This window comes from Sorghum bicolor, chromosome 7 (genome assembly GCF_000003195.3).
Source record: "Sorghum bicolor cultivar BTx623 chromosome 7, Sorghum_bicolor_NCBIv3, whole genome shotgun sequence".
NCBI classification, from domain to species: domain Eukaryota; kingdom Viridiplantae; phylum Streptophyta; class Magnoliopsida; order Poales; family Poaceae; genus Sorghum; species Sorghum bicolor.
In genome coordinates, this window is record NC_012876.2 from 54,273,517 (window position 1) to 54,334,464 (window position 60,948).

Sequence of the window (60,948 nt, forward strand, 5' to 3'; positions counted from 1 at the left end):
TCGTACAGGGGTGAATACAAGCGTGGTATGAAGTGGGGAGCTCTACTACGTATGAGCGTGATCTTGTCCGCCGTTCTATTCCTGAGTCCCTCCTTTTATAGTCCCAAGGAGAGACCCAGGGTACATGTATAGGCGTCAGAATAGGAGTCGATAGCAGTATGGAGCGCTGACCTACTCGAGGCTTCCGTACCGGCATGGCCTCGAGTCGTCCCGTCTTAATAGCCTGGTGATGATTACGCGTGCCCTTGCATTCCGTTCTGCACGCCGTCCTGGATTGGTTTGCCTGATGTACGCTCGTACGACCCGACGGCAAATCCGGCGGTGCAGTTGGGATGTGGTCAGTCGATGCCCGACTTGTCTCCTGGATGGGTCTCTATCTGGTCGAGGGTCGGACGCCGTACGACGTCCTGATGTTGAAGCGCTGACTTTGGCCATCTCGAGGGGGTCTTGATTAGACACTCCGTCTCTGTTTCCCACGTCCTGACACGCCTTGGGCCGTTTGGTGGGGAAGGCTGCAAAAAGATCGATGGGATAGGTGCCCGTTCTCTATCACGCCCCCCGTGACCCATGTGTTAGGTGGGGAGGCACCAGGCGCATTTAATGCCCCGGCCCGCGTGCGCGCGTTAGGCGGCGGCAACGTCCTTGCGCTCGACGCCTCCCGATTCGCGGGAGCCGGTTCCGTATTCGACGTTGACCAGAGCTTGACGCCTGACTGATTCGCTCGACGCTATTTCCGTCTTCGAGGCTACGGTCGTCGATGGTCGTGCGTGTGTGCGGACGGAGCGTCGAATCGAGGCGCTAGTTTTATGTACGGATGGTTTCGTTATTCGCGTTGGTGAGGGTACCCCTTGTTGATACCCTCGACAACCCTTTTGCTTGGTCTAAGTTTGAGGGTGTTGATGATAGGTTCTGGTCTAAGTTTCATAATGATTATTATTTGTCTGTCTGCATGAAGAGGGGCATTCGAGGTCTCACTACTCCTATCATTATGCACAAGGCACCCACTTTGCTTTCGCTTCAAAGTCATAATCATCCAGAAGTAGATGCCCTCATCCAGCGCCATGAGGACTGGCGCATTTTGCCTCTTATGACCTTCAAACAGGATTGGAATTCTGATATTCTTTGCCAGTTCTGGGCTACATTATATATTGATGAAGAGCACAAAGTCTTGCATTGGATGACAGAGGGTCTTCATTACCGCTGTGATTACCGTCAGTTTTCTCGCCTTCTTGGTTTTAACAGGGATGTGTTGACGGTCCTTAAGTATCAAATATAATTATCAAATAAACAAAGAAAAGGATCCAAATGAAATAACATCCAGACTTAGGGTTTTATCTGACAGAATTCCATGAGTTTTGGTGTTTGTCTATTTCTGCAACGGGTTATCAGGAAATACGGAAGAAAGGCCCACACATCGGGTTTACATAGAGATATTAACGTGCCGCGCAATTATCCTACATCTAGAAGAGTCCCGAAGCCACGAGAACGAACGGGATACCGAACGGGCTCGGGGGCAGGGCGCTCGCTCTCCCCCCTTGGGCGCCCGCCGTGTCCTCGGGGCCAATCAGAGCCAACTTCGCGGATCATGCTCCACCGACCTAAAGGATCAAGGAAAACCGTGCGATTAATGTCGGTTTGATCCGACGGTCAACATTCACTTGGAAGGACTATATAAGCAGACCCCCTGGCCTCTGGAGGAGAGGACCTCAGACCCCTAATTCATTATTCATCTTGGGAGAAGAAGCCTCTGATCAAGCCCTAGAGCCACCACATCAATTAGATCTCTAGTTTAGCATAGCTACATAGGATTAGAACTAGAAGGAGTCAATCTTCGATTGGTTTTCGGATCTGTCAGGAGGATTCTTGGTAATTCTCTATTGTTCTTCAATTGTTCATCTTTGTTCTTCAATATTATGAATATGACTTTGTTCTCCTTCAATATTGATTATGACTTTGCTCTACTTGTTTATATTCGCAATTATATTGTTCTTAGTTTATCATAGTTATATACTTGGCTTAGTTAGATTGGAATTATATATATGTTTAGGATCGTATAGCATTTATCCATGTGTACAGTGGGTAAATGATAAGTATTGTGTAGGCGTGGTGTCTATACCGTATTTATCTGCGATTGTACCCTATATGTCAGATCGCGGGGTAGTTCGTGGTAGTGACAGCTCCATTGATTCTTATATAGTCCCCCTCTCGTGTATAGGGCTGGCAGAGCAACATTATTACAGAGGAGTGATTGCGATATTTCTCATATTCCTTGATAATATCACTATGCATAGGCGTAATCCTGTCTCGCAATGATTGCCAAGTATAATTGCACTAACTATGATATGCTAGACTATATAGTTAAGAATAACTTAGGAAATATTCTTGTAGTTCATCCTAATTCCATGCTAATGACTTGCTAGAATATCTATTGAGGTGCTTATCATATTTATATGTGGCTAAGTTATGCTGATCAGATTAATTATCTTTGTCACCATTTATACTTTATATATCTTTTATGACACTTATCCCTATATAAAAGAGATAGATAAATGCTCTCAATTATATATGCAATGATAGATACTCAATCCTATATTCCATTCTATAATCAACATTGATGTTTAGCAATCCCTTCCCAGTGGTAAAAATATAAATAACGATACCTGGAATACTTCCCGGTTAAAATGCTACATCGATATTAATCTGTAAGCTTGCAGATCTTATTTATTATTTATTTTGAAGAGCAATTACATATTTCAATACCGCGTCTCTCATGTCATGCTGGGGATGACAACTTGGCTTAAGTGGTATGAGGGATAGGTTTGGCATTTTTGGCGCCGTTATCAGAATTAGAAAACTAAGTCTACTTTTGGTAGTGACGTTAACAATGCCCAACAGGATGATCGCATAGCACCCAGTCTCTATGATCTTTATCCCAATGGTGCAGGGAAGGATGACTATGTTGAGGCAGCTCTCTATATTGATCCAACCAAAGCGAATGGCAAGACAGATGGTGTGAAGCCCTACTTCTATGTGCTCAACAACTTGCTCAGGGCCGCTATTGATCCCAAGATTGGTGATGCTACTACTGTGCAGAATCATGCTCCCACCATTCTTGTCTGTTTTGGGCTTGGAAAAAGGTTTAGTGTCACCGACCTTATGTGGCGTCACATTCAGGAAGTTTCCCTCACCTCAAGTCAATCTTTCCCTTATGCTCCCTATCTCATGTATATCATTGAGCAAGTCACTGGTTTTGGTTTTCACCATGATGTCACTCATCCGGATTGGAATGTGAAAAGGTTGCAAGCCAAAGCTAGCAAAGGGAAAGAGCCTGCAACTGATGTTGGTGGCAGTGAACCTGAGCAGGCTGCTGATGATGAGCCCCATGTTCCTTCGATGGATCCTCCTCCTAATGCCTCCGGTGGTCGTGGCAAAGCCACTCGCCATGCCCTGCAGCGCTTCATGTCGTATTTTTGCTACTGTCAGGCAAAGCTTCCCTTGTCGACTATGGCGATGATGATGACGATGCAGATGATGAGTAGTTCGCTGGTGTTTTCTCGCGCGCCTAACCTTTTTGGCACTTGCTGCCAAAGGGGGAGTGTTAGGACACATGAGGCGCCTTGAGGAGAAGGATGGTCTTCCTCCTGCTTCTCCTCTTCGCCCCTTTCATGATCCCTATCAGGAGTTTGAGCAGTAGGATTTTTAGCAGTCAGGTGCCTTTGATCCTTCTTATGGGGCTGATCTTCCTGCTAGTTACACAATGGAGGATACCGAGGCTGGTTTTTCTTATCAGGATATCTTCAGTGGTGCTGATCACATCACAAGGACTTCCACTTCTCGAGCAGGCCAGTCTATCTCTCTTGATCCTTTTGGCAAAGCTTCCCTTGTCGACTATGGCGATGATGATGACGATGCAGATGATGAGTAGTTCACTGGTGTTTTCTCGTGTGCCTACCCTTTTTGGCACTTGCTGCCAAAGGGGGAGTGTTAGGCTTATCTTTAATGTAATAGGGGTAGTCGATCTTTTTAAATTCTCTGCTTCTAGGTGTGGTGAAGTGTGGCGAACCATGTCGTAAACCTTTATATTTTGTGTGATGAATGATTGTAGGCTAAATCCTTCCTATTTTATCTCTATCTTTGTTTTGCCCTCTTACTGTGATGAGTTGTTTTCTAGAACGGTTATGATGAATAACAATTTATTTTTTTCTTGTGATATATCCTGTCATGTGCATCACACTTTCTTTTGCTACACACACTTAGGCACCCCACAGGTTGTAGGACTTAGGGGGAGCTCATCCTAAATGTATGCTATCTTGCTTATAATCAAGATTCAAAACTTCAAAACTCATGCATACATTAAGGGGGAGCTCAACCTAAAGCTTGAAATTTAAAATCTTACTTTCAACTGTTTACATCTCTTGTAAACCTAAGTTGGTTGTCATCAATTACCAAAAAGGGGGAGTTTGTAAGTGCATTCACTCCCATTATGGGTTTTGGATAATTAATGATAATCAACTTAGGGACTAATCTATTCTTAAAGTACAATCTACAGGAAATAGCCTATTTGATGGAGTTAAATAAAGAACCTTCGGTAACCTGCAGCTCCTACGGACTAAAGACGTTTCAACCCAAGTTTACAACTTTGTTCATTCTTTTTGGGTAATAGGAAACGCCGCACTATCAAGAGGGACATGAAACTGGTTGGCAAAGTGGGGATAAAAGTGCTCTCGTTGCTGGTGCTTTTTTTAGCGAAGTTAGCAGACCGGAAGTTCTGGTCATTGAGACCGGAAGTTCCGACAGCCCCAGGGTCACCGTCTTGCGTTTCAGCTTTCACTTTCGGTGGCTGACCGGAAGTCCCGGTACGGACCGGAAGTCCGCGCTGTAAGCTTTCTGCGGAGCGTAAAGTCTCAGTTTTCACTTCCGGTTCTCGTGTGGAAGTTCCGGTCTTCTTCGGAAGTTGGCGACAGTTTCTCTAACATAACCTCGCATGCCGTTGCTCGCTTCCGGTCAGTGATCGGAAGTCCCGATGTGCCTGTCCTGGCACTCTCCGTTAGTCATGAATGGACCGGAAGTTCCGGTACCTGTCACCGGAAGTTCTGGTACCATCCTTTATATATATCCTTACCTCCTTTCTAACCGTTAGACACAAAAAGAACAACTCTCTTTCTAAGCTTTCTATCTTGTCTAAGCTGTGACTTACCTACTCTCTCTCCCCCTATGTCTCCGAACCTCAATCCAGATTGTTTGAGCTAGGGAAATGAGATTAGAGAGTGGGAGGATCGATCTAAGACTTGAGCACTTGGTTTCCCCTTCTTGAAGGCTGGGTTTGTGTTTCTTACTCTTGGGTTCTCTGAACCCTAGCTAGCTAGGCGTTCTTCGTGGTTGCCCGTGTTGATTTACTTGTGAGGGCACCCCGAAGCGTTTGTAACTACATCTTGATTCTTAGTGGATATCTTAAGTTGACCTGTGTGGTTGCTTGAGAGAGGAGACCTTCGTGGTCAGACCTTAGTGGTCACCTCAACAACGAGGATGTAGGAACTCCTCAGTGGAGATTGCCGAACCTCGGATTAAATCTCTTGTCTTACTGTGGCGGTGGCTTCGACCACCCTCTTGCTTTGTGAGCTGTTGTCTTTTCCCTCCTCCTCCTATTTCATAGGGTGATATTCTTGGATCTACAACTAGGAGTGAAAATAAGTCTGTGAAGATCAACACCAACTTCAACAATCTCTAGGAGTGTGTGGTGATACTAGATCTAAATTCCCACTTGTCTTCTCTTTGATTTTGTAGTATCTTTAGGTAACCGGAAGCTCAGGAAGTCTGCACCGGAAGTTCTGGTCAAGCTGACCGGAACTTCCGATCCAGACTACCGGAACTTCCGGTTTGGCTACTAACTTCCGCAAGTTCAAGTTTGTGAGTTTCAGATTCTATCAAAAGGCCTATTCACCCCCCTCTAGGCCAATCAGGTCCTTTCACCTTTGCTTAACCTCTGCACTCTTAAATTTATTGAACATCTTGTTAGCCTCTTGACTTATTATGATTAGCAGCACATGAATTCAAGAGTATTTCTGTTTCAGTTTTTGAAACTTTGATTACTTGCAGAGCTTTGGGTAATGTATGATTTGAGAAGAAAAATGCACATGCAGTGCGCGAGAAGCTTATGAAAAGGAATTAAACCATAATTTATTTATTTTTGATATATTTCTTGGATATCTGGATAGAGATGATCTATGACTTAGTGACGAATGGATTAGTTAGGTTAAATTTGCCACTTGAATTAAATTTTCTATGTATTAGGCTGTCAAGTAATTTTGATCTTGTGATTTTTTCATGCATTATGTGCATGAAAATATTGTGGTTGGCATCGATTTGTGGTGATTTCCTTATATTATTCAAAAAAATCATGTTTTTTCTTGTTTTTCTAAGAGTTCGTTTTCAATTTTATTGTATGTACTTTGGCAAAAGTACAAGTTCAAAAAAATCTGTGTATTTCTGGTCATGAAAACGTACTTTAGATTAGCTGCCAAAACTGAACAGTTACTGATCGTTATGCTTAGGTTAGTTCCAGTACTGGACATCCTGTTGCCAAATGGTAGCAGGGAAACTACCCCTGGAAAGAGGCGGGAATGGAAAGATCAAAAAATTTCCACCCGCAGGGCAATCTTTTTGGGGAAAACTTTCTTCTCTTGCCAAAGTAGGCCTATATGAGTGGTTTCCTTTTCCTTCATCTCCACCTCCAAATTGGTGGGATGTAGGGAGCAATTGTAATTCAGTCACTTCTCAATTTGGGCGTTTGACTACTTGGGATCCTGCATGGTAACACACTACTACTTGAAGCCCCTCCAAATTAGTTACAAATTTATTGCTATCCATGGATGATTAAGGCCCCATTTGGTTTGCCTTGTTAAAGTTTACCGCTCGTCACATTGAATATTTGGACACATGCATGAAGTACTAAATATAAACTATCTACGAAACTAAAAATATAGCTAGAGAGTAATTTGTGAGATGAATCTTTTGAGCATAATTAGTTCATGATTGAATACTAATTGTCAAATAAAACAAAAATGTTACAGTACCTGTTAAACTTTAACAACCCCAACCAAACACCTCCTAAGTTACGCACAGGCACACAGTTGCAGGATTCATTCCCATTATAGTCGAGCAGAAAGACATAATGCTTTTTTGCACCGGGGTAACCCCATTTCCTATTGTGGTGTTACAGAAATAGGTACGACAAGGCTCGGTAACCCAGAACAAAAACAATCTAGCCTCTAGAACTAGGACCAAAACATACCGAGAAGCTTATAGTTCGGACAAAAACAGAAACATAGAGAGGGAACTCCCACTAGAGACCGATTGGAAAAGAAATACTACGAACATTAACCAAAACAAAAGCAGTCCAACAGATCATTCATCCTGTGTTGCCTCATCCTTGTCTTCATCAGCTTCCTCCATTTTACTATACTGCACCGGAGGGCATATAGGCTGACTGGAATTTCATCACCAGTAAGGCCACCTTGAGCAAAGCGCAAACCGTTGGGAATCAAGGGTCCCGACAGAATGGTTGAGAGCACGTTGCAGCTCTCTTCCCAACAGCCGAAGGCTTCTCCTGGGAGTAAAGGCCAGCAACATGTTGAGGCACGATTACCGAGACAATGCTTAGGTTTTGATCCACATCTCTCTGTTCCATTGGGAGCCGAGATACTTCTTTTATAGGGTGCGGTTACAACATTTCATGGTTACAGTTCTGGGAACAGTTTGTTAAGTTTTGTTTATTCAATAAAAGTCCAGTAGGGGGTTACCCCTCCTGTTTCGTAAAAAAAAAAACATTTCATGGTTACAAGAATGCCGCTGTGACAAGAGGCCTTTTCCCGCATATTCTATCTTTTCGGTGAGTTATATTTTGGGGTCCTAGCGTCTTTTACATCTTCAACTGCCTCTTTCAATGGACCTTTATTGAGCCGGCCTCTTGGACTAAAGGGTCTCTTTGCCAAGTGACGTGAGTCAAACATGTGGAAAAATGTTAAGTCCCTGTGTAGCAAGGTTCAGACTAACGAACCCCCCTGACCAATCTCACAGCTCGAGGGGCTCGGGGCATCACGTACACTTGTGCGCACTCTCTAGAAGGAGTCAGAAAGAGCTCGAGTACACCTACAGCCATTGCTAGAGCCTTGGGCTACCGAGCGATGACCGATGGTAGCCCGAGCCTAACTCCAACCCTAAGCAAGCCTGAGCCAGCACTCGGAGGATGATATGACGTCCAGAGCATCAGGCAACCTGCTGGCCGCGCATCTAAGGCCTGGCAGGTACAAAGATTTCATAGCACCTGCCCATTCAATGGGTGTGAGGTTCTGTCGGCCAGTACTTCGATAGGGACATGTAATCAGTGTAACAAAATAGGACAAGTGACTTCACCAACTCTAGAGGTAGTGGGCTCTGGGGCCCACTGAATAGCCCATCCCGGTGAGGGTTCCTTCACAGCCAAGGAAGCCTCTAGGTTCACCCAGGGGAGGACGCGCCGCGCCTGACAACCCATGATAGTCAAGTGCCAAGCGATGGCAGCAGTGCCAAGCGGTGGTCGCAGCTCCATTGACTTGTATTCCCTCGGAATATAAGGGGAGGGTCAGTTCCTAGAGGCGAGATGATCGTCATAGGAGACAAGTAGACACTTCTCCTCCAACAACCCAGCTAGAGAAGGCTGGTTCCTTGCTCGCTGGGATGAACTCCGACGATCCATAGAATAGCACAAAGCAATGCCTTGCCAAACCCTTGATCTTCTCCATTGTAACCATCCGATTTGGGTGCTCCCTAACATGAAGAACACCTCACAGCTGGACGTAGGGCTCAGAAGCTCGAACCAAGATAGACCGTCCTGTCCCCCTTGTATTTTTGAATATCCACGTCACCGGAGATCCACACATCGACTTCTGGCGAACAACCATGATGCTTGCTGCAGTAACGGACCTGCGACACCTGGCTCTGCCATTGCTCTGCTGCCAACGCGCCCTATCCTTCTCCCATCATTGCTCCAAATTGCCCCAAGCCTTTGCTGCTTCATGCTATCCATTCGAACAAAGGCACTGTCGGCCATCTTGCCAGACCGGGGCTTACCAGCCAAGGCCATGTCGGCCGTCTTGCCAGACCAGCGCTTACCGGTTGAAGGCCTATACCCAAGGTAAGCTACTATATTTTGAGATCGGGCCTATATATATACCCGAAATAGAAGCCCACACTAATTGAATATCTGGCACCACTTGGTTTCAACCAGATGCGGGTCAAATATGGAATCTTTAATAACTCGACATTTTTTTTAAAAAAAAATCCATGTATCCAGTCAGCAACCTATTTAGTGCTGGTTAGCCAGTTGTACTGTGCTCAGACGTGTAAAGCACAGGTAGCTAGGCTACAACTTGATTTCTTGGCTCGTTGTTGTGACGTACCACAAGCATATAAGAAACGTTCTAAACATGAGATTGCATCAGTTACCATTAGACAGTCTGTTTTATGTGAAAGCTTGGCTGTAAAGTTTGTCTTAACTAGAGCAGAATTTGTCTATATGCCTAACAGATTTCTGCTCGATCGAGCGAGGTTATAGTTGAATTCCAGCTAGTTTTATGAGTGATAGATGACAACATAATTACAGTAACACGTACGTTTATTAATATAGACATATTGCAAATATTGATGTAACGAAGGAGAAAGATTAGGAAATTCTTAGCTAGAACTGAAACCCATGAACTCTTAATAATAACTCTCACCAAATGTCACACAGAAATTTCACTAGTGCTGGCGCTTTATTAGCATGCGACAAAGAGATATGGCTGTTTCAAGCTAAGCCTAAGGGAACGACTCGACCTCGGCACAAGTGAAGAAGATGCTCCTGTAGCCGATACCTGCTTCTCCCTCCGGCGCCATGGGCACCTTCCTTGCCTCGCTCCTGATCCTCCTGCTCTCGGCCTCCATGGCCATGGCAAGCCTATACCTGTACTCCAGAAAATACTCATTCCTGCACTCTTCCTTGCAGAACCCCATGCTCCTGCATTCCAAAGTAAAAGACGATTAAAACCAGCCATGCCTAGTTAGTACATGAGAAAGCTAGAGAACAAGCGGCAAGTTCAATCGAGGCTTACATGTACATGTAGATGATGCAGCCATCCATGCGGCGGTCGCAGAACTTGCATAACAAGAGAGAATAATCGTCGAGGGTGATGCTATGAGGGGGGCTTGTCATAATGCAGTAAGGTGTGTTGCAAGTGCAGCCATCGCAGCACCGGTCGGTCATCATCACCGCCAGGGTGATGCTACGAGCACTACGGCGAACGGGCTCGGCCACGCGGAGATGCGCCGACGCGGGCTCTGCGAGGGCCGCCTGGAGACCAACACTAGTCTCTGGGTTGCAGGGGACCCTGGTCGCGAACGGTCCTCCCCCAGAGGGGTTCTTCGTGGGGATGTGAAGGGCACCACGAGATGACATGCTTCCTGACGTTGCTGCTGCTTGGGATGTATATATGTGTGCTCTATTGCACTGTGTGCTGGAAAGGGAGAAGAAGAGAAGGGATCAACTGGTTGGAGGGTACAGTGGAGCGATGAGGGTATATATGGTTGGAGGGAGACTATAGTGAAGGATTTCCTTGCTCTGATTTTTTGTCCTTTTATGCTTATTTTTGTCCAGAGAATCTTTTTCTGTTGGCACAGCTGGCACCTTGGTGTAGCTAGACAATTACCACACGAGTTACCACTTACCAAGTGCAGAGGCCACATGAAACATCATCTTGGTCTAACTCCTATTATATTTCGTATACGTTCAAGAATTTTAACTTCAAAATTGAATTCTTTTGTTGATGATATATATATGGGAACAGCATGTATTATATATTATCAATGTTGTAAGAGTACATACAAAGCGCCGTGGAAACTGTCTACATAGCGCCACTTTTGCAAAAAAGAACCCTCGTCAACAACAATCAATGAAGGAAGAGAGGACCTTAGCGTCTCGTGAGGCAACGACAACAAGGCTCATGCTCCCGGGTCCCCGACAAATGTGACATCCGGAGCAGCATTATGCGGGTCATTATCCACAGGAGATGCGACCGCGGGATTTAGCTGTGCACGTGCGGAATGGCGCCAAAATCCATCCTGCTACCATATATTCCTCTCCAATCTATCAGTTCTCTCTTCCCTGGCAAGTGGAGCGTGGCGGCAATGGAAGATCACAAGGGCGTGGTGCTAGCAAGGAAGAGAAGAAAGTGTGCGGTCTCAGCATGGATGAGCAAGGTAGAGGCGATGACGGCTAGGGTCCCAATCTATGGCTGTGGTGGCGGGAATGGCGCAGTGGCGGTGGCGGTGGTGGCAATGGCGTGGTAGTGGCAGTTGTGGCTTTATTTGGCGTCGCTCTGATTCATCCCTATTTTACAACAACTGGTGCTGCACCGGCGCCACAAACTCAACAATGGTGCAGGTCGCTTCACCGGCTCCCCTTGCTACATGGGTGAGTTTCCTTTACCCTTCATCACCCACCTCCAAATTGGTGGGATACAGGCAACAATCGTAATTCAATTACTTCTCAATTTGGGTATTTGTCTGTTTCAGATCCTGCATGGTAACACACTGCTACTTGAAGCCCTCCAAATTAGTTGCAAATTTATTGTTTTTCATGCATCATTTAAGTTACGCATAGGCACAGTTGCTGGATTCATTCCCGTTATATATATATAGTCAAGCAGAAAGACATAATAGTTTTTTGAAATGGGGTAACCATTAACAACACTAATAACCTTTGTGTTGTTACAGAAAACAGTAGGATCGGAAATAACCCCGGGACAAAACTAGCCTCTAATTGCACCATTCTCCAGAAAATTTGTGTGTGGAAAATCATAGAAAAATTATATTTCAGTAGTAAATTGCAGTGCCTTTCATTTTGGTGTACAGATCACCTTTATAGCCCTTACGGATTAGTAAATGTGATCATTGTTTAATGACATAGTTGTGCGCGGTCAAACTTGTGGACAATATTAGATGTATTATGTTATAAGCCATCTTAATTTCAGAATCTAAGGGAATGATCAATCTACACGGAAGTTGTAGAGGCTTTCCAGTGGTGTATAGCATGTTGCCAGATGTTTAGTAGAACTCCAATTATATGCATCCTTTAGTGGATAACTATTTTGTTAGAAGAGCTCAGTTGGATTGCAGTCTTATTCTAGGCATTTTAGATTCTTCGAACCCCAAAAGTTATAACATGAGTAATAGATCATGGAGATTTCTATTTTCTGACAAAGTTCCATAAATTTTGTGCTAATAGTTGGTCCATAGAAAAATATGAAGCAGAGTTGCTGCTACCATTCAAGCGTTTGGTAACTGTTTTAGGGAGAATAATGGTGCAGGCTGTAGGAATGTTTCATGTTTTATTTTCTTTATTTTTAAGCACTACTAGAAAACTGAATATCCTTGGGGCCAGGAATTTCCTAAGGGGTGAAATTAAACCTCCAAGGATATATCATTACCTTGGAGGTTATATGAAACCTCCAAGGAAATACATATTCTTGAGTTCTAAACCAAACAACCAAGTTAAATCCGTATTTCCTTGAGTGCTAGCCGGAACCGCTAAGATAATTCTATGTTTTCTTGAATGTTACTACAAATCGTCAAGGTAATTCATGTTTCCTTGGGTGTAACTAGAAACTACCAAGGAAGTGCCAGTTTTCTTGGGTGCAAACCCTCAAGTAAATTATTGTAGCTGCCAAGGAAAAAAATTCAGATTATAGTCATATTTCTTTTAACCATCGATATATTGAACTCATTGCATTCTTGTTAGTTAGACATTGCATTTTATAGCCCAAAGAGATATAGAACTTATTAGTTGATGATTTTTTATTTGAAGTTATTTGAAGTCCACAACGTATGTTTAAGTTCTTAGAGTTTTGAACTTCAAATTCAGATGGCTTTAGATGGAGATACAATCTAAATCAAAGTTATAGTACTCGACGAGATATAAAACTTTACAATTCAAACTTTTTTCATTTGAAATCATTTAGGCTCTCAAATATTCATTACAAGATCTATTAAAGTGAAAACAAAAGGAAAGAAACATTCAATTACTTACAAAAGACTGTGGTGCAGTGATAAGTGAGTTTCACGCGAAGTCTCAATCACGAGTTCGATTCCTAGCTACAAGAAACATGTGATTATTTTCCTATACATATCCTTAAGGGTCATCGACATGCACTCAAGGAAACATATATCCTTGGGTGTTTTACATTTTCTTGGGTGTCATTGGCACTTAAGAAAACATATATGCTTGGGTATTATTACATTTCCTTGACAGTGTTAAAAGTCTGACCACAAATTTATTTCCTTAGTGGCTCAACCCTCAAGGAATTGATTTATGGCAGCTGGCACTCAAGGAAATAGCTATTTCTCTGTCTCTCTTCCCTTGGCGGCCATTCCTTGAGTGTTAGCCGCCAGTATTGATTTTGTTTGCAGTTTTGGGGCTTTCCTAGATGGTTTTTGACCCTCAAGGATATTCTGTTCTATGGTAGTGAAAAATATGTTTTCTATGGTGGCGATGTTTGAATAAGTGGTGCGCCTTTGGATCGTTCTTAGCTGATATTCTTGCTTCACCATTTTGAGACAAGTAAATGAAACGGTAGTTTCCTACATCTTGAGTTACTATTTATTCTACCTGCACTTTGTCAAAAACATCAATCAGCCAATATGATATACTTAGTTAATGATTAACTTATTATTTCAGGCTTCTATATGATCATAATTGTTGAGTCATTTGTAATAAATTTATCATCATGAGGTAAGCGATATGTTTATAATTGCATGTACCTGACATATGTTGTAAGTATTCTTATAGTAGCATCACCATCTTGCACAACATCCATGGATGTCAACGCTTGTTGGCCACAACCGCACTTGTAGAGTATCTTATGTAGCCTGTGGAGAGATTGATGCAGCTCATACCTTGTTGGGTATAAAGGCAAACATGGAATATGCATTTGCACTCTTTGACATTTATTTATATCAAGTATTGACATTGGCATGAAGCAAATTTGATATGTGAACTATTATTTTTATTTTGCATGTGGAGGTCATTTACTTTACTACTTACAGATTTTCATGGGGTAAATAATACTTACTATTTTGTATGTGGTCTTGGCTGATCAGTGTTCATTTCATGGAAGCTTGTATATATCATATAATGTGGTAAATCATGTTCCTTTCAGGTTCTTGCAGAAGATGTGGTATCCAAGTTGAAAGGTGATGCACATAAATATAAAGGTATCCCAGTTAGGATCTGTTGGTTGAGGGCCTACAAAGCAGCTGTGTCTAACCATCATGTGAGGATTGAGAAGGAAAAATTGTTGTGGTCCTTGGTTAAGAAAGCTAAGAAAGCATACGAAGTCAGGCGCACTCCAAGGCTGAAGGTTAAGAAAGCTAAGAAAGCATATGAAGTCAGGCGCAGTCCAAGGCTGAACCGAAAGCTGTACGAAGAACAGGGGTGAGGGTAGTGCCCATAAGCGACCTAAATACTTATGCACCTGTGGGACTCCTATGGCAAAGGATGATTAAAATGTTGTGCATCCTACCATCTAGGTCGGTTCATATGAAGCCCCATGATGAGAGTGGGGCATGATATCTTAGCAGAAGCTTTTGGGTTATTTTATGATGTAAGACCTATATATTTTACCAGCAACGCTCTTCTTTTTCTGAGGAAACAGGAGGAGTACAGGTACTCCTACTGAAATTTTATTAAGGGAACAATCCGAAAAGGTACCAGAAAACAGGGCAGCAAGAGCATGCCGAGGTTCAAAAAAAAAAAGAAAAAAAATCATGTCTAAACAACTTGATCTATCCATAACTCTATTACAGGAAAGTATTTACTTTTAGCTCTCCATAAGAGTTGCCTGAAGAGGCTCTGAAGATGAAATCATTCCTTATGGTTCATAAACTCCAGCAAAGAAGGATGATGATTTCCAGGGAGAAACTGACTTGAAGTTGAGATTTGAAGCTATGGAACCTTGAAAATAACCTGTTGGGGCTGCTGATGACAGTCAGTCCAAGAAGCCCCCAGCAAGACCGGGCAAAGCTGCATTCCAGGAAGAGGTGATCAACAGTTTCTTCATAATTTTCCCCACACAAAATGCAGCTGTAAGATGGGAGGAACATATTCTTTCTTCTGAGAATGTTGCGGGTGCTCAGCCGAAGGAGAAGCCAGAAGATGACCTTGTGCTCTTCTTTGGCTGCCATCCAGTTTCATTCAATCTTCTAAGTGAGGATGCTCTTTAAACATTGGTTTGCTTAGTTTAAAAAGTGGTTATGTGCTCGTTGTGTTGGCCTTCGGCTTGGCCCCTAGCCCCTAGCTTGTCCTGAACTCCTGAGTCCTGGTTCGGGGTCTCTTTCTGATTCGAGGGTCTTATGCTCTGTTGTCTATGCCTGATGGTGCTCTTCAAACATAGTGATGACTGTTCTATCGATCTGATTTCTTTTAAACGGTGAATAGATTCTGGAATATTCTGTGTAGAAATCACTGTACAGCGACATGGACAAACTTTGAAGCATGTGTATATATGGTTGGAGGGAGACTATAGGGGTTTCCTTGCTCTGAATTTTTGTCCTTTTATGCTTATTTTTGTCCAGGGAATCTTTTTCTTTGGCACGGTTGGCACTTTGGTGTAGCTACACAATTAGCACGAGGCTACACGGGTTACCACTTACCAGTGCAGTGGCCACATGAAAACATCTTGGTCTAACTCCTATTATATTTCGTATACGTTCAAGAGTGCGTCGACCCAGTGCTGTGAACTGTTCGGTTATTGGCGTATGGTCAGGCTTGAGCTCGTGCTTAGTGCTCAGATCTGGGAGAGAGAGGGAACAAAAGACGAGTCGATGATGCTGTCGCCAAGCCATAGCCACCCATGCTTCTTGCCTTGTCCCGCCCTTAATTATGATGACCTCTGCATCAAGGTCCTCGGTGCTCGGATCGTACTCTGGCCCATGGACTATCCTTGCCGCCGACGTGTACTCACTAATGCGGATGTGAACGCTCGTGTTGGTGTACTCCTTGTGCTGGTCCTCTGGGTTGTAGGAGACATTGGAAGTCGTCTTGCCCTTGTGGGCCATAGCCCATGCCATCAACGAGGAGCAAGGCTGGCCACCATGTGACGCTGACTGCAAGAAAGATAGCAAGAGGATTTGAAATCAAGCAGAATTGAATGTTCAGATAGACAAATAAATTTATGCACCCATGTTTGTCGATATCCGTCGAGGCTACGGCTGCCTTGATGATGTACTACACCTAGCATCATGAAACGCCGCTCGTGCATCACGGCCCACTCGGGGGTGCACCACTTGTCCACGATTATCGCCCAACACTCGGGATATGCATGGCACCACTAGGGAATCATCTGCACGTCATGAAGTATTTGACATATGAGAATATGAAATTAAGCCTACTTAATCTCAAAAGAAATCAATATTAATATTATTTATGTCACATGTGGAGATGTTTTGGTTTCTAAGCATCGTACATGACAACTTCTACGAAACCTTCTCAAACTTTTTATCACAGCCTCCATATATGATGTCATGACATCTCCACAAGTTTCATGATTTTAATTTCAGACTTTGTTTGCCTATTACATAATTTAGAAACACTTCACCCATAAGTTCGCGGTCATGTATTGTGAATAAGAAGTTTGAAATTTTGGATACCTTCCTGGATACAGCCTCAAACTACACGTGCAGTTCAAATTTGCATTTATCGAAAAAAATTCAATTAAATGATATAAACTAACTAAATATAGCAAAAAGATATAAAAATATACCAAATTTGAACATGGAGTATCTAGTACTTGAGGGCTGCACAAAAAAATTGGAGGCCAAAACTGAAAAAAAAATTACCGAGTGTGAGGCCCTGACACTTGGCAGAGATTGGTCTTTGCCGAGTGCCAAAATCCGACACTCAGCAAAGAGTAAGTTTGTTGAGTGCTAAACGGTTGGCATTAGCAAAGAGTGACGTCGGGTGATGGTCGTTAGTTGGTGCCCCTTTTTGCCGAGCGTCAACCGTTGTCTAGAGTCAGGCACTCGGTAAAGAGATCTTTTCTGCCAAGTGTATGCCTTTATCGAGTTTCTTTCTTTGCCAAGTGCTCGACAGTTTACCCTTGGTAAAGACTTTGGCACTTGATAAAGTCCCTGTTTTTCCGGTAGTGGATCCTGTGTTTCAGACTGTAGAATTGTTTTCAGATTTTCACACTGAATAATTTCATTTTTATTACTAGCCAACGCCAACAAAACACATACAGCCCTGAACTCTCTGCTCTGGTTCTGCAGCGCCGCGATTGCATTGGCCAAGCACTTGTCAGACGTTTAGCGGTTCATGTCTAAAACAGCTAATAGTAGAGCTAAATCGGGCTATAACGGAATATAGCGGCTAAATTGTACATAAACACAAATAGCGGCACTCTGCCTCAAAAGGCTATAGCGGGCTATAGCGGCAACTATAGCGGGATATTTAAAACTATGTGTCGGACCTGTCCACTTCCATCCCGCTGGCGCGACGCAGGCTCCCTCCGCCACTGTCACCGCATCGGTCTTCCCCACCCGCGGACACGATGTCCACCTTCGATTCGCCGGACGCCCGAACCCTAGCTAGTTCCAGGTCGTAGATGCGGATCACCTTTCCTCGGTTCGCCGGCCACAGATCGACAGCATGCCAATGGAGCGGGCAACCCCGATGACGCGGTCTCCCCACGTGTCCATGCTAGATGTTCCGATGCCGCTCACCGCCTCGTCGATTGCTGCAGCGACCACGGTCCACGACACACGTGCTGAACAGGCCGCCTGCGCCGGCGGCCGCGACCTCTGTCGGAACGCGGTCGCGTTGCCTCGGGGCATATGTATCACCCCTGATCGAACGGTCAGGATACAATGGGTCGGCACGCATGAAATTCAGGTTGTTAGAAGTCTTGGTAGTAAAGAAGAGGTTTACAAACAGTGAAATAGAGTAATCTACTGACAATAAAAACAGGTAGCATTAAATGCAGCTTGCCAGCTTCACTGCTTCAGCCACGGCAATGCTCCTCCCAATCACTACCAACCAGGATATAATGCATCGTTCCTTCGAATGAAAGCTTCAAGCCTCTGATGCGTCGTTTCTTCCCATGAAAGCCTCAAGCCTCTGTTCAAATACGATGTACAATGGCGTCGGGAGGAGAGAGATCGCCCCACTTCAGTGTGATCATGACGATTCATGATGCTGATGGGGCGCGAGCATCGCCAATGATAATAGGAGAGGCGAACAAGGAACCAGCCGCAAGCCTGCCGCGAGAGTTTGGTCTGCCAGCTGCATGGATCCGGGAGGATGAATCTCCTATCAAAGAAATCATCGTTGAAGAAGATCGCCTGCGTCAATTTTCCACAAGCGTCGACAGCGAAGCGGCATCGTGTTTACATATGTCAGGTCCAGGAGCTCATAGTGAAGAAGAAATACATGTGAGTCGACCTGAACAAATTATTCTGCCCCCTCAATCAGAACAGGTGGTAGAAGATAATCGTTGGGGGACTTCGATGACAACCGATGTGAGCAGACAACAAGTCCAAACATCGTTGACTTTCAGGAAAAGGTGAGTGCTTACTCGACTTGTTGTCAATAAAGATTATACGACATATTTGAAAGGAATAAAGTTGTGAGGAAAATAAATTATTTGTAGGAAACGGGGTAAAGAAGGGCCAGATGCTTGCTTGGCATCTACAACAGACAGCGCAGTTTCAAAGGCAATTGCATCTTCAAAAGATAGAAAGGGGGATCCAATTTTCTTTCCGTATGAAGGCACAATCTTTAACTCATATGAAGAGGGCAAAGAATTCTACAATTTATATTCCTGGGAGATTGGATTTGGCATCCGTGAGTCAAGATCAAAAACTAACAGCAATGGTTACACAACAAGAAAAGATATTGTGTGCTCATGTGAGGTAAATATCCTTGCAACATTTCATAGTACATTTGTTATAATATGGAAATATATTAATAGTCCAAGGTAACAGTTCAAAATCAAATGATTTAACAGGGATTTTGCCGCAACCCTCGAGCTGCATCTTGTAGGACAGGTTGCAAAGCAATGATACGGCTCCATCAGACAGAAAATCATGGATGGATAGTCACCAAAATCATCACAGACCACAACCATCCACTCTCAGAGACATGTGCACAGAAGAAGCAATGGGGATCTCATGGTGAAATAGACCCACTAACCAAAGATTTTGTAAAGAGGTTGCGGGCAAACAATGTACCACTAGGTCGTGTCTGCAGCATAATTGGTGTAACTTCGGCAACCTCTGTAGCACCAATAAGAAAGCAAGCAGTTAGGAACCTATGTGCACGCCTAGCACAAGAGGAAATCAGGGATGATATCACTAAAACAATGTAGCTCCTTGAGAACATGAAAAAAGATGACAGGGATATGCAAGTACGGTTCTTAAAAGATGATGAGGGCCGGATTAAGTCAATGCTTTGGTGCACAGGGAAGAATCAAGATGACTACAAACACTTTGGTGATGTAGTTACTTTTGACACAACTTATAGAACGAACCTCTACAACCTGCCATTTGGTATTTTTGTTGGTGTCAACAATCATTTCCAGTCAATCATTTTTGGTGGTGTACTGCTAAGCAATGAAACCACAGAAGATTTTGAATGGACATTCAAAAACTTCACCAAAATAATGGGTGGAAAGCATCCTCAAACAATACTAACAGGTAACCAAATGAAATATTTGTTGTCCATACTATATCGTAATATGTATTAATGATATGGAAAATAATAGATGCTTACTAATTATACATCCTTATTGAGTGTAAATTTCAGATCAATGCCAAGGAATGGCTGCTGCAATCAAAACGACCCTCCAAGGTACCCGACATAGGTGGTGCAGATGGCACGTACTTAGAAAGGCGAAACAAAAGATTGGGACACCATATTCAAAGAAAAGTGGATTCAAAGCTCAGTTCAACAGGCTAATAACTGAAGAGATCACACCTGCAGCGTTTGAGAGTGGGTGGCAGCAACTCGTCCATGATTACAAATTGGAATCCAACAAATTCATGATTAGAGCATACAAGTTCAGGGGTATGTGGGCCAAACCATACTTCATGGACATTTTTTGTGCCGGTATGACAAGCACACAACGAAGTGAAAGTGCAAATCATATGCTGAAACGATTCATCCAACGTTCAGCCCCAATGCATACATTTGTGTCAAAGTTCAGAGACTTCCAGTTTGATAGGAACCAAGAGGAAGAGAGAGAAAATCACGTGACTAAACAGGTAATGGTACTATATATGAAGTCATAATTATTGTTAATTTATCATTTATTTGACGTCCTGCACGAACTAAATGAACTCCAAATTATTTGCTGACTACCTCTTGCAAAACCATGATACATCACATATTTCTGAATTCATGATAATTTATTGTGAAACCATTGTTAATATTATGTGATTTATGCTTTCAATGAAGAAATTAACCTAGTAAAGGTGTGTGATGCAGAGTTCTCGCCGAAGGCGAATTGGAGTGCCGCTAGAAAGGCACGCTGAAGCAATTTACACCCGTGCAATGCATGAGCGATTCTACAATGAGCTCTATGAATCAGGTGCTTTCACGATAGTCGAAAAAGGCTTCAATGATCTTAAATTCAGGGTACAACACTACAATGACGTTGGAAATGAACATGGAAGGGTGTACACCGTAATACTAATGGGTACAGAGAGCATCAACTGTAGCTGTGGACTATACTAACATGCTGGCATGCTTTGCCGCCACAGCTTGAAGGTAACTGTTCACAACATGTATATAGTAATAACATCTTATTGATGTATTCATACAAAGCAAGAAGCTGAAAGCCATGCCAAACCTGATTTCGAATTTGCAGGTGCTCGTTCACCTAGATAGGACTGAGATTCCTCCAGCTAACATTAAGCATAGGTGGACAAAGCTTGCTGGGCCAGAATGCAGCCCTCCATCCAACTCCACAATAGCAGACCATGTCTCAGCAAAGATGGATGAAACGAAAAGACGTGTTATACTCATGAGAGCTATTGATGTAGCACAAGGTGAAGGACCTATTGATGACATAATGCCTTTGCAGAAACACTACGGGCAATAGAATCAATAGCACCCACAAGTGTGCATACTAAAACAACAGAGGTTGCAGAGGCTTCATTTTTGCAGCCTGTTTTTGATTTGGGAATACCAGACTCCTTGCCAACATCATGCCCACCGAGACCAAGTCGAGCAGGCAGGCCACGAGACACATCCCTGAGGTCTTGGAACAAGCATGCCAATATATCCAAGATATTGCAGTCGTCACAGAAAAGCAACATGCTAGATATGAGCGACAAAGAGACACACAAGGGGAAAAAGACAAGGAAAGTTTCTGATCTTTTGCAAGTTACTTGACATTACAGCCGAACTTCCATGCCATTTTTCTGAACAAATCTGTCTACTACTAGGGTTTATTCAAATCATGTATTACATTGTGATCACGAACACAATTATTATGATTTGGAACTATTTGATAAGAAAAATATGCCACTTGAATTCTAAATCCTTAATGATGAATTCCATGTACAGTTTGTATAGCTTGTATGGGGTTTGTACGTGCTCAGATTTGTACTGCGAGATCCAGAGTGGTCCAAAGTTGTAGTATGAATGGACCTGCAGCCTGCAGCTCACATGGAAGAAGACAAGATCAACATCACGTTAGGTTGAGAGTGGTCCAAACTCCAAAGTTGTTGTGTTGCTGATATGAAATTAGGGGAGCAAGCATATATGAGATAGGTTGAGAGTATATAGCTCAAAGAGCATACAAGAAATTCCAGACGGTGACAAACATTCCAGTTCCCAACAGGCTCGTCATCATGAACATTATAAGGCTGCGTACTAGTAAACTGCAGGCAAATAATAACAAAGGAATCTTGCTTACCAATGGATCCTTTAGATAGGTATCACACAACCCAATTTCAAAGATTCGTAAGTGACTCTTGTTAGAACCCTAGGACCGACTAGCAGTAGAACAGTGGGGATTAAACTTTCATTTCGGGATATACAAGGGTATAGAAGTAGATCTACCAGATGCGGGAAGAGAAGAATGCAGTGGATTCATACCATCGGAGGAAGTGGGAGCAGGCGTAGTGGAAGATCCGGATCCGGCCATGAAGTCGGTGTAGGTCTGCGCTGAGGCAGCGACGGTCGGGGACGGAGGCGATGCAGTCACTACACCACAACACTAATATACCGTCACATGTGGGTCGCTATAAATATACTAATACCATTGAACCGTTGGTCGGTATAGATTCCCCACAAATCAAATGTTGCTGAATATATGTTTAGCGTTAACTTGTTGGTCGGTATAGATATTTGGCTCTACCATCCTACGATCGGACAGCAAAGAGTGATAGGAAGACAGGCAATCGGTCGGCATAGGGCGTTGCGTGTGCAGGAAAGAAAAAGGGCCTGTTCATAGGAAAAGTGTAAGGCCCAAATACTCCTCCCCAAACCCTAGCACTGTCCCTCACGCCCAACCAAATCACCTCCCTCGCGCCGCCGCCCAGCGCCTGCTGCCTCTCTACTCCCCTGCGCCCAACCAAATCCCGTCACCATACTCCAAATCCCCATCGCCTGCTGCCTCTCTACTCTCCTGCGCGCGCTGCAGGACTCCCTCACCGGAGAGAAGCTCATATGGACGGCTGCGTGAATCCTCTGCCCACGGGAGCAGCAAGAGTGTGTGGGCTGAGAAGAAGGTACCAAGGAGAAGAAGCTATCCATGGTGAAGAAGCTGGCTGCACACCCTTCCAACGCTGAGGTGACAACGCCGGTGGTTTAGTCCATTGAGATTGGTTTTGGCACTGGCTTTGTTCCTGTTTGATGTGGAAACTGTTAGATTGGTTTTGACGCTGGCTTTTGTTCATGTTCGTGAATTTGATCTAGAGTCTAAGATGCATTTTTATGGGTTCGATCGTAGATGATTTCAGAGCTTCCCTGAAGAAGTGGACATCAGAATCTATTTGGGCGAGTTGTTTAGACTTCAGGTATCTAGTCAGCAAAGAAGACGAAGGCGTCAGCAACTGTTAGTGGCTAAAAATAGCCATAATTATCTGTTTAGGGGACTTTGGCTAAACGATAGATCTGCATGCACTTGGTTTAGGATCTGCATGTGTTTGGGTTTAGGATCTGCATCTGTTTGGTTACTGACTCTGTTAGGTGAGAGTCGGCCATTACTAAGCAAAGAGGGATAAGCAGAGGTAGAGTTTTTATGATCAGAGCCTCCTAGGGAGGGCAATCAAGTTCTACTGCTGCCATTGTTCTAGGATTAGACAGATTAATAAAGCCAAGTTCTCAGCCACATCAAAAACTGAAATGGCACATGCAAAGTCTCTTATATTGCCTGCCAATCCTAAAAACAGAAATTGCGAAAACAGTATCCATTTGACAAGCATTTACACGGTTATATGTAAAGTTGTAGGCAATACATGATTCATGCCTCCCACAATGAAAGCTTCACGTATGAAGTAATCAGAATTGAACCTAAGGAGTCAGACCGTTGGAGCCAATCCTAAAAACAGAAAAGCATTTACAGGGTTTAGGGTTTTGGGTTATTATGTACTACTGATTAGCAACATATATATCGCGTTGGATTGTTAGTTGCTAAAAGTATTTATAGCTTCAAACTATGTGTCGGTATATGTAACCCCTAAGGAGTCAGACCGTTGGTCGCTATAACCATGTCGGTCGGTATAGGCTATACCGACGCCAATCCTAAAAACAGAAAGGTGTTTGAAATTTTGGATACCTTCCTGGATACAGCCTCAAACTAGACGTGCAGTTCAAATTTGCATTTATCGAAAAAATTCAATTAAATGATATAAACTAACTAAATATAGCAAAAAGATATAAAAATATACTAAATTTGAACATGGAGTATCTAGTACTTGAGGGCTGCAAAAAAAAAAATTGGAGGTCAAAACTGAAAAAAAAAAATTTACCGAGTGTGAGGCCCTGACACTCAGCAAAGATTGATCTTTGCTGAGTGCCAAAATCCGACACTCAACAAAGAGTAAGTTTGTTGAGTGCTAAACGGTTGGCATTAGCAAAGAGTGACGTCGGGTGATGGTCGTTAGTTGGTGCCCCTTTTTGCCGAGCGTCAACCGTTGTCTAGAGTCAGGCACTCGGCAAAGAGATCTTTTCTGCCGAGTGTATGTCTTTACCGAGTTTCTTTCTTTGCCGAGTGCTGGACAGTTTACCCTTGGTAAGACTTTGGCACTTGATAAAGTCCATGTTTTTCCGGTAGTGGATCCTGTGTTAGACTGTAGAATTGTTTTCAGATTTTCACACTGAATAATTTCATTTTTATTACTAGCCAACGCCAACAAAACACATACAGAGCCCTGAACTCTCTGCTCTGGTTCTGCAGCGCCGCGATTGCATTGGCCAAGCACTTGTCGGACCTGTCCACTTCCATCCCGCTGGCGCGACGCAGGCTCCCTCCGCCACTGTCACCGCATCGGTCTTCCCCACGCGCGGACACGATGTCCACCTTCGATTCGACGGACGCCCGAACCCTAGCTAGTTCCAGGTCGTAGATGCGGATCACCTCTCCTCGGTTCGCCGGCCACAGATCGACAGCATGCCAATGGATCGGGCAACCCCGATGACGCGGTCTCCCCACGTGTCCATGCTAGATGTTCCGATGCCGCTCACCGCCTCGTGGATTGCTGCGGCGACCACGACACACGTGCTGAACAGGCCACCCGCGCCGGCGGCCGCGACCTCTGTCTCTGTTGGGTGTGCCAGGCTGCCAGCAGGAGAGCACAGGGCCGATGCAGTTGCCGAGGTACTTATCCGGGAGGAGAGGCTTCATCCGCAGCGCGAGCGGGGTGGTCCACGGGGAAGAGCAGGCAGGCCGCCGCCGGTGCGCGCAGCCGACGTCGCCGTCGTCTCTTTGTCATCTTTGGCTCGCAGGTAGCACGACCAGACGAAGCCCAAGGTGACGATGAGGGAGGTGGACCGGCGGGCGGGCGACGCCGCGCCGCGGTTGGATGTTCCCGGCGTGAGCCGGAGGCGGGCGGCGAGCGGGTAGAAGACGCGGACACGGCCTTGGACACGGGGAATTCTTGACGTTGGAATGTGGATGGATGGCGGGGACGTCGGCGTCCCGGGCGAGGCGGCGGTAGAGGAAGAGGCGCTCGACGGGTGGCAAGCTCGGCCAAAGACGTCAAAGAGGGTTTCTTCGCCCTTTTACCTCTGTTACGGATATTTTCCGGGGTGATCTCATCTCCTCGGATTCCCTTTACGGGAGATCTATCCTAACTACGACTTCCCCCACGACGGCCCACGGGATATCACCCAAGACTACGCACGTACCCGGGGAGACCGGTTCCACCTCCGTGATATCACCCACGACTCATCGTGGGCACGAGTTTACTTGGGGCGAGAGTTTCCTCTCCCCCCCGACTGTATAAATACCCGTGATCAATGAATAAACAAACACCCCGAGTTCATTCTATTCCTCTCTGTTCTCGTACTCTCGCATTCTACTCGTAACACGTTATCAGCACATCGCTCTCCCCTGCCCCAGAGGGGAATAGCTCGGTTGGATAGAACATCGTCGAGGGATCGACCTTCGCCTAGGGCATCACCCCAAGGTAGAATCATGCCTTTCCCTCGCCGTAATCCTGCCTCAATGGCTTCTCTCATCCTCCAAATCGTCTGGATGGCGATGAACCGTGCCCGGACACTGGGCACACACTTCGGCAACAACCGCCTTCAGGCGGAACTACTGGAGGACATCCGGGAACTCCTTGGCGAGGCTCGCGGCTATCGCCTTCGTGGCGAACGCCGTGATCTCAACAGGAACCCCGGGCGTTTTCCTGTACGACGTCGCTTCGGGGGAAACCGACATGCAAACGTCGGCCCTCCGTCACGGCGTTCGGTGGTGTCATCCACGGCTTCGCCCGTGGCGCCATCCGCGGCTCCGCCCGCGGCGCCACCGTCGAGGGCACCGACTCCACCGGCGCCTCCAGCGCCGGTCCTCGCCTTGCCGGCTCCACCCCGGCCTCGGTGCCCGCTCCACGGCGACGGCCCGTGCCCACCACCGCCACCATCCATGGTGGCCAGCCAATGGCTGTCACTGGGCATAGAGCCGCAGTCGCCGATTCGGTACCCGACGCCGACGCCGTCTTCTGAGCGGGCTGCGCACAGCCCGCCTCCGCGCCGTCCGTCTCCACCAACAATCGCGGCGCGGATGTCGGCGCCGACTCGTCTGCCGCCGTACTTCGTCGACCCGGCGCTCGCTGCTCCACCACCGCCACCAACTCCGCCCCCGCGTCTCCGCCGCACGTGGATCAGTGTCCCCCACGGGCCTTCGGCTCGGGGACGCGCTCCCCCGGCTTGAGCTCGTCCATGGGGGAGGGGGAGGAGGAGGTCGAGCCGTCGCAGCTCGTCACGGTCGCCCACCCGCGTCCTTGCCGTGGTTCTCCTCCGCGCGGCAACGGGCCTCGCGGCCTGGGCACACGCGGCGCTCGCGGCCTCGCGCACGCGGCGCTCGCGGCACCGCGACTCGGAGGAGCCGGCCGCCTCGCGGCCTTGCTCGGCCCCGCAGCGCGGCACGACAGCCAGCGCCGCCGCAGCGGCTCGTTCCGAGCGCGGCGGCCTTCCTCGACGCGGCGGCCACGACCACGACGGCCCGCCCTCGGCGCGCGACTCGACGCAGCCGCGTGGCGACCCACCTCGGCACGGCGACCCGGCGGCGCAGCCCACGCCCGCCCGCGGCACTGCGCGGCCCCAGCGGCCCTCCTCGGCGCGGCTCGACGCCGCCCCTGCGCGGCCCGCCCGCCGGTCGCCGAGGCGATGCTGGCGACGCGGCTTCGTCTCGCTCGCCCGCGGCGCTGCGCGGCTTCCACGGCTCCTCCACGCGCTCCGACAACGGCGCGGCCACGCTTGGCTGCGAGGCGCCCCGACCGCGGCCTCACCTGCTCAGCCCGACGTGGCCCCACAGGGCGCACGCAGGCCAAGGCGGGCCCACGCGGCCACCCCACGCGCGCGGAGCAGGGGCGCGCCCCCTGGCGGCGGCGGCTTGGAGGCCCTCCTGGCCAGGGCGCTGGCGGCGGCGACTGGGAGGCTGGGGGTTAGGGTTTGGAAACCCTAGCCCCTGGCCTTATATATGGCCCAAATCCCCCCCTCCAATTGGGCCAAATTGGTGGCCCAGGCCCAGGTTGGGGCCTGCGAGCTTTCAGCCTGGGCCAGTTATCATTGGCTTTTTATTTTTATGCATTAGCTAATTTTATTTATTTATTTACATAGCAATTTTTCATTCCCTAAATTACATCAGTTTCTTAGTCTAATTTTCTTGTAAATTTAGACACTGATGTATATATTGCATTGTAAATATTTTTACATTCCGCAATCATATTATGAATGGAAAATTTACATATCGAACGCGTTTTGTCTTTACAATTCCCTATCACATGTATATATGTAAATATTTTTATGGTCAATTTTTCTCCCTATTTGGAATATTATTTTTCACTAGATGTCACCTTACTTTATTATTATTTTGGCGACCACAAGGTAGTACTCATACTACTGCGGGATTTATTCCTCAAAGTGCTCTCCCAAATTTAATAATAAACATACAAGGACTACATCCCAAAGTGAAAATATAAAATGGTCTACACCTCCATGGTGACTACCTATGTTCCACAAAATGAGAAATCAAAATACCATAAAACATATGCAAGTTTACCTTGCTACACATAAACAAGTTTACCTTGTTATTTACATACGCAATTTTACATTGCTTTACATACGCAATTTTATATTGTCTTACATACGCAATTTTACATTGCTTTACATATACAATTTTACATTGTTTTTATATACGCAATTTACATTGTTATATAAATATGCAATTACATTCTTGTTAATTTTACAACCCCGCAATTAATTAAGATTATGCAAATAAACATGTAGGCAATGGCCACCAAAGAGTCCGATGCCCAAGTTTCTTCTAAGAAGGAATTTGCCGAGCTAGCTCTTGATGGACACAACTTCCCTACATGGGCGATGGATCTCAAAGTGAGTCTATCGTTACGCGGAATGTATAGGGCAATTGACACTCCCAAACAGGGAGATGCTCCATTGTCTGAACCATCCAAGTACCATGCCTTATACATAATAAGGAACCACATCCATTCAGATCTCAAAGCTGAATATCTGATGGAAGAGGACCCACGGGCTCTCTGGCTTGCTTTGCAACAGCGGTATGAGCAACAAAAGGCAGTTATTCTCCCGGAGGCCACTCATGAATGGAACCACCTCCGCATTCAAGATTTCAAATCTGTGAATGAATATAACCATGCCATGCACAAACTCAGTTCCAAACTGAGGTTTTGTGAAAAGGAGCCATCTGATGCGGAGAAAATTGAAAAGACTTTGTCTACCATGCTTCCCGCTCAAATGATCCTCCAACAGCAATACCGTGAGAGGGGATTCACAGTCTATTCTGATCTCATTAAAACATTACTTCAGGCTGAGAGGCACAATGAGCTCCTCATATGGAACTCCAATCAAGACCCTGTCGGTGCCAAGCCCTTGCCCGAAGTACATGCAAATGCTCAGAAACAGACACCAAAGGATGCCAACAAAAATGGCAATCCTAGATCCTCCAAAGGCAAAAACAAGCGCAAGGGACCCCGTAAGCCTCGAGGTGCTAAGGGCAAAGGCAACAACTCTAAGTCAAAAGACAAGTCCTCAACTTGTACAAAGTGTGGTTGCTACAACCACCCGACTAAGAAATGCCGCACCCCTAAGCACCTTGTGGAACTGTACTTGCATTCCGTGGGACGAGGACGCTCCAACCAAGGACGCTCCAACCAAGGTGGACAACCGTCTGAAGCACACTTCAACGATCTGGCAGCCCCAGGATGTTCCAACCCCGCCCCAGCGGGACCGAGCAACACACTGGCGCCTCTTCCACCTGATGGCATGGCAAATGACTCCACCAACAACATGATCATTGAATACAATTCTGATGATCTGTTCGGCGACTACAACTAGATTGATAGTCATTTGAAATTTTAGTTTCATCATTCGCCTTCGGGATTGTAATAATTGACAATTTGTTTTTTCTACACTCTGTTTGATGTTCATTGACTTATGCACAATTCAACATCAATAAATGTTTATATTTCATATATATTCATGTTGAGAATTTCATTCTCTTTTATATTCTCTATTTTCATAGATTGTACGGGAGTCAATCCGATGGATGAGGAAATGTGCCTAGTGGACAGTGGCACCACTAACTCTATACTTAGGGAAATAAAATATTTCCAAACTCTCACAAAGAGCAAAGGAAATGTTTTAACAATCGCTGGACGCGATGCCGTAATAGCAGGCTCTGGAAGAGCCATTATTACGCTCCCTATGGGTACAACGATTACAATCGAGGATGCACTTCTGTATCCTGATTCAACTCGTACCTTATTGAGTTATAGAGATATCCGCAAAAATGGGTATCATATTGAAACCCATCACCAAAATAATGAGGAGTTCCTCCTCATTACAAAGGATAACGGATATGGCAGAGATACTCTCGAAAGAATTCCCTCAACTTCGTCTGGATTGTACTATTCATACATAAAACCCGTACAACATGTTGCGTACAAAGTAATTTTTCAGAATGTCAATGCATTCCAAACTTGGCATGATCGCCTTGGTCACCCTGGCATAGGGATGATGAGAAAAATTACTAGCAATTCTGTTGGTCACTCGCTAACCAATGCAAAGTTTCCCCAATCCTCAGATTATACTTGCACCGCATGTGCAACAGGGAAATTAATTTTGAGGCCCTCTTCCCTCAAAATCAAAGTTGAACCACTCAACTTCCTTGAACGCATTCAAGGGGACATATGTGGCCCGATAAATCCTTTATCGGGACCGTTCAGGTACTTCATGGTTTTAATAGACGCATCCACACGATGGTCTCATGTGTCTCTTCTATCGACACGAAACCATGCTTTTTTCAAAATAATTGCGCAAGTTATCAAACTCAAAGCGCAACATCCTGAACATCAAATAAAATCCATTAGGATGGATAACGCTGCTGAATTTTCCTCTCGAGCCTTCAATGACTATTGCATGGCCTTAGGAATACAAGTACAGCATTCTGTCCCATATGTCCACACACAAAATGGGTTAGCCGAGTCTCTCATCAAGAGAATCAAGCTCATTGCTAGACCGCTATTGCAGAATTGCAATCTACCAACCTCATGTTGGGGTCATGCAGTCTTACACGCTGCTGAACTGATTCAATTGCGACCAACTGCATACCATGCGACGTCTCCGTTGCAACTAGTACATGGAAATCCCCCAAGCATTTCCCATCTGCGAAAGTTCGGTTGCGCTACATACGTACCGATCTCACCACCGAAGCGTACAACAATGGGCCCCCATAGAAAATTGGGGATCTATGTGGGATACAAATCTCCGTCGATTATAAAGTATCTGGAGCCCACCACAGGGGACCTCTTTACGGCCCGGTACGCTGATTGTATCTTCAATGAAGATCATTTTCCGGCATTAGGGGGAGACTTACCACATCACAAACAATGCCAGGAAATCAATTGGGATGCCCCATGCATACCCAACTCAGATCCACGTACTTCAGAATCTGAACTCCAAGTTCAGAAAATCATAAATTTGCAACACATTGCAAACAACGTGCCAGACGCATTTACTGATTATAAGGGTGTTACAAAATCCTATAATCCAGCGAGAAATGTACCGGAAAGAGTAGAGGTACCAAACAAAACTACTCAACTCCCTAGTAAGAGGGGGAGAAGTACGGCTATCTCCACGGATACAGCTTCTAGCAAGCAAAGGAAACGGAAGACAAAATCTTCTGATCCAGTAAATGTAGCTCAACCTCATGTTGAGAAACACCCAGTGGAGGTTCAACCTTCACATCCCACATCAACAGTGCACTCAATTACTGATGCTGGGACATCGGAATACCCTGATGCGACCATCTTGGGAAATGATGATGCATCGGAAAGGGTCCATGAAATTTCCATCAACTATGCAGAAACTGGAGAGTCATTTGATAGAAAGACTACAATTGTCGACTCATATTTCTCCGCAATGATTGCCGAAATCCTTGAAAATGATCCAGATCCTAAGACCATGGCAGAGTGCAAAACGCGCTCGGACTGGAACCAATGGAAAGATGCAATCCAAGCAGAAATATCCTCGCTCACAAAAAGACAGGTATTCTCACAAGTAATACCTACACCTCCACAAGTATTCCCTGTGGGATTCAAGTGGGTTTTCGTCCGAAAGCGGAACGAGAACAATGAGGTGGTGAGACACAAAGCGAGGCTTGTAGCACAAGGGTTCACGCAGAGACCCGGCATTGACTTCAATGAAACATACTCTCCAGTCATGGGTGGAATAACATTCCGATACTTAATCTCTCTGGCTGTACAAAATCGTCTATCTATGCAGTTGATGGACGTAGTGACTGCATATCTCTATGGGTCACTCGATTCGGACATATACATGAAGGTTCCCGACGGAATCCCAATACCGAATCAAAACACAAATCGCAACATGTATTGTGTAAAGCTACAGAAATCACTCTATGGCTTAAAGCAGTCGGGAAGAATGTGGTATAACCGACTCAGCGAGTACCTTCTGCAGAAGGGCTACTCCAACAGTGATGATTGCCCATGTGTCTTCATCAAGAAATCCCAAACGGGATTCTGCATCATATCGGTGTATGTTGATGATTTAAATATCATCGGCCACAAACAAGATATTGATGAGGCATGCAAACATCTTAAGACGGAGTTCGAGTTGAAGGATTTGGGTAAAACCAAATTCTGCTTAGGCCTACAGCTTGAGCATCTTTCAACTGGAATCTTTGTGCATCAATCTGCATATGTCCAGAAAGTATTGGAGAGATTCAATATGGACAAAGCATATCCTTCCAAAACCCCTATGGTTGTTCGGTCTTTGGGACTAAACACTGATCCATTCAGACCACAAGATGAGGGGGAGGAAATCCTAGGACCTCATGTCCCATACCTTAGTGCCGTCGGAGCACTGATGTACCTTGCCAATAGCACCAGGCCTGACATCGCTTTCGCAGTGAATTTGCTAGCAAGGCACAGTGCCGCTCCTACCAAGAGACATTGGACAGGAGTAAAACAGATCCTCAGATATGTTAATGGCACAAGGGATCTCGGATTATTCTTCCAAAGAGGAACAAATTCCGAGATGATAGGATACACCGATGCTGGATATCAATCAGACCCCCATAATGGCAGATCACAAACCGGTTTCGTATTTTTACAAAACGGAACCGCCATATCATGGACATCATCCAAGCAAACCTTGGCAACAACGTCCACGAATCATTCTGAAATAGTCGCATTATATGAGGCCTCACGTGAATGCGTTTGGCTTCGCAGAATGATCAACCACATACAGCAGTCGTGTGGTCTTAAAGCTATCACAGCTCCAACCATTATCTATGAAGATAATGCGGCTTGTGTTACACAGATGGAGACAGGCTACATCAAGAGCAATATCAACAAACACATCTCTCCAAAGTTGTTCTATCCTCATGAATTACAACAAAAGGGAGAGATTGATATCTTGAAAACCAAATCATGCGACAATCTTGCTGATCTATTCACTAAGTCCCTACCAGCTTCCTCATTTGAAAAATGTGTCAAAGGAATTGGTATGCGACGACTTAGGGATTTGCAAAGTTCAGGGGGAGAAATCTCCTAGACATTGGCCTGTCTACACCATCATATTATACTCTTTTCTCTCTATGAGTCTTTCCTCACAAGGTTTCTCATAAGGAGTTTTTAATGAGATAATATTAACACAAGAGTGTCATATTCCTTGTTTTCCCCACAGGGGTTTTTAAAGGAGTATCAAAGACACATATTGTCCTCTAAACTACAACATGAGTTTTTCTCCTGCAAAGGTTTTCTCATATTAGTTTACAATGAGGCAATCAATAAGTGCTATAACTTTCTCCTTCTTTTCCCAAGCGGTTTTAAGGAGTTTTACTATAGCACATATACACACGTATTTTTCCTCGTTTTTATCCTACAGGAATTTTTGGAGGAGCAATACGATTCATTGATCTCAACAAGTGATTCGATCAAGGGGGAGTGTTACGGATATTTTCCGGGGTGATCTCATCTCCTCGGATTCCCTTTATGGGAGATCTATCCTAACTACGACTTCCCCCACGACGGCCCACGGGATATCACCCAAGACTACGCACGTACCCGGGGAGACCGGTTCCACCTCCGTGATATCACCCACGACTCATCGTGGGCACGAGTTTACTTGGGGCGAGAGTTTCCTCTCCCCCCCGACTGTATAAATACCCGTGATCAATGAATAAACAAACACTCCGAGTTCATTCTATTCCTCTCTGTTCTCGTACTCTCGCATTCTACTCGTAACAACCTCATCTCAGACCGAGAATGGGAAACCGTAATAAAAAAAAACACTGAATTCAAATGAAAACCGCTCACCTTCGCATCCGCGTAGCCGTCAACCGTGTGCGGCCGGCGGCGTCAAACCGTCGCGTCCGCTCGAGGGCAAAGTACACGCGTAACACCCCTCCAACCGCCGTACGTCCCTTCGTGCGGTACTTAAGAAAGCCTCCTAGGGCAAAGTACACTGCACGCACGCATTGGACATTGCCACACTCCCGACAGTTATCGCGGCGGCGGCCATGTCCGACGAGGTGTACGACGCTGACGGCGACATCAGCCGCTACCTGCAGACCCCGTCGCTGGAGCCTCTTGTGCTCGCAGTGCCTGACGACGGTGAGACCGCGGCAACGCACGTCGTCGAGGCGCCGCAGCATGTGCCGCCGCCCGTTCATGGGGGCGTGGCCTTACCAACGGCACCGACGACGCCGGTGAACCTGTCTATGGAGTTCGGCAACGACGATGTCCAGAACAATCATGCGATGACGATGGACGTGCAGCCGCTGCAGGGTCAAGGTCAGTACGGTTTCCCTGCAGAACAATCATGCGTTCTTCCGGAACTACTAGGAGCCTTGTCACTGTACGACCATTATTCCATGGATGACGGGGACGACGACACTACTGTTGACGCTCTCTTCAAGAGCGCCGAGGACGCCGGCAACAATCACAGCAGCGCCGTGGCGGTAGAGCACTCCGTGCTCCCTGTTGAGGAAGACCTAATAACCTTCGTGCCGTTCGTTCTCGGCCAACTGGATTGCTCCAAGTGCCGATCAGTCAGGGAGGTGCTCCATGAAAGCGGTAATAAGACCTCGTTACATGCATCTGATATATATGTATACATAACTTTTGCACTATATATTGGTACGTACATGTATATATCTAGCTAGAAGCATACTGCATATCCCGTGCGTGGTCATGGAATTTCTTAAGAATAAATCTGTATATTGTGTTTATACATATGAATTTGACTTGTCTGTTATTTTATTATAGTGAAATATCAATAGAATGTTTGATCACACTATAGAAGAATAGGTGATGAAACAAGTAGCATATGTAAATAAATTTACCTTAATAGTTTAGAGATTAAAAGTATTGCTTATAATAGAGATAATGTTGACAATTTTGTAATTAAAAATGGATGACATCGATAGTTACATGAACAGTTTGTAAGTTAGTGAGACAACTAGTGGGAAATAACATGGACACCTTGCATGAAGAGAGAAAATTTCTAGTAGGGTTTAGCTTCATATCGCTAACAGAAAAAACCAATATAAATATTTGATCATATTATAGAAGAATAGTTGATGAAACAAATAGCATTGGTAAACGACTTCATGTTAATAGATTAACAATTTGATGAGATCTACAATTTTAAAGTTGTTTTCTCATTTACGATTATTAAAATACTCAACTTCAGCAGCATATCAATCTAACACAAAAAAATGTGAAAATAAAAAAATCAAAAAAGAACAAAATAAAGGAAAACAAACAACAACAAAATAGAAACAGAAAGACTAAACACAACATAGTGAGTTAGAGCACCGAGCACGACACAATTTGTTGGATAATTTTTCTACAAATCATCTACTAGATAAACTACACAACAAGTTGTACCTGCATGCAACCACAAACATATTTGCTAGTAAAAAATAAAACAAAAAACAAACATTTGTCACGGAATTACCAGGTCATGCGATCCATATATAGATCCATATAGAAGAGTAGTTGATGAAATAAGCAACATTGTTAAATGACTTTACGTGAATAGGTTAGAGATTAAAAATATTTCACATAACAGAGATGATGTTGATATTTTTTAATTAATAAAGGATGATATTGATAACTTGCATGAAAGGATTGCAAGTTAGTGAGACACTTAGTGGAGAATAATGTAGACACCTTACAAAAAAAGAAAAAATATTTAGTGGGGTTTAGCTTTATAAGATAAGAGTATATAGATATATACTTGCTACTAGAGTTTACACATGTTCCTTAATTAATTGTGCATATGGGGGAAATAGCAGGCTATAGTGGTGGAAGAGGCTTGAGGCTAACCTAATTCCTATTTTTATTGCTATACCAATTTTGACCGTTATTGCACGCTATAGCATCGCCAAGTTGTATAGTTTTAACATTCAAATAGTGGCGCTATTTTAGATTTTGGCAACAGGCCATATTAGTGAAAGCCTGCTAAGCCAACTGAAGCCTAGAACCAATGAAACCCTAAATTCTAAATATTAGGTCAGTCTCAATGCATGTTTCATAAAAGTGTCATGCACATTAAATAGGGTGCCACATAAGCAAAATTGCTGAGTTGGCAGAGTCATTAAATGAAGGAGTTTCATCAAATGAGAGAGGAGTTTCATCCCCATGAAACTCCTGTGGCTCGGTTACCTAGTTTATAGTCTTGGTAACTGTGCCATAAAACTATGCATTGAGACTGGTCTTATGCACAGCACTAGTGAGCAGACACACACCTTTGACTCCCTTTCACGCTGCGGTTGGGCGGTGGCGCTTGTTGCAGACCTAGATAGCCGCGGCCTAAAAATTAGAGTTGAAACCATGCTGTAATATCAAATCAATAATGTTATCTAGACTTAAGGATTCTAAAGAAACATACTTGTGTTCATCGAGTTTCATATTAGCATTTGTATGCATCAATTACTGGCACTATTGGAATCTCTGGCTATGTCGTGAGCTGGAGACTTTGCCATGTGCTTCCTATCGGGCATACGATAAAGATAACTTTTTGTCGAGAGCCACAAGCCCGGCTCACGGCATAATAAAAACGCTTGGCATAAAACATCTTTACTGTGGGCCTGGTCAGGCAGCAAACGGCAAAGCCTCTCATTTTGCCGTGTGCCTGGTCAGGCAGCACACGGCAAAGCCTCCCATTTTGCTGTGTGCCTGGTTAGGCAGCATACGGCAAAGCATCTTTTCGTGGTTTTTAAAAATAATTACTTTGTCGTGTGCCTAGTTAGGCAGCACACAGCAAAGCATCTTTTCGTGGTTTTTAAAAATAATTACTTTGCCGTAAGCCCTGTGACATGGCGCACGATAAAGCTGGCCGTTACTGCGATGGCAGCCGTTACGTTGCTTTTGTGTGCCGAGTGCCAAAAAGACACACAACATTACGTTTTACCGTGTGCTCGGCGGCTGGCACACGGCAAAGATGGTCTTCACCGTCAGCTACTGTGCCGTGCACTCTTTGCCGTGTGCAGCGCACACGGCAAAGTTCCTGAGTCCGATAGTGTGTTTTTTCATGTTCTATTATAAAAACAACATCTGTCTTAGTGCCGCAATAGCTTTATAACTGCTATAAAAAAATTACGGTTACTTTCAGTAGCCCGCTATTTAAAATCTTTGTGCACTTGTGCAGCAAATCACAAGCTCTATTTTGTTGTGCACGTCGGGGACCCTGCTGGAACATTCCAACACGCGATCATTGATCGCGCGTATATCGATGCCAGTGGCCAAACCATACTGAACGAGCTCATGTATGCTGAGTAAGTGACTGATTCTTAAACAAATTACTACTCATCCGAAAAGCATGTAGAGAATGTGTATGCATCACAGCATCAGCACCTGGATAGGGTTGATATACTTGATACGACAATGCTAATTCCTTTTGCTGAATTTCTTTTCACAGTCTCCGCAAGCGCACACATGGGCGTGTGCAGAACTTCATCGCAAACAGTGTGGAAATGCTCAAGAACGACACCAGTGGGAAGCTGACGGACTCTTGTTCTACATTCCAGGCAAACAACAGCATGCACATAGAGCTAGAGACGAATATGCTGAAGGAGATACTTTCCGCGCCTTCTTCTAATAGTAAGGACGTTTTATTAATTGGAGCACCATTATTCATCTAGGATTCTACCAGGTAGTGGTACACGTCCAGGAAACTGATTATCTGAAGATTATTCGTAGTGACACATCGTTATTGCATTCGCAGCTGAAGCAGTAGGCGTCCCTCAGTCAGGTCCTCAAGCTCCTCATCAAACAGTCACGCGGGCAGAAGTAAACACCAATGTTGATGACACTGTGCTTAATAACGCTGCTAATTGGCCTGTGTTTTCTCCTCCTGCTGCAATACTTGAATCTTCACAAGTTAGTGTTCAACGTGGAATGCCATCGTCCAGTGATGCCAGTGCAACAGGCAACGAAAGTCTGCTTGCAAAGCAACGCCGAAGAATCTCCCAGTTGACCATGAAAGATATAGCCAACTTAATGCACATGAGCAAGAAAGATGCCGCCAAGAAACTGAATATTTCAGTCACATCTCTCAAGCGGCTCTGCCGGAAGAACAACACTGACCGCTGGCCTGCTCGCAAGGTACGCACACGATCGAAACGACTGCATATAATTGATCTATATTGGAGTGATATATATGTTACTTGTATCTTTTTCGCAAACATGCCCGAGCACGTGTTTCACTCATAATGTTGTTTGCTCCAGATCAATTCACTCGACAGTCAGATTAAGAAGCTCGAGGAAGCTGCACTGAGAAATGTTGGGACGACAGGCCTGCTGGCGATTAAGGAAAAGATGGAAAAGCTGAATTATGAGAAGGCAATGGTTTATGCCTCCGTCTGGAAGGTTATCCAGGAGAACCAGAAGCATAACGATGGTGCTGGTGGCAGCAGTGGTTGATAACTACTCGAAATTAATAATCCAAGAAAAACGGACGCTGAGTCTGAGACTGAGTGGTTGAATGAACTTTGTCAGCCCATTGCTACTATGTTTATCTCTGTGGTGTTCTGTCGATTTGTAACAGTTTGTGGTCATCAAAACACAGTCAGTGATAATCACATGTGCACTTCTTTTCCGCATGTTTGGTAAAACTCTTATCCTATATCGAGCCGGCCTTTGCCGTGTGTCCGCCTGTTTGCTGTAAGCAACACACGGCAAAGGCCATGTGTTCAGCCCACGCACACGGCAAACGCTAGGCACACGGTATACCTGGCCTTTGTCGTGTGTTGCACACGGCAAACATCTGGCACACAGCGAACTCAAACTTTTGCCGTGAGCAACACACGACAAAAACAGGGCACACGCCAAAAGCTAACCACACGCTAACGCCCACCCCCAGTCGTCAACGTTTGCCGTGTGCGGCCGTTAGTCACACGGCAAACAATTTGTCTTTTTTTTCAGATTTTACCCTCTAAATTTTTTCTTCTCTACACACTCACCATTTGTAACTTCATAGTTAAATTTCATAAAATTTGAAACATGTTTGCTATATTTTTGCAATTAATATTATTTATTTTTATTTTTCCGCATGCGTTTAAATTTGAACTACGAGTCAGTGAAATAGTTGAAAAAATATCGAAAAAATGATATTCATGTTACCCAACTTTGTTTGAGAACACACATTCAAAACGGAAATGACTTTTAAAAGTCGTGGTTAGGAGACACGACGCCGAACGTGTATCGGTACTTTTCAAAAATTCTAATAAATGCTATTTTATTCTGTAAATCCTGATGAAACTTGTACACATGTCATGTTATCATACATAGAGGCCATAGAAAAAGTTTGGAAAGATTTCGAACAAGTTGTCATGTATGATGTATAGAAACTGGACAATCTCCGAAGAAGTTACAGAGTTATGAGAAGGAGCATGAGTTGGAGTAGATTCGACTTTCATATTTGAGTTCGATTTCAAAACTTTTTCTATAGGCACTACACCACATAGGTTGTGGCGTGTCCAAATTTGGGAATTTTTCAGAATCATTTACTATTTCTTAATTATTTTCAGTATTTTAATTGAAAATTTTAAAATTTGAATTTTTTAAATAACCTCGGATGGAAAAACTCTCTAAATAAACTTTGTAGATCTCAAAAAGTTATGAAAATTTGTAGTTGACAACTTTTTATTTTAAAATAATTTAGGACCTCAAATTATCAATTTACATATAATTTAAAATAATATTTGAGGAACCGAAATGCAATATAAACACAAGTCATAGTGTGGTGTAGTGGTTAAGAATGAAAATACATGAGAGAGAGGTTATGAGTTTGAATCCCAAGGGCCACAAAGACGCATAAAAATTCAAGACTTTCGATTTTTTCGTTGGGGTTTGCCGTGTGCCCAACCCTGGCATACGGCAAACATTGAGACTTTGCCGTGTGCCTGCGTTTTGACACACGGCAAACCCAGCCGTCTCCCGCCGTCTGTTACCTTTTTTTACCGTGTGTGAATATTGACTCACGACAAAGCTTCGTCGTGTGTCCATAATTTGGCCGTGAGTAAAGGTAAGGTTCACCGTGGGAGAGTTTACTGTGTGTTCTTTTCCGTGAGCAACACACGACAAAGTCTTTGTTGTGTGTAATTTGAGCTTTGCCGTGTGCGCCAAGCACACGACGAACCCCTCCCATCCGATAGTGTCACTACTACAGAATGAGGCATTGGTCGATGCCTAAAATCGCCAAAAACCTCGGCCTTTTTGCGGCCCGAGGCTAAAGGCCCCTTAAGCACCGGTTCATAACACGGGCCGGTGCTAAAGGGTCCTGCCCAACGGCTACTGACAGGTGCTGTCGGGGCAGGGACCCTTTAGCACCGGTTGGTAACACGGACCGGTGCTAAAGGGTCCCCTTTATCACCGGCCAGTGCCATGGGCCGAGGCAAACCCTTTAGCACCAGTTGGTAACACGAACCGGTGCTAAAGGGTGACCCTTTAGCACCAGTTTGTGCCCTGAACCGGTGATAAAGGTCCGGTTTATAGGCCAGCTACCTCCTCCCCTTTGTCCATTCGAAACCGAGAGCACTATTGTTGTTCTTAGAGCTTCCATTTTGTTATTCTTGCTTGTTCTTCCTTTGTACTTGGAGGCGACTAACTTCAGCCTTTCTTGTCTTTTTCATGTTGTTTTTGGCTTGTGATTTTCTCATCATTTTTAGCTCAAATTCACTTTGTTATTTTGAATCATTCACATGAATTAGTACCCATATATATATATATATATATATATATATATATATATCATATTTCATGGTTGACCTAGTATTATTGTAGTTTGCAAGAATGAATTATAGTATCTTTTTATGATATTAGAAAGTAGGATAGTTCAAAATAATTGGTTTGTTCAAATTATAAAGCTAAGCCTATAATTTTCATTTATATATGCTTAATATGCGTGTAATATATATATATTATTATATCAGCATAAAATATGTATTGACAAACCTATTATTATTATATAAAAATAATAAACAGAACCGAAGAAATGAACCGAAAAAAAAAGAAAAAAAGAGTTCCTTTAACACCGGTTGGTAAGGGTCCTACAACGTGGCAACCCTGGCAGGACCCTTTAACACCGGTTGGTATTACCAACCGGTGTTAAAGGGGAGACTTTAGCCCCGGTTCTCCGAACCAGGACTAAAGGGTGGGCCTTTAGTCGTGGAAAGGCAGCACCGGCTCGGAAACCGGGGCAACAGCCCTTCCCGACCGGTGCTAATGCCCTGTCCTGCACCAGTATGTATAATTCAGCTTTGGACCTAGGGACACAGTGAGATGCAAGTAAAAAAATGTTTTTGAAAAAACTAATTCAGCACCTAAGTTGTAGATGTTCATGGTGGAACACATTTGAGTTAGCGCATTTGAAATACTTGCGATATTCGTGACTTAGTGTTAATTTTCAGCACTCACCAGATTGATTAGTCCAGTGATTAACCACGACAGTAATAAGTTACTACTAATCCCAGAGGGACATTTTCAAGCGGGTGCTCTGATTCATCTAGTGTGAAACACTAGGGCAATCCGATGGCCAAAAATAAAGTTTTGGGCCTATCTGGTGAGTACCAGATTAGTCTGGTGTGTGGCTTCTGCGCAACACCGAACTATGCGTTAACTTTAGAGTAGCAATTAGAGGGCCTAACTGCTAGTTTGGCTATGATCGAGCACGGCACAGCCACCAGATTAGTCGGTTGTGGTGCCCTGAGGTACCACCAAAGTTTAAAATAGTGGACTATTAAAAATAGCGGTAACTTTTTTTAGCAGCTACGTAGCTATAACGATGCTATGACATAACGTTTTTATAAAGAATATACATAAAAAACACCAGTAATAATTGATGAAAACATGACAAATATGAATTTTGATAAATACAAATATGTTTCCATAAGTCTACTAGTTTTTGATGAATCCATAAGTCTACTAGTTAACATTACTAAATACTAATTAATATGATACAACATGGTTTATGAAAGCTTAATTGTTCAAAATATCAAACTACTAGTAGCAAATGATAACTAATAACTAGTCATGGAGTTGAGCGTCGGACTGAGAAGACTTGTCATAGTGGTGCTATAACACGTAATAGTGGCAAAAGTGTCACAGAAAATGCAACTTAGTAGCGCTATAGCAGGTAATAGCGGCGAAAGAGTCATAGCGGCAAAAATACGAATAGCTTAGCGACAAGCCTATCCAGACGCTATAACGCCGCTATAGCCCGCTACCACCAGACTATGTGGTCGTACCCGATTAAATTCTAGATTAAATCGGAGCCACTGGATTCAATGGAAATTGATCCGGTGATGCTCGTGGCTACTAGACCAATCTGGTGCCTATGCAGACATACAGCCCAAGCTTCTTTTCAACGACTAGTTCTAAGCATTCTAACACGTAACACATGTGCAAGCCTACACGAGCACCTCCCATTCATCTTCTTGCTTGTGATATATTGATCCACACAGGTGTAGTGCATTTTCTTTGTTGAGTTTGCATCTAGTGGCACTAGTCCATTGATTGAGCTTTGGTTTTCTTGTACTCTCGGTGGTCGACACCACTTAGACAGCTCGGTGGGTTGCAGATTGTTAAGGGGCTCTTGTGCATATCACCATGGGAGATTGTGAAGAGCAATTATAGTGAAATGCTCGTGGCTTCTTAGTGTGACTTGTGCATCATTTTTGTGGCACCCAAATTACAGCTCTAGCTTGAGTGGCTAGTTAGCACGCATATAATTACTTGGAGACTCACAACAACATGGACGTATGTTATTGACAAGCAACCGATCCACGAGGATAAAAATCTTAGGTACATCTCTTACCCTCGGTAGTTTGCTACTACTCAGACTTGTATTTACATTCATAAATGGTGCTTGTGTATGGTAGTTGCTTGAATAGCTCACTAGAGTAGTATCACTGGTACAGGACAGGCCTTTTGTCCCGGTCGAAAACCACTTGTAGTCCTAGGTGGCGAGCCGGGACTAAGGGATCGGGACTAAAAGTCCCACCTTTAGTCCCAGCTCCCCGACCCGGGACTAAATAGGGACCTTTAGTCCCGGTTGGTAACACCAACCGGGACTAAGGGGGCACCAGGCAGTGACGTGGCGCCACCCCTGGCCACCCCTTTTAGTTCCGTTTGGTATTCATTTCTTTATTGATTTTGGTTTTCAATTGTATATGTTCTCCAATCTAATCGTATACGCCGCAATTATCCGTATACGTTGCACCTATACGAGAGCGTCATTATTATTGCACACAAATAAAGTATGAAACTACATATATATATATTATCCGTATAATATATATATCTATATATATTATATAGCTATACACATACGTACATACACATTACATTTACAATAATAATATTATGTACAAGTAATAATCAAGTGTGCTGCCACCGGTTAATGATTACATAATGTTTGCCCGCCCACTCAAAGTTCATACAAGTGTTCGTCCTTGTTTGGAATAGGCTTGAAGCCCTGCGGGTATAAGTGGAACTCGCTGTCTTCCGAAATGACATGATCGTTGATAAATCCGGCGATCGTCTCCTGGACTCCAAGGAGTAATGTGTACTCAACACTTTATCTTTCATATTCCACTCCTTCCATTTGCATTAGTTAGAAAAGATATTAATATACATAAAATCTATTTAGTTTCAACAAATAAATAAGATATGAATTTACTGTATACATATGCATGGTACTTACTTTTAGAACACTTTGAGCAGGTTTAAATAGGGTGCACCGCATAAATTCACAAACATAGTATCCACGTAGATTCGTTCCAAACGGCTGCGTGGGCACCCAAGGGAGTAGAACAGGAGGAGGAAGTGACACATTCAGATCCGTACAATATTTTTGTTGTAGCCAAGCCCAAGCCCTGCCCAATAAGACGCTCGTTGATTAGGTATAGCTAGCATAATAAAGTAAAGGAGCACGCATCGATATTTAAAGTATGATATATACTTACCTTTGGATCATGTCTATTATGTCTTGATAGAGTGTCAGGTCTTTTTTCATTGAGTCCCACACATGTATTCTTTGTTCCGTGATCTTAATCTCAATGAGTATCCAATGATCTCTGCATTTGTTTAGAGTCAACTTATATATGTATATCTTAATGTCGGATTAACTAAGACATGATATAACACAACACTTACCCCATATTGTAAGGGAAGAGTATCTTCTCCGTATGCCTTTGGTTATAAAAGAACCTCCAGAGGTTCTTCTCCATTTCCTTAGGCTTCAGATTCAATGGATCTTTAGTTTTAGTGTCCTTGTACACGACATATGGATCGATGAAACCAATTCGATTGTCTTTTTTCAATCTTTGTTCTCTCATCATGTGTCTGCACATCGTGTATAATGGGATTAATGATTGAAAGAAAGAATCACTTACACACAGTAGCAGCTCATGAGAGATTTGTCGAGAGCATTCATATGGAGAAGTTGGTGTACTTCACTAAAATCTATCCATATGACGTCATCTCCATGGAAGTAGTGTCGGTCGCGGACTCGGCCGGCAATCAATTCTTCTTCTATATGTTTTGAGCTGACTCTCAAGTAGTACTCGTGCAGCTTGTATATTTGCGTACCAAGTCCTCGTACCTTCTCAGGGTGGCACATACTCTTGCCGTAAATGTACCGACTCTGATAGTCATCGACACCTCCATGTATTGGCGCATCGATACGCCCTAGAAGTGCTTCTAGGGGCAGCCCAGTTTCTTCCATCCAATTCCCGAGCTCATCTAAGTCCACATTAGCAGGTATAGTCATTGCCAGCAAGTTGGCGTTTGAACCGTACTCATTTGCAACCACTAGTGGCTGAACTGATTGTTGCGCTTGTTCGCCGAGCTGTGCAACTTTTTGCTGGACTTTTCATTTGTTTGCCTTGATTTTCTTTAGGACAGTACGGTCGTAGTCTGATATTGTTGACCCTGGTTGTTTATTCGCAGCACGGTTCGCGTCTGTCATTTTCTGCACAACTTGACGTAGCTTTGAACGAGGATACATTAGGTATGGCTGCTCTTGCTCTGCTTTTCTATTAGCTTTGAATTTTTCAAAGAATGCTTTGACTTCCGCTTTGCTTGCAGCAAGAACTTTCTCATCGGTCTTCTCATATGAAAGCTTGGTCATCTTCGGGATCTTCGTGTTCAAAGCTTTCCTCTTTGCCGCAGGTGGTTGGAGTGATCTCTGTGTCTCGGCGGACGACCTCTTCCTCCTCGATGCAGCACCAGCCGGTGCCGATGAGGCGGCGGCCGTTGTCGTCGGCATTGGCGGAGGCAGTGGCGCAGGTGGAGCTTGTTGTTGTGGAGGAGATTCGACCGCGGGCGGCGTTGGATTCCTTCGTGGAGGAGATGCGACGGCCGGTGGTGGGGATGCGGCCTTCTCTTGTACGTCGTCGTCGTCGTCGTGTCCCACGGCACTATGGTCATGCGGTGAATGGACAGACGGACTTCGGTGGGGGGAGGCCCTGGATTTGAAGAAAACAAATAAGGTATATGTATAAATGACTAAATGTAATTTGATATAGTATATAATTATAGAAAAAGCAGTAGCGGCCACAATAATCCGCACCTGCTAGGGTTCGATTGTGGCGGCGGCACCCCAGGAATAATGATGTAACGTTTCCTCCAACATATGAATGTCTTCTCCGCTTCACCAAGTGTCTTCTCTCCATCACCGCCTTCGATATCGAGAGGCACATTTTCACGGCCTCTGACCACTCTATCCACCGAGACACAAGCATATCTGGCTGGTATTGGGACAGAGTGGATTGTTGGTGTCTTGGTGGGGTCGATAGGAGATACGACACCGGTAGCCACCTTTATTGTGCCATCGCCCTCCGGAATATGGAGCTCACAAGACGTCAACGGAGCGGTGACGTCATCCACCGGGAATCGCAGCCCTACGTCATCAACTTGCCTCGCAGGCGCCTCCGTAGAAGCACAACTGCTCTTTAGATGAGCTGAGCAAGGGCTGATGTTGGCGGCCGGTGGCTGTGATAAGCTTTGGAGGCGGGAAGTTACAGCTTCCTCCATGGCCTTTTGGATTTTCTCATCCATTGTGGCCTTCAGCGCTTGCTCCCGCTCAAGGGCCCGTTGAGCCACTTCTTGGGTCTTTATGAGTCCTTCCTCCAATCTGCGTATCCGTTTCCTGTCCTCTTCCTTCTTTCTCTGGCGGCTTCTATAAGTTTCCCTATCAGCAGGGAAGGCATGTTCCCACGACACGGTGCCATAGCCTCTCGTCCGTCCACCGTGCTCAGGGTTCCCCAGGGCGAATGTCAATTCATCTTTATCTCTATTCGGCTGCCATTCTCCACTTTCAGCGATGGAGCGAGCTTGATGGAATCTTTCTGTAACAGCTTGGATGCGTTCCCCATACACGACCTTTCCGGTCTCAAGGTCCAGCGAGCCTCCGTGAGCGAAAAACCAGTGCTTCGCGCGCTCAGGCCACTCGAGGGATTCGGGCACCAACCCCCTATCGATTAACTCTTTTTCGGCCTTTTCCCATTTAGGAACTGCGGTTTGGTAGCCACCTGATCCCATCGTGTGGTGGTAGGTCTTGCGTCGGGCATTCTCTTGGTTCTTTCTCACCCGTTCCTGAGCCTCTTCGGACATCTTGAACCGTACAAAGTCGTCCCAAAACGGCCGTAGCTTCGCATAGTTTGGAGAGTTGAAATCTGGAGTCATGTTTTTCTTGATGTAGTCTTGATATAGACGCTTCTTATAGCCCTGGAACATTGGTGCCATCTTCTTCATAGACCAGTCTCGGACTCTTTCCTTCAACTATTCATCGTTTGTCTCCAGTGTAAAATGTTGCAAGACATCACCCCAGAGTAGCTCCTTGTCACGTATAGAGACATAACTGATTTCTGGGTGTTTCTTGTTCTCCTTCCATTCACGGACACTGATTGGGATCCTATCCGGGACAAGGTACCCTAAGTGGTTCACGAAGGCCCTTGAATGGGGTCCAAGTGGCTTGCCTGTTGCTTCCTCGAATTCTGAGATTACTAACCGGCCCTCCATAGGCTTCTTTGGGCCTCGTACTCTCCGGCTGGTCCCCGTGGTTGTCGTCGAGCCAGAGGGCTATGTAGAAAGAAAAAAGACAATTTAATACAAGATATTATTTCGAATTATATCTGTAAAAACAAAGGAGACTGCCATATTACAGACCTACTGGCCAGCATTGTCTTGCTCATTCGGGTCGACCAAATACTGAGAGCAGTCATCGATTCCCTCAGGGTTCTCATCGCCTTCGCGATCATCGTGATAAACTTCTTCAGTGGGACCGCAGATCAGGTTCATCATTTCCTCTTCGTGTTCTCTCGGATCGGCCATTTCTATAGAAATATGTGACACATCACTACTAGCACTACTGTGTATACTTGACAAGGAAACAATATATAAAACTAGGGTTTAGAGTTTAGGGTTTAGGGCTTAGGGCTTAGGGCTTAGAACATCACTAAATACATCACAGAACACTATAGAACATCACTAAATACATCAAATATATATTACGTAAAAAAAACTAAATACACCATAGAACATCACTAATTACATTAAAGATTAAAGAACATCGTATATATATTACGTGAAAATAAATAAGAAATTGGTACTATAATATACATGAAAATAATTAATTATATATGAATTTGAGCAGAGGCAATATTCTAGATTTATAAGAAATTGGTGACACATGACTACTAGCACTACTGTGTATACCTGACAAGGAAACAATATATAAAACTAGGGTTTACAACTTAGGTTTCAACTAAGGGTTTGGGGTTTACGGCTTAGGTTTAAAGGTTTAGGGTTTACGGCTTAGGGTTTACATCAATTGCACTAATAATTGTACCACTAATTTAAACCACTAATTGTACCACTAATTATAGCACTAATAATTGTACCACTAATAGATCCATCTCGACATACCTGTAGTTTTAAGGCGGTGAGACGACGGTCGGTGCGGAGACTCGACGGGGACTTCGGTGACGACGGCAGAGAGACGTCGATCTGGAAGAAGGAAGAAATAGGGAACAAATATTATATCACATTTACATATTGTGGCACTTGCATGAAGCACTAAATATAGAAAAAAAACTAATAGCTCTGGTGCGTCTGTAATTTACAAGACAAATCTTTTAAGCTTAGTTAGTTTATAATTGGACAATATTTGCTACAAACAAACGAAAATGCTACCGTACCAAAATGCTATAGTGTGAAATACAAAATTTTTTGGAACTAAACAAGGCCTAATTATTTTTTTTTGGAACTAAACTTATTGCATAATTTTTTTAAGGCAAATTTTTTTGTAAAGACAATATTTTTTAAGGCCTAGGCCTTGTTTACTTCCAAAAAAATTTGCAAAGTAGGAATAGTACCATTTTCGTTTGTATTTGACAAATATTATATTGTCCAATTATGGACTAACTAGGCTCAAAAGATCCATCTCGTCAATTTCGACCAAACTGTGCAATTAGTTTTTATTTTTATCTATATTTAATACTCCATACATATGTCTAAAGATTCGATGTGATGGGGAATCTGAAAAATTTTGCAAGATTTTTGAGAAACTAAACAAGGCCCTAATTATCTCTCTGGAAAATTTTGTAAAATTTTTGAGAAACTAAACAAGGCCCTAAACAAGGCCCGCTGCATGCAGCCACACGCGCGGGGGGCCGGGCTCGGCCGCCGGTGAGGGCGCGCGTGGCCGCGCGGCCGACGACGTCCTGCCCGCGCCACTGAGGGCGCAGAGGGCGCGGCCGCGCGTGGCTGCAGCGCGGGCCGGCGAGCGCTCTGTTGGCTCGATCGCGGGGCGGCGGGCGCGCGCGAGAGAGAAAAAGAGAGAGTGGCGGCGGGGGCGCGGCGTACGACGGCGTCGTGGACGAAGAGAAGAACAGCGGCGGTTAGGGCTAGATCGGGCGCGGTGAGGAAGGAGAAGAAAGGGCTCTGCCCTTTATAGGGCAGGGCACCTTTAGTCCCGGGCCGTGCCACCGCCCGGGACTAAAGGTTCTTTAGCCCCGATTCCAGGCTGGAACCGGGACTAAAGGTCTCGCTTCTGTCACTAGCTTCGCAAAACTATGAGTGAGATATGCTGACACAATTTCCTTGCATCTCTCTATTGCAGTACTATGATGGCTGCCATAAAATCTGCCTTTATCAACTGCCGACATGAAGAACTGACCTATATATCCATCCACACAGGGTACTCTCTATTCGCCGGCAAAGATTTTATTCTATCCCACACCTCCTCTTCTGAAGTTGCTGCGTCCAATGCCGAGAGATCGACGCCCTCCATCTAGAAAAATTGAGGTCAAGAGTGTAAACACGAGGTAAGGTAGAACCTAACAGACCATCGAAGTAATGAGACATGACATTCTGCTTGCCCTCTTGGGCTCTTGGACTCTTAGTGACAACCTGATGATCCTCAGGCATGAGCTTCGGAATAATTTTTTCCCCTTTTGCGGAATCCTGCTTGCCAATGTAAAAGAGTTGTGTTGGCATCTCCATCTTTCAAATTTGCAGGAAGGCCAGCACGAGATAGTGTTTTTCCAGAGTACATCTCAAATAGTTCTCCTCTCTATCTCGCTGCCGAGATGGTCCTGTGCAATCTCAAGACACGATGGAGTATCTCTCAAGCGACGACATGCTCTGTCGTGATATGGCCTACCTGCCGTTGGCTCTAGGACTGGTTCATTACAGGAAGCTTCAACTGTGTCATAAAAACCCAGACTCTTTGTCCAGTAACTCTCAAAATGGAAGCGACTCTTTGCTACAAATACCATCTCTGGGACCGAGCACCAAGGGGCAATCATCAGAGATTTCTGAAGCTTGGCTCTGCAAGATACACTCTAGAAAGAGTGCTTCCCAATCCGTAGTACAAAAGGATCTGATCGAGTTTGACCAAAGTGGGGTCTTCCCTCTCATTCGACCAGGTATAGTGTTGTCCCAATAACGGTATTTCCTTGAGTTCAAAATCATATCACTGACAAAATGCTGAAAACGCCCCATCGGCCCTGTTCAAGTCCTCATTTTTTTGTCTTTAGAACAGTAAATCATGTTGAAGTCCCCAGCAAGTAACAACACGTTCTGTTCTATAAGTACACACAAATAAAAAAAGATGAACAACGTTACATCAGGCAAGAAGGAAAAATAATAAAAAGAAAAAAAGAAATGCGAGCCCAAAACTGCGCCTGTGTGTGTTCGTGGTCACCGCCCGGAGAGCATGCAGAGGAAAAGACGGCAGAGCGGGCGGCGCTTCTGCTGCAGCATCCGTCTCCGGGTGGCCTCCCTCGCCGACGGCGTCAGCTGGAGCTACACGTATGTGTCGTGCTTCACCGGCGGGTGCCGGATCATATGCACGTCCCAGGTCGTGGGCTCGTCAGGAGGGAGCTCGCTGGCCTTGGCGGTGTACTCCGGCGACGACATGATGTCGCGCACTAGCGTCCAGGCCTAGGGTCGATCTCCGGAGGCGCCCACCGGGCCCGCATCCCAGCGGACCCGGAGGCGCGCTTCGCGTGGGGTGCAAGTGCCGGAAATCCAAGTCTCCACTGCCTCCACTCCACCGGCTAGCAGCGCAGCGACTGCACCGCAGCCTCTCTCTCTCTCTCTCTGCCACTGCCTCCACCACCGCCGTCACCATGGCGCAATCAGGGCTGCGCGATCTAGGGGCGAAGTGGAGGTGAGGTTTTCGTTTTCGGTAGGAAATTTTTTGCGGCACCTACCGATAAATAAGAAAATTTGAAAATTTTGAACTAAATTTAAATGAATTCAAATTGATTTTTTAAAAAATTTGGCATTATTTTAGAAGAAAAACTTTCTAATCTATCACTCATCACAAAGTTATATAATATCAACGAAATAACACACAATATATCATTGCGGTAGTACAGCGGCTGACAGTGGGCGAGTTGGATATGCTAGTGTCATGGAATATGTGAGTGAGAAAATTAAATAACTTTAAAGAAATTTAAGACTTTGATAACACTAGCTAGGAGATATGGTGGGTTATTTTATTGTGGTTTGGAGTAATTTTGAAGTGAAACATGAATTTAACCGAAAAATTTGACCGATATAAATTTTTTCAGACCTCAGCAAGAAATTTCGGAAATTTCTGTGAAATTTCGCTAAAAAAGAAAACCTTTGACCGGGGCGGTGCAATCACCGCGCGTTAAGTGGGGTGATGTCGCATGTTGAGAGCACGCTGCAGCTCTCTTCCCAAGAGCCAAAAGCTTCTCCATGGAGTGAAGGCTTCGATGTGCCCAGGCATGACTATCGAGAGTTCGACACAACACTAAGGATTTCAAGGGCTGAGATTAATTACTCTCTGCTTAATTGTGAACCAAGCTCCTGCTTTTATAGACGGTTACAACATTTCATGAGTACAAGAATGTCCTTGTGACATAAGGTATATTTGTGCATATTCTAGCTTTTGTGAGTTATATTCTAGGGTCCTAGCGTCGTTTACATCTTAAACCACCTCTTCCAAAAGCTCTCTATCGAGCTGGCCTCTTGCCCAAAGGATCTCTTGCCTGGTGACGCCGTTGCACCGCCAACGCCGCGCGCCCTGTCCTTCTCCCATCGTTGCTCCATACGCTCCAGCCTTCGCTGGTTCTTGGTGCTCTCCCGTCGGACGAAAGCACTGTCGCCCATCTCGCCGGACTAGGGCTTAAATTACGGCCAAGGTTGTGTCCGCCGTCTTGCCGGGCCAAGCGCTTATCGGCGAAATAAACTACTATATTTTGAAATTGGGGTCTATACCTCAAATACAAGCCCATGGTAATTGAATATCTGGAGCCGCTTTACAGTTTCAACCTGATGCGGGTCAAATATGGAATCTTTAATAAACTCGACATTGTTTTTCAAAAGTAAATAAATCCTTGTATCCAGCCAAACAACCCAGTTAGTGCTGGCCAGTTGTACTGTGCTCAGACGTGTAAAGCACAGATAGCTAGGCTACAACTTGATTTCTTAGCTCGTTGTTGTGACGTACGACAAGCATTAACGTTCTAAGCATGAGGTAACATCAGTTACCTTTAGACAGTCTGTTTTATGTGAAAGCTTGGCTGTAAATTTTGGCTTAATTAGAGCAGAGTTTGTCTATATGCCTAACAAACTTCTGCTCGATCGAGGATATAGTTGAATTCCAACGAGTTTTATGTGTGATAGATGACAACATAATTACAATAACACATTTATTAATATAGACAAGGTTAGGAAATTCTTAGCTAGATGAACTGAAACCCATGAATTCTCATTAAATCTCACCGAACTCGTTTTACATGAGGTCACAGAAATTTGACTAGAGCTGGCACTTTATTAGCTTGCAACAAGCTGATATGGTTGTTTCAAGCTAAGCCTAAAGGAACGACTCGACCTCGGTACAAGTGAAGAAGATGCTCCTGTAGCCGATAGCTGCTTCACCTTCCGCCACCGGCGCCTTCTTCCTTGCCTCGCTCCTGGTCCTCCTGCTCTCGGCCTCCATGGCCATGGCGACCCTATACCTGTACTCCAGGAAATACTCATTCCTGCACTCTTCCGTGCAGAACCCCATGCTCCTGCATTCCAAAGGAAAACAAGATTGAAACCAGCCATGCCTATTATATATATTATGTGTGGTCCATGGACGACATGAGAAAGAACAAGCAGAGCTCAATCGAGGCTTACATGTACATGTAGATGGTGCAGTCATCCATGCGGCGGTCGCAGAGCTTGCAAAATAAGAGAGAATAATCGTCGACGCAGGAAGGGGTGGTGGTCATCATGCAGAAGGGGGTATTGCAAGTGCAGCCATTGCTGCATCGGTCGGTTCTCATCGTCGCCATGGTGATGCTGCGGGCACTGCGGCGAACGGGCTCGGCCACATGGAGATGCGCCGACGCGGGCTCCACGAGGGCTGCCTTGAGACCAACACAAGTCTCTGGGTTGTATGGGACCCTGGTCGCGAACAGTCCTCCTGCGTGGAATGACATGCTTTCTGACATTGTTGCTACTGCTTGGAACTGTGTGCTGGAGGGAGAGAAGAAGAGAAGTGACCAACTGGTTGGAGGGTACATGGTGGAGCGACGAGGGGGGGTATATATGGTTGGAGGGAGACTATAGTGAAGGAGTTTCCTTGCTGTGAATTTATGTCCTTTTGTGTTTATTTTTGTCTAGAGAATCTTTTCTGTTGGGACCGTTGGCACCTTGGTGTAGCTAGACTTACCATGAGGCTACACAGGTTACCACTTATTACCAGTGCAGTGGCTACATGAAAACAGCTTGGTCTAACTCCTATTATATTTTGTATATACATTCAAGAATTCCTAAGTTCAAAATGGAATTCTTTTGTTGATGACCATATGCGGACAACATGTACCATATGGATGTAGCAACACTTAATATATTATATTATTATCAATGTTGTATTGGTCGGTACAAAGTGTTGTGGAAACTGTCAGGATTTTCTTGGCCTGCGTGAAAGATCTTCTACCTTAGGCACAAAGTTGCGGAGGCTATTTGCCCACCGCAGGCCAAGTTTTTTTCTACATAGCGCCACTTTTGCAAAAAAAAAAACCCTCGCAAACAACAATCAATAAAGGGAGAGAGGACATTAGCGTCTTGTGAGGCAACGGCAACGGCAACGATTCATGCTCCACAGGGCCCGGCATACGTGACATTAGGAGCAGCGGGTCATCATCCACAGGAGAGACGTGATTGCAGGGTCCATCTGCGCACGTGCTGCGGGATGGCGCCAAAATCCTTCCCGCCACCATATATTCCTTTCCAATCCAAGTACGTGGAGCGTGGCGGCGATGGAAGAGCACAAGGGCGTGGTGCTGGCAAGGAAGAGCAAGTGTGTGGTGCCAACAATGAAGAGCAAGGTTGAGGCGATGGATGCTGGGGTCCCAATCTACAGTGGTGGCAGTGATGGTGTGGCCGTAATGACGGCTGGGGCGTTGCTGATTCGTCCCTATTTGACGACAAGTATTGGTGCTGCACTAGCGCCACGAACTCAACCTTGGTGAGATGGCTTCAGTGGCGCCCCTCCCTACATGGTTTCCTTTCCCTTCATCACCACCTCCTAATTGGTGGGATGCAGGCAGTAATCGTAATTCAGTTAGTTCTCAATTTGTATTTTTTCGAGATCACGACTTCACGTGTTTTTCATTAAGAAGAAGAGCCGAAAGAAACGGCAGGTAACCGATACAAAGAGTTCTCAATTTGCATTGGGTGTTTGTCTGCTTGGGATCCATCATGGTAACACACTACTACTTGAAGCCCTCCAAATTAGTTAAAATTTATCACTGTTCGTGCATCATTTAGGTTACGCACAGGCACAGTTGCAGGATTCATTCCTGTTACAGTCGAGCAGAGAGATAATATTTTTTGAACAGGAGTAACCCCATTTCCATTAGCAACACAAATAACCATTGTGGTGTTACACAAATAGGTAAGAGAAGGCTCGGTAATAGCCCTGGAACAAAAACAACTAGCCACTAATGACACCTGTCTCTAGAGAACTAGAGCCAAAATAAACATACAGAGAAACTTACAGTTCGGTCAAAAAATAGAAACATAGAGTGGGAACTACCACTAGAGACCGATGAGAAAAAAAAGACTACGAACATTAACCAAACCAAAAGCAGTCCAGTAGGTCACTCTTCATGTGTTGCCTCATCGATCCTTGTCACCTTCCTGCTCTATTTTAGTAATCTGCACAGGAGGGCAGATGGGCTGACTGAATTTTATCACCTGTAACGCCACCTTGAGCAAAATGCCTACATTCTTGACGATATATAGCTCCCTTTGAATCCTGCCTTATGAAGGCCTGCCCAATATATATTTCATACAAGAACATGCACCCTCAAGAATTGCAAATGGATGTTTAATCAACTTCTTATCAAACTGGGCTCTATTTCAAGCGTTCCATGTAGCCCAGCATATTGCTTCAAGCCCCAAAGTAAAAACATCTTTACCCTTAGGTAGTATATACTACCTACGCATTTCCAGTATTGGTTCGAGTAACATCGAATAATGTAGCTAGCACCACAATAATCAGCTAGAATGGATCAACCGAGCAAGAAGAGCACACTGAAAGAATATATATGGTTAATTGATTAATTTTGGTCACAAAAGCAGCAAGTCGGACAGCCTTGCCATTTCCTTCTTATCATGTTATCTTTGATTAGAAGAACTTCGTTTTGTATTAACCAAATGAACATTTTGATTCTATGTGGTATTTTGGCCTTCCATATAGCATAAGAGTGTACACACATGTCCTGACTTAGAACACGTCAAATGGTCAAACAAAGATTTAACTGTGAAAGTTCCATTCTTAGACAACTTCAAAGAAATAATATCTTCTTTATCATTTAAGTAGGTTGCAAGAATATTGCTATGCGATTCACCCACTGATTCCTAATTACTGCTAGTAGCTGCCATCTAAATTCAGTGTTTGCCACCTCTCTTGACAAAGTCCTTCGACACTATAATTCCTTGGTCATTATATAATTCATACAGACACTACACGAAACTAGAATTGCCTTGGGGGCCTCAAATTTTCTTGGGGGCCAAAATCAAATCGCCAAAGAAAATGAATGTTTTCTTGGCTGTGTACTCCACACTCAAAGGAAACATATATATATTTCTTGGAAGTTTAAGTAAACCGCCAAGGAATATTTTCTTGGCAGTTTCCAATCACCTCCAAGAAAATGACTTATTTCCTTGAATGTAATTATAAACAGTCAAGGAAACTATATTTCCTTAAGTGTTATTTTTAACCGCCTGAACCATTGGGTAAAATCAACTTAAAAAGGAGCTTGTGCAGTGTCAACAACCTGCCATGTGTTATTCTTTCATCTTGAGACAAGGTATAAGCAGAAGCTGTCAGGCATTCAACTGCATTTTTTACATCAGTTCCTGTATTCAACTTTTGTTGCGCAGATGATGTTTCCTTGCTTGTTTGATGAGATCCCTGCTCTACAAGACCTAAAGGAGGCTGCCCATTTGTTGGCTGAGTAGGAAGACTGGCCTCCACTATATGATGGCAGCGTGTTAAACAACAATAAGGTACCCTTCTTTGTAAGGGTCATACAATAATTCATTCTTTAAAAGAAGTTATTGCCATCTATAATGACATAATATACATGTCCATATTACTAGTCCTGAAAAAAAAAACAAGTTGACGTTTCCAGCTGGGATCGCAGCTTGTTAATTTTATTACCAGCACATGGAATCCTTTCTAAGCAACCTTAGTATCTGAATATCCATGAAGGGTGCAGAGTCTCCAGATGACTCTACCATACTATTAAGAATTTCAGTTGCATATGCTGTTGTCTACTGTACACGTTTTGTATAATTTTAGAAAATTGCAGGTGTAGGGGTATGGGTTGTGCTTATTAGTTTGCTCATTGCAATGGCATTCTGCAGGGTTCAGTCACGGTTGCGGTACTATGAGGACATGTATGTTAACTTCAACATTGTCAAGGAGATCGTCTCCCAGATAGTGGATTGTACCTTCTGGCTGCACTTTTTTTGACTGTCATCTGGCTGCACTTCCACCACACTAATTTCATACATGCTTAGTAATCAATTCTTTGTTCTATTTTCTCATGTAGGTATGCAACCAACAAATATATGACTTAGGCCAAAAGTTAGTGTGCTGGGAAAGCTTGACATATAGGAGTTAGTAACACCCCCACTTTGGAAACTATTAACGACTTATGTGTTATAATGTATATGGAATTCATGTAAGGGTGAATGATAGATGCACTTGTAATATTTTATGGATATCTTAATGTCAATATAATGGTTGGGCTCAATAACAAAATGTCTATATGTATGTCATCATGTGTCAATTGAGTATACAGTGACTATAATACTAGAATATATTGATTACTGAATTTTTTATTGCCAGTATAGATTTCCTTGGGGGCTAGCCCTTAAGGAAATCAAAATTACCTTGGAGGTCAATGGTAGCCAAGGAAATAATAATTACCTTGCGGAGTGTTTCCTTGGAGGTTGTCAACCCTCAAGAAAATTAGTTTACTTGGCAGCTATTGACCCTCAAGAAAACCTATTTCCTTAACGGTTGTAACATTTCGTTGGCTCTCTGGCAAATTAAGTCTGGTCATAGTTTCCTTTGCTGCTAGCTTCCAAGGAAGTCATCCTTGAGTGCTAAATTACCAAGGAAACTAATTTCTCTTAGTTTGCATTTGCTTGACGGTTTGTGGTCAAGATCATTTTCTTGACGGTTTTACCCCTTTTCTTGGCGGTTTTTGGCACTCAAGGCAATTCGAGATTGTGGTAGCGAGAATGGGATGAGATAGGCAAAAAGGTTTATCACCCATCTAGGTATCAGTCCACACTAACAATCTATCTCCTTTGTTCACTTTTCATGCTCTTCCACTCAAGTATACATCTTTGTTTTTCAGAATCAAAAGATCTGACCAAACAGGGGAGTCATCTTTATGGTGTTTCACCATAAAAATTGTGGAATTGCAAATATAAGCTCAGGTAAATAGTACTTGAGTCGGTTTCCTTTATTTAGGTTGAGCCTTTTTGTCCTCTGCCATGTATTCCCTTCTCAATAAAACCTAATATCACATATCTTCTTGAGCCACTGACACTCCTTTGAGAAAAAAATAAGACTGAGAAGAGAAAATAAGGGATTGACCATTGTTCGTCACCATGGTTCCTCCTTTAAAACCGATTAGGCATGTCCTTGTCTTTCTATTTTGTCCTCATTTTCATCCTTTCCCTCACCATTTGTGATAGTGATGCCGCATGTGGAATAGATTGAGACAGCAGGAGGTTTACAATGGCGATCAACATGAGGGAGAAGGAAAACGGAAGGTCTTTTGTTGCAGGTCTTCATCATAATCGTTATGGGGTAAGGTCTCACTTTCCCCACTGATTTTATGTGAATCCATGCTAGGGTTTAGCGAATTTGTTGGATTAGTGAGCAGATTTAGGTTCTAATCATAATTTGGCCCTGTTGTTTCTCTAGATCACATAGTCATGGGTTAGGCATCATTTTAAGACCATTTTTATGTGCGAAAAATCATATAAAATTTATATTTCAGTAGTAAATTGCAGTGCCTTTCTTTTTGGTGTAGAGATCACTTTATAGCCCTTTACGGCTTTGGAAATATGATCATTGTTTAATGACATAGTTGTGCTGTCAGCCTTGTGGACAGTATTAGATGTGTTATGTTTTAAGCCATCTTAGAGGGTGTTTGGATGGGGGTGTTAAAGTTTAATAGGTACTGTAGCATTTTATTTTATTTAATAGCTCGTGTCCAATCATGAACTAATTAGGCTCAAAAGATCCATCTCATAAATTATTCTCAAGCTGTGTTTTTAGTTTCACAAATAGTCTATATTTAATACTTCATGTATGTGTCTAAATATTTGATGTGATAGGTGTTAAAATTTAATACTCTGAACCAAATATGGCCTTAAGTTCAGAATCTCAGGAATGACCTACACGGAAGTTGTAGTGGCTTTCCAACCATGGTGTATAGCAGTATAGCATACTGCCAAATGTTTAGTAGAATTCTTGTTATGCTTGCTTTAGTGGACTACTATTTTTTGTTGTTAGAAGAGTTCAATTGGATTGTTGTCTTATTTTGGGCATTTTAGATTCTCCAAACCCCAAAGGTTATAACATGATAGTAATACATCATGGTGGTTTCTTTTTTCTGATGAAGTTCCATAAATTTTGTGCTAATGGTTTGTTCACAAAGAAATGAAGCAGGGTTGCTACTATCATTCAAGTGTTTGGTACCTACTTTGGGGAGAACAATGGTGCAAGCCATAGGAATGCTTCATGTGTTACTTCGTGTATATTTGTATGAGTATGTTTGCAATGGTGGTGATGTTTGAACATGTGGTGCGTCTTCAGATCATTCTGCTTACATTATCATTTTGAGACAAGTAAACAAAACAACAGTTTGCTACATCTTGAGTTATTCTTTATTCTACATACAATTTGTCAAAAAAACATCAATCAACCAATACGATATAATTAATTAATGATTAACTTATAATTTTAGGCTTCTATATGATCTTAATTGTTGAGTATTTTGTAGTATGTTTGTCATCATGAGGTAAATGATATGTATATAATTGTGCATGTACCTGACATATGTGATATGTATCTTATAGTTGCATCGCAATGTATTGCAAAAACATTCATGGATGCCAGCACTTGGTGGCCGCAACCGCACTTGTAGAGTATCTTATGTAGCCTGGTGAGGGGTTGATCCACCTTCATACCTTGTTAAGTATAGAGGAAAACATGGAATATGCATTGCATTTGCACTCTTTGATGTTTATTTACATCGAGTATTGACATTGGCTTGAAATTCTATATGTGAACTATTATTTTATTTTGTATGTGGAGGTCGTTTATTTACTGCTTAACGTATCATTCTTTACTTCTTTATGGCCAAGTCATTGGATAAATAATCTGATCATAAATCATAGTATCCTATGCCACTGAGAAGGAGAAGGGTGGATCTGCTGCCGCTGTGGATGTAGGGGCCAGATCCAGCCGCCAATGAGGATTGGCGCCATCACCATGTGCTGTTAGGGGAGGGGAGGGGAGTGCTGCCAGGGGAGGGGAGGGGAAGGGAGCATTACCAGAGGAGGGGAGCTAGCGCGTGGGGAGAATAAAGTGGAGGTGGATTGGCGAGGAAGAGAGAGAGGGAGCTGTGTGGGGTATATACTTGTATACTCTCATGGCTTCTCATGGGCTGCACTAGAGGAGGTGGCCTGACTTTCTAGATCAGGCTGCGTGGATCAGCTAACTGGTCGACATATCACGTGGGAGTACAAGACAAACTTGACAATCAAGAAAACCTGGTCGTTAGGATATATTTCATATCTCATGTGGATATGGAAGTTGTAACTGATTAGGATTAGATTCTTTAGATCTGTAACCTTGCCCTCCATACTATATAAGGTGGCCAAGAACTCCGCTCGATTTAGATCATATACAATCCATAGAGATGCAGGATGTAGGGTGTTACACTATCTTAGCGACCTGAACCTGGATAAACTCTTGTATTCGTCTTGTGTCACCATCTAGTTTGTTGTCTTGTGCACCTCCACCGATTAATCTACTATCATGGGTATACCCCTCTATACACTGTGTCAGCCATATTTCATTGATAAGCTAGGCAGCGAGTGGGAGAGAAGAGAGGGGAGCACTGCAGGTATGGGGAGAAGAGAGGAGGAAATGAAGGTGTTGGTGGCCTTCCAAACCCTAAGTCTTGGTATATATATGACGAGCATGATATCGGGCCGAGATATAAGTTCTCTAGGCTAGATTTTAGGAGGCGGGCCTTATACAATAACTGCCTCGGTTAATGATTTACCGAGACATTTGCATTATAATGCCCGTCTCGGTTAATACACATTAACCGAGGTAGTTCTATTACATTGCCTGCCTCCATAAATCGATATTGCAAGGTGATTAATTTTAATCGCCTCAGTAATGAAAACTAACCGCCTCAGTTAATCTGAGGCATTAACCGAGGCGGTTTGAATTGTTGCCCTGTCTCTGAGGCCTATTCCAAAATGTTTTTATAGTAGTGCATGTTAAATCAATGCCTAATGAACTTGTTACATAGATATCATTTCATGTTTTGGTTCAGTTTTGACCACCATTTACATATAGGAGACTCATATTTAGTTTCTTCATGTTTTTCGCCCTTCTATTTGCTTTTGCATATTCTAATTCATTTGACAAGATGATACTTTCATTTACTGATGCCACCTTTCCATAAAAGGTCCTTCTTTGCTTATCTAGTTTACTACTAAGCACCATTAAAGGGAGGATGGAGATTCCTTACCAAATTTGAACTCTTTTTATAGCGGCAACCAATCAACAACATGTAGCCTAAGATCTTTGATATGGAAAACAAACCAACTTAACAATCAAACATCTCAACATTGGACAACTTAATTTGGTCAACATGAATCATATCATATCACTCAGCAAAATTAACTTTTAGGGCAGACATAAGCTCATAAATACAAAGCAATAGTTTTAGATTTCTTGCACTTTCCAAATTGTATTTCAAATAGATAATCATATCATAGACTACTGATTAATCAATAGTCCTATGCCCTCAACACCATTCTAGTCAAAAC

The 60,948-nt window shown here is 44.0% G+C and overlaps 4 protein-coding genes across 4 annotated transcripts; 2 read left to right on the plus strand and 2 right to left on the minus strand.

Annotated features, from left to right (window-relative positions):
* LOC110436750 lies at positions 9,635–10,471 on the minus strand. Its single transcript, XM_021464195.1, has 2 exons — positions 10,128–10,471; positions 9,635–10,033 (listed from the first exon to the last, which is right to left on the minus strand). Exons 1-2 carry the CDS (start codon positions 10,469–10,471, stop codon positions 9,835–9,837), a joined length of 543 nt encoding a protein of 180 aa, XP_021319870.1. The 3' UTR covers positions 9,635–9,834.
* LOC110437283 lies at positions 28,154–29,113 on the plus strand. Its single transcript, XM_021465675.1, has one exon. It carries the CDS (start codon positions 28,154–28,156, stop codon positions 29,111–29,113), a length of 960 nt encoding a protein of 319 aa, XP_021321350.1.
* On the plus strand, positions 33,795–38,411 carry LOC8070087. The gene is made up of 5 exons (XM_002444293.2): positions 33,795–34,377; positions 36,959–37,085; positions 37,229–37,410; positions 37,535–37,914; positions 38,038–38,411. Exons 1-5 carry the CDS (start codon positions 33,822–33,824, stop codon positions 38,230–38,232), a joined length of 1,440 nt encoding a protein of 479 aa, XP_002444338.1. The 5' UTR covers positions 33,795–33,821; the 3' UTR covers positions 38,233–38,411.
* LOC110436806 lies at positions 52,062–52,834 on the minus strand. The gene is made up of 2 exons (XM_021464314.1): positions 52,474–52,834; positions 52,062–52,364 (listed from the first exon to the last, which is right to left on the minus strand). The coding sequence occupies exons 1-2, from the start codon at positions 52,788–52,790 to the stop codon at positions 52,166–52,168; spliced, it is 516 nt and encodes a 171-aa protein (XP_021319989.1). The 5' UTR covers positions 52,791–52,834; the 3' UTR covers positions 52,062–52,165.

Coding starts and splice junctions, on each gene's coding strand:
- LOC110436750 (XM_021464195.1), bottom strand. CDS start 10,471: ATGTCATCTCGTGGTGCCCTTCACATCCCCACGAAGAACCCCTCTGGG. Junction 10,034..10,127: donor TGCATCATCTACATGTACAT/GTAAGCCTCGAT, acceptor TTTGGAATGCAG/GAGCATGGGGTTCTGCAAGG.
- LOC110437283 (XM_021465675.1), top strand. CDS start 28,154: ATGTATAGGGCAATTGACACTCCCAAACAGGGAGATGCTCCATTGTCT.
- LOC8070087 (XM_002444293.2), top strand. CDS start 33,822: ATGTCCGACGAGGTGTACGACGCTGACGGCGACATCAGCCGCTACCTG. Junction 37,086..37,228: donor AACGAGCTCATGTATGCTGA/GTAAGTGACTGA, acceptor TTCTTTTCACAG/TCTCCGCAAGCGCACACATG. Junction 37,411..37,534: donor TTCCGCGCCTTCTTCTAATA/GTAAGGACGTTT, acceptor TTGCATTCGCAG/CTGAAGCAGTAGGCGTCCCT.
- LOC110436806 (XM_021464314.1), bottom strand. CDS start 52,790: ATGTCAGAAAGCATGTCATTCCACGCAGGAGGACTGTTCGCGACCAGG. Junction 52,365..52,473: donor TGCACCATCTACATGTACAT/GTAAGCCTCGAT, acceptor TTTGGAATGCAG/GAGCATGGGGTTCTGCACGG.